Here is a 72,089-nt window from a genome sequence, read left to right as displayed (position 1 = left end):
AAGGATATGGGAGGGGGTTGCCATGCCCTCTTCCAGGGCATCTTCCCAACTCAGGGATTGAACCTGTGTCTCTTATATCTCCTGCATTAACAGGCAGGTTCTTTACCATTATTGCCACCTGGGAAGCCCCCATCTCTCCCATAAGTATCCCTAATTTTAGCATTTCAGGGTCCACCCTCACTTCTCTGGATGTCTATTGTGCTTATCATCTGAGTCCTCGGTAGCACTAACTACACATCTCATTTTATTGCTACTCATCCATTAACATATACCTTCTTTTCTCAAACAGATTATAATCTGCCTGAGGACCAGAATCATTTCTAGTGTCTTCATTTTCTCGGGAGTCCAGAAGTGTTGTTGTTGTTTTTCAGTCTCTCAGTTGTGTCCAACTCTTTGCAACCCCATGAACTGCAGCACACCAGGTTTCCCCCTCCTTCACCACCTTCCAGAGCTTGCTCAAACTCATGACCATTGAGTCACTGATGCCATCCAACCATCTCATCCTCTGTTGTCCCCTTCTCCTCCTGCCTTCAATCTTTCCCAGCATCAGGGTCTTTTCTAATGAGTGGACTCTTTGCATCAGGTGGCCAAAGTATTGGAACTTCAGCATCAGTCCTTCCAATGAATACTCAAGATTGATTTCCTTAAAGACTGACTGATTTGCTCTCCTCGCAGTCCAGAGGACTCTCAAGAATCTTATCCAACACCACAGTTCAAAAGCACCAATTCTTTGGTGCTCAGCCTTCCTTATGGTCCAACTGAGAGCATTAATTCTTAGGTAGGTTGATAAGGCGGAGAAGGCAATGGCACCCCACTCCAGTACTCTTGCCTGGAAAATCCCATGGACGGAGGAGCCTGGTGGGCTGCAGTCCATGGGGTTGCTAAGAGTCGGACACGACTGAGCGACTTCACTTTCACTTTTCACTTTCCTGCATTGGAGAAGGAAATGGCAACCCACTCCAGTGTTCTTGCCTGGAGAATCCCAGGGATGGGGAGCCTGGTGGGCTGCCGTCTATGGGGTCACACAGAGTCGGACACAACTGAAGTGACTTAGCAGGTTGATAAGGAGTCTGGGGCCCTCAAAGAGGAGAAAGGGATTTGGGGCTCTCAAGGAGGAGAAAGGGACAAACGTTTTTTTCTACATTGCTTTGTCTTAGTCATGTAAGATGTTTTTTCTTAAACTTTGAGTTGTTATGCAAACAGTCTTTAAGACTAACTTTCTTTAAGCCCAGAGCTAATGACACAACAAAACAACTTATCTTGATCAAGGGTATGTTTTTCCTTAAGCTCTGTACTAATGATTATTAAAAACAATGTACCCTGGAGAAGAAAATGGCAACCCACTCCAGTATTCTTGCCTGGAGAATCCCATGGACGGAGGAGCCTCGTGGGGTACAGTCCAAGGGGTTGCAAAGAGTCAGACATGACTGAGAGACTTCACTTCACTTCTTCTGAATTTGAGGCTGAGGGTCAGCTTATTAAGGTTGTGATGATGCTCTTGAGATTTAATCACCTCTGCAAAACACTAAACACACACACACACACACACACACACACATACACACACACACACACAAGCCTGAAATATACTAACCCAAAATTAAGACACTCACTTATTTTTCACTGAGATAATTGAATTATTTTCTCCCCAGGGAATCATTTATACCTTGGTGAAGAAGTTAGGCATTTGAAATACAAAATGTCTTTTATGGTCTTAAGTCTCCATTGTCAATAACACTGAATTAAATTAAATTATATAGAATTTATTATGTCTTCCCTCAAAATTTCAGAATTCCACTGAAAATATCATCCCTACTCATTTCTCTTTTAATAGACAAGAATACTGGAGTGGAGCCATATCCTACTCCAATTGATCCATCATTCCCCAAACACCATCATGATTGCAGTTCTTTATATTTTTTCACTCCGTTCTGCATATACTGTTTCTCTTACTATTCTTTTAACAAACCCAGGAGGATCTTGCCTCAGGGCCTTTGCATTCACCACAGATATTCATGTGATGCTTTCCCTTTTCAGGACTTGCTCAAATGTTATTTCCACAGGAAGCTCTACTCCCACACGACCCTGTTCTCCTGCTTTAATTTTTTAAAGCACCACTTGTATCCATGTCATGCACATGAATCCCACACAAACAGGGAAAAATTCCTATGCACACATGCATACCCATTTTGGTATAGACAATAAAGTCTTCCTCACTCAAAAAAAAAAAAAAACAAAAACAATGTATCTTGCTGGAAGACATGTTTCTCCTTAACAAGAACCTTCTGACTAATCTTGTCATCTTAAGACATTTGTTGTGGGAGTGGGTCTGGTTAGACCTTTCTATTGTCAGTTCTAATCTTGTTAATTTAAAATGTATGTTGTGGGAATGGGTCTGGTAAAAGTATATAAGGCCTTAATAAGACTAGTGAGTGGGGCCCCCTCCGTTCCCCTTCTGATGTCTATGTCAGAAGCTTCCTCTGTCCTTTTTCACTGTAATAACACTTCTGCCACGCAAAAGCTCCGAGTGATCAAGCCAGTCCCTTGTCCTGAAGCTAAAACTTCTTCTTCAGAGATCACGAATCCTACATCATTCACCGTAATCTATCACAATTCTCATATCCATACATAACTACTGGAAAATCCATAGCTTTGGCTATATGACAAAGACATTATTTTGTCAGCAGAGTAATGTCTCTGCTTTTTAATATGCTGTCTAGGTTTGTCATAGCTTTTCTTCCAAGGAGCGAGCGTCTTTTAATTTCATGGCTGCAGTCACCATCTGCAGTGATTTTGGAGCCCCCCAAAAATAAAGTCTCTCACTGTTTCCATTTTTTCCCCACCTTATTTGCCATGAAGTGATGGGACCAGATGCCAGGATCTTCAATTTTTGAATGTTGAGTTTTAAGCCATCCTTTTCACTCTCTTTCACTTTCATCAAGAGGCTCTTTAGTTCCTCTTCACACTCTGCCATAAGGGTGGCGTCATCTGCATATCTGAGGTTATTGATATTTCTCCCAGCAATCTTGATTCCAGTTTGTGCTTCATCCAGCCTGGCATTTTGCATGATGTACTCTGCATATAAGTTAAATAAGCAAGGTGACAATATACAGCCTTGATGTACTCCTTTCCCAATTTTAAACCTTTCCCAATTTTAAACCAGTCCTTTGTTTCATATCCAGTTCTAACTGTTGCTTCTTGACCTGCATACTGGTTTCTCAGGGGCAGGTAAGGTGGTCTGGTATTCCCATCTCACACAGAGTAGGAATTCAGGGACCACTTGCTGCTGCTGTAAAAGATGCTGTCAGTCCTAAATTGCTGACCTTCAGCAAATAGATAACCTTGAAAGTTTAACTCCATCACTGCCCTCAGCAAACCCTTCATCCTTCAGACTCAACCTCCATGTGGTCTTCAAGAAATGCCTCTTGGAAGATTTTTCTGAGCCACTCAAGCTAATTTGCCTTAATTAGACTTTGTAAAAATCTCTACAATTACTCTTTATTTTATGTAATAATTATTTGCCTGTTTGTTTATCTTTGCTCCTTGATTGCAAAGCCCTGAAAGATGAGCATTATGCCTTGCACCCGGTTAACAACTGGCATATAAAAGATACTCAATGAGTGTTTATTGAATAAATAAATGAATCATAAATAAAGACAATGGCCGAAGAAATCTCAGGGCTTCCCACTGAACTTGCTACTCTGCTTTTCAACTCAGTCTCTGGAGCCCTTTGACCCCAGGTCACAGCCTTTCAGTGGCTCCGTGGACATAAGCCCTTTGGACGCCCACCCAGATCACACAGAGGCCCTCTCCTCTGGCTCCACTGAAACGACAATGAAGTCCATGTGAAACCAGCCTGCATTCAAGTGAAACCAAGGAGAAAAGGTTGTCAAACTCAAAAGACAGATGTTAGTACTTCTCAGTTTCAAACTGAATCCTAGCTCTTGTGAAGTTCAAGTTTCACTTCTGCTGGGCCAGATGGAATTTCCTGATTCTACGTAAGAAAGTTGAATGGTCTATGTTAGAAGACTTTGAGGGCTTTGGGACTCTATCTAAGAGTTACCCCATTTTACTTTGGTGATTAATATGTATATCTCTTTTCCCTTAAAGTGCACACGTTTTAGATTTCAAGAAAAAAATATATTTTGGTTATGTTTTCCGCAAGATGTTCATTGTGTTGCTCCACACCGATAGTAAAAAAGCAGGTAGAGACAATTCCCAAGATCCTTGGTGATGACTCCCAGGAGGAGGCAGACTGGGAACGGAACACAGAAAGGCTCTGTTCTCTACCCAGCCCTGACTCATGCAACCCCAGGAACTGCTGAAATCTTCTGTGCCTCTATGGCCCTGTCTGGAAAATGGGTTAATCACCTTGTCTCCAATCCGCCTCCCTGGAGAGTTGCAAGGATTAATGAGTTAATAATGCTTGGAGAGCACTGGGACCTCTAGATGAAAGATACAGAAGAACAAAGTATGAGGGTTATTATGCATAATTAAAAGCTCCAGCAGGAACGTTGGTCTGAGTTAACCACCAATACCACAACCAGAGCTCCGACATAACATAGGACTAATCTTCAAATAGATACCATTTCTAAATTTTAAACTTAAAAGGGGGTTTCAGTCTGATTGCATGATTACTCCAAACTAACTCATCTTGTGAGCAGAGGCTTCATAATCACCAAGGGTAAATGCATGATTCCATTCATGCCCCAAGGTGGTTAGTAGTTATTGCCCAGATCCTGACCCAGGACTACCATGAGTCTCTCACCCACGAATATATGTATATATTGGCTGCACTGGGTCTTCCAAGCTGTGTGCAGACTTTCTCTAGTTGCAGTGAATGTTGTGATGCACGAGTTTCTCACTACGGTGGCTTCTCTTGTTGCAGAGCATGGGCTCTAGGCGCACAGGCTTCAGTAGCTATGGTGCTTGGGTTTAGTTGTCCCTCAGCAAGTGGGATCTTCCCAGACCAGGGATCGAACCCATGTCCCCTGAATTGGCAGGCAGATTCTTAACCATTGGACCATCAGGAAAGCCCTGTGAGCTCTTTTAAGATGAGCTTTTTTGGAGAACTCTTGGGGCATCAAATCCACTGCTTCCAAATCATTTCCCCACATGATCACGGATTCTTGATATTCTTTTAATAATACAACAAAACCCTTTTCAAATTAGGGAGAAGACTTAAAATATAATTAATGCCCAGTGTAGTAGAGCAGAGCACCCAGCCTGGGAATGAAGTCCACCAAGACACAAGAGACCCGGGTTGATCCCTGGGTCAGGAAGATCCCCTGGAGGAGGGCATGGCAACCCACTCCAGTATTCTTGCCTGGAGAATTTTATGGACAGAGGAGCCTGACAGGCAACAGTCAATGGGGTCACAGAAAGTCAGACACGACTGAGCACACAGCACACTGATGTAACTCATTGCAGACCCCACCCTCTGCTCAGCACAGCTTTCAGTAGAGAGGAGAGAACACATGACCTCAAGCTCAGGCATGAAGGTGAGTTCCTCCACCATACAGAGGCTGCGTGAGAAAGGAGAGACCCAGAGACCTCACAGCTGGCTTCCCAGCTTCACACAGAGCACAGTCTGCACCACGGAGAACACTCTCGTCTTCCTCCAGAGCCTCCGCTCACACCCCCAGGAAAACGCACAAGCCACATGCTCTAGAAATCTGGGGAGGGAAGACAGTGACCAGCGCCGCTGTCCTAGTTTCTGTGGGTGAAAAGGCAGCGTATTGTGAGAGCTCATCACACATAACCACGCTCGCAACCCTTTTCTCAAATGACTGCCTACACTCTTTTTCAGCGGCCTCGAATCACTCCAGCTGTACAAAGTGGCCTTTTTGCTGGTCAAGTTGATGTCTCAGTTGGACAGGCTAGAAAGAGCAGGGTTTTCAGAATGGAGGTGACGTTGTCCATCAACCTCATGGGAGTCTGCCATGGACACTTGAGTACAGCAGTCCAGGCAGGACTTGCCATGAGTGAGCACAGCCAGAGGTGCATGCAGGTGGCCACGGGGTGGAGGATGTAGGGATCAAATCTCGGAAGCCAGGCTCTGTAGCCTGAAGGATGAAGCCCTGGGAGCTGGAATGACTTCTTCATAAACGTGAAGAGAGGAAATCTGCTTTCTCTGTGTTGATCCATAACACAGAAACAGGCCCAACGCCCAGCAGGCTGACACAGCTTAATCCAATAGAAGGACATGCTTCCTAAACACACTGACCCAAGCTGGAGTTACCTAGGCACTGGCCACTTCCTGAACTCAAGCAGAGGCTACTATGAATGATTTAAATTGTTCTAAATGACATCTTACAGTGAAAAGCATTCTTGAGTCTCATGCTGACAGAAGAGGGGGGGAGGGGAATAAAGAAAAATTTGAAGTGGTTGCCTTACCAGTTCAGACACTGTCGAATAAGTCCTTCTCTTAAGGCTCCTGTTTCAGTATTTATATCCTATTTTTTATAAGTAGCTTCCCAGGTTACTCAGTGGTAAAGAATCCACCTACGAAGCAGGAGATGCAGGCTTTATCCCTGGGTCAGGAAAATCCCCTCGAGAAGGAAATGGCACTCCTGTATTCTTGCCTGGAGAACCCCAGGGACGGAGGAGCCTGGCGGGCTGCGGTCCATGGGGTCGCAAGAGCTGGAAAAGAAATTAGAGAGAATTTGAGAATTTTAGATTCAAATTCAAATGTTAGAGAATTTGAAGCTTTACTATAAAGAAGAATTCTTTTTCCTACAGAATACAAGGTTTCACTTTGCATTCTGAAGCAAAATTTAAAAATTCAAATAAGTACAGTTCTGTTCTTTCAAATCGCACTGGGAAGTGGATAGAAGAAAAAGTCCAGTGAGCCTGATGGCGGAGGATGGATGACTTTGGCTTGCACGTCCCAACTCTTTCCTGTAGGTGGCAGCATTTGTTTACAGCTGTCAAATTTCCCTTCAATGGCGGCTGGAGGGCGACTGGGTTGAGTGAGTTTAAGCCTGGCTGCTGCTTTCATTTCCAGAGCATCTAGCATAATCAATTAAAATTTTAATATCATTAGGTAACTGCGTTTGCTGAAGGGAAAAAAAAAAAGAACCCCAGAAATCGGTTCTGCCTGACGGAAGGAGAAGTAGACTATTGATTACATGCAAGGTCACAGCTCAAGCCCCCACTCACATTTTTTTTACCTGGACCACACATTGAATCCTTTATTTTCCTTCTGCTGAAATCTACATAAATGCAGCACAAACTGTTGTTTACTATTCTCTTGTCCTTCTCAGGTAGATTTTAGAAAGAAAGCAATGAAGAAAGAACCCATGCTAACTAACAGTGAAAATTCAGAAAAGCCATGAATGGTCTACAGCTGAAACCAGGAAACTGGGCTTTTTATTAACAATAAAAAATAATAATAATAAAGTATGCAATTATATCTTAAAGTTATATTTTAAATATACATATGATGTATGTGTGTATATATATATATATATTATATGGAATGGAATAAATTTCTTAAAGTATTAAAAATAAAAAGCCAGATGTGCCTTGAAACACCGAACATTCCACTGTCTATGCTTGGGGTCTCTGTGATGATTAATTACTGTGAAGACCCATAGTAAGCCAGAGAATGCGGTGAGAGCAAGTCTCCAACTGCCATTATGGTCAGTCTTTTGGAAAGCTCTGTTACTTAAGATCCTCTACGGCAAACACTTCCAACCAGTAGATCAGGATCAACCAGTAGTGTCACCTGGCTCCCCTGGGGCATGGCCTTGGCAGCGCTGTCCACGCCGCCCACTCATCCCATTTCTATCCAAGGCTTCCTGTTGGGAAAAGACACCAGCTGGTGTCCAGTCCTCTGAGGCCTCCTTTGGGTGGACTTTCCACCCCAGCCTGCACCCATCCTTGCCCGGGCTCTCAATCCTTTGGGAAAATAAGAAGTGCTCCACTTCTTGAGAGTTGCCCGCCCCTGTTTTGGGGTCAGAAAGCCCCACTCTTTGGGGAATTTCCAAACCTTATTGTTTGTTTAATTTCCTGAAACCTGCCTTCTGCCCCTAAAAACCAAAAGCTGTTTTGCATAGTTGTTTCTGTCCCTTTAATTAAAGAAAAATTGAGTACGTGTTGTTTTGAAATGTTCACAGCTCACTTAGACAAAATTGGACACCAGGGTAGCACTGTCAGATTTGGGAGTGATTACTTTGAAATTGTGGTAACTATATTATTAATAGGAAAGGAGAGACCATATCTAGTATTTTAAAACATGTCCTTTCAGAATATAAAATAAAGCTTAAATGTATTACTTGGAACTTATTATAGAAAAATTCAGAAACTTACATTGAAAATATGGGTTCTGTAGTCAGGTTTGCCTGGTATTTGCTGTTGTTGACTCGCTAAGTCGTGTCTAACTCCTTGTGACTCCATGGGCTGTAGCATCCCAGGCTTCCCTGTTCTTCACCATCTCCTGGAGTTTGCTCAAACTCATGTCCATTGAGTCAGTGATGCCATCCAACCATTTCATCCTCTGTCGTCCCTCTTCTCCTCCTGCCTTCAATCTTTCCCACATCAGGGTCCTTTCCAATGAGTTGGTTGTTCCTATCAGATGGCCAAAGTATCGGAGCTTCAGTGTATACACCTTCAAGGTGTACGGGTATAGGAAAGTTACTGGATTTTTTGCTAAAGCTCCCACGATGACATACCACAGGCGACTGCTACTGCTACTGCTAAGTTGCTTCAGTTGTGTCTGACTCTGTGCTACCCCATAGACGGCAGCCCACCATGCACCCCCGTCCCTGGGATTCTCCAGGCAAGAACATTGGAGTGAGTTGCCATTTCCTTCTCCAATACATGAAAGTGAAAAGTGAAAGTGAAGTCGCTCAGTCGTGTCCGACCCTCAGCTACCCCATGGACTGCAGCCTACCAGGCTCTTCCGTCCATGGGATTTTCCAGGCAAGAGTACTGGAGTGGATTGCCATTGCCTCCTCCAACCACAGGCGAGAGGACCCCTAAATGACAGAAAACTACTTTCTCCCAGTTCTGGAGGCTGGAAGTCTGAGATCAAGGGGTCAGGAGGGTTATTGTCTGAGGCCTCTCTCCTCTGCTTGCAGATGGCAGCCCTCTCCATGCCTTCAAGTGATCTTCCTTTGGTGTCTATGTCTAATCCCCTCTTATAAAGACACCAGTCATGTTGGATTAGGGTCCACCCTCATGGCCTCATTCCAATGTAATTACTTCTTTGAAGACCCTATCTGCAAGCCCAGCCATATTCTGAGGCACTGGGGATTCAGCCTATGAACTGGGGTGTGCATGCCTGTATGCTAAGTCGCCTCAGTCGTGTCCAACTCTTTCCGACCCCATGGACTGTAACCTGTCAGGCCCCTCGGCCCATGGACTTCTCCAAGCAAGAATACTGGAGTGAGTTGCCATTTCCTCCTCCAGGAGACCTTCCCAAACCAGGGATCTAACCCACATCCCTTCCTGCATTGGCAGATGGGTTCTTTACCACTGGTGCCACCTGGGGTAGGGGAGACATAATTCAGGTAACAGTTACCCAGCCTTTTGAGTCTCAGTTTACTCACATTTAAAACAACGATAATAGTAACAGCCTGTGAGTCATTCTGATGATAAACTGCCATCAGGCAGTAAAGCACTTAGCAGGGTGTGTAGAGCTTGGGGAATGCTAACTGTGGGCTCTGCCACCATCAACAAAGGCATAGGAAGGAGATAACACCTATGGACACACTCAGCATCCGTGCCCTGCATTGCTGAGTGGGAAAGACGGCACTGGGAGGGATGGACAAAGGAAAAAGAGAGACGAAAACACAATCTCCAGACTCCTGTCCCATTTCTGACACAAATCATCTCAGAACAGAAAATCGCTGTATCCACAGGAAATTCCAGCAGAGGAGGGTCCATTTAAAGATCTGACGTCCATGGACTTCCCTGGTGGTTCAGTGGTTAAGACTCCACGCTTCCAATGTAGGGGGCACAGGTTCGATCCCCGGTCAGGGAACTAAGATCCCACATGCTACACGGCCAAAAAATAAAATTCTGACTTCTAGAATTCAAACCAAATGTGGATCCAGGATGACAACAAGAAAAGAGAGATGAATTTTCCTTCCCTCAAAGAAGACCTAGTCGTGCACAGAGCTGGTCACGCGGAGAAGAAGCAGTGGCCAGGTGACTGGCACCCCACTCTCCCAGGCACACTGTCTGGGATGGAGTTTCACGTACAGAGTTCTCCTGGCAATGACAAAGGCAGACCTTCCGTCCCTGCTTCTCCAGCGAAAATGCATGGCCATTCACCCAGTCACCCAGTGGTGCTATCCCTGACACTGGCGTAGCAGCCAGCTGCTAAGACAACATTGCTAAGGCAGCCCACAACACCATGGTGGGAAAAGGTGGCGATTTCCTCCTGGAGGGGAAAAGGGCCCCAAGAAAAAACAACCAAGCAAATGTGTTCCAGAAAGAAAGACAAACAGATCGACTTGGCGCCTCACTGTTTCCTTCTTCACCCTCTCTCTGGTGTGTATGTGTGTGCTAAGTCATTTCAGTCGTGTCTGATTTGCCACCCTATGGACTGTAGCCCACCAGGCTCCTCTGTGCATGGAATCTTCCATGCAAGAATACTGGAAATAGACATTTCTCCAAAGAAGACATAAAGAGGGCTAACAAACACATGAAAAGATGCTCAACATCACTCATTATCAGAGAAATGCAAATCAAAACCACTATGAGGTACCATTTCACACCAGTCAGAATGGCTGCAATCCAGAAGTCTACAAATAATAAATGCTGGAGAGGGTGTGGAGAAAGGGGAACCCTCTTACACTGTTGGTGGGAATGCAAACTAGTACAGCCACTATGGAGAACAGTGTGGAGATTCCTTAAAAAACTGGAAATAGAACTGCCTTATGATCCGGCAATCCCACTGCTAGGCATACATACTGAGGAAACCAGAAGGGAAAGAGACACATGTACCCCAATGTTCATCGCAGCACTGTTTATAATAGCCAGGACATGGAAGCAACCTAGATGTCCATCAGCAGATGAATGGATAAGAAAGCTATGGTACATATGCACAATGGAGTATTACTCAGCCATTAAAAAGAAAACATTTGAATCAGTTCTAATGAGGTGGATGAAACTGGAGCCTATTATACAGAGTGAAGTAAGCCAGAAGGAAAAACACCAATACAGTACAATAACGCATATATATGGAATTTAGAAAGATGGTAACAATAACCCTGTGAACGAGACAGCAAAAGAGACACTGATGTATAGAACAGTCTTATGGACTCTATGGGAGAGGGAGAGGGTGGGAAGATTTGGGAGAATGGCATTGAAACATGTAAAATATCATGTATGAAACGAGATGCCAGTCCAGGTTCGATGCACGATACTGGATGCTTGGGGCTAGTGCACTGGGACGACCCAGAGGGATGGTATGGGGAGGGAGGAGGGAGGAGGATTCAGGATGGGGAACACATGTATACCTGTGGCGGATTCATTTTGATATTTGGCAAAACTAATACAATTATGTAAAGTTTAAAAATAAAAAAATAAAAAATAAAAAAGAATACTGGAATGGGTTGCCATTTCCTCTTCCAGGCTCCCTGGGGCTTGCTTTTAATTTATGATACTTGACCAAAGAGACTATCTATAGATTTAACATTGACATTCCTTTCATGCAGTGATCCTTGGAATTCCACTTGCTATAATTTCTACAGAATGATATAAAATACTTTTTTTTTAGTAGGCACATTATATTGAGCTATCTTTTCCCAGTATTGGTGGGAGGAGGTGGAGTTGAACAAGCTAACACACCCAAACTCGCCTCTTTCAGCCCACATCCAGGAAGAACGCTAGAGACAGACGTTGGATTACAAATTGTCATGCTGTCTGTTGTCACAAAAAATTCCAATGGACGATGGCTCTAATCACATGATTTTCCCACACAAGCAACTCAGACTCTCACCTGACTTAAGGAAAGGATTTGTGTGTGGTCAATATGGCAATTTCAATAAGGCTTGTCTTTTCTCCTGTGGAGAAGGAAATGGCAACCTACTCCAGTATTCTTGCCTGGAAAATCCTATGGATGGAGGAGCCTGGCAGGCTACCGTCCATCGGATCACAAAAAGTCAGACACAACTTCACTTTCTTTCTCCATAACGTTGGTACAGTTCATAAAATTGTGTATAGTTGTCCCATATACAGCAAAGTAAAAACAAAGAACAGTACACTCTGTTGCTGCTAATAAAAATTTTGAAATTCCACATTAAAAAAATAAATAAAAGGAGGGACTTATCTGATAGTCCAGTGGTGAAGACTCCACGTTCCCAATGCAGGGGGCCTGGGTTCGATCCCTGGTCAGGGAACTAGATTCCATGTGAATGCAGGGGGCCTGGGTTTGCCACAACCGAGGTGTGGCACAGTCAAATAAATAAATAAATGTTTTATATATATATATATATTTTTTTTTTTTTTAAGGAAAAGCAAGATGTCAGATCTTTAGCACTAGATGCTTACTTAGTGAAAACTTTCCATTTTGCAAGGTGGGGCCAAGGAATTTCTTTCTCTCTGTGTCTACACCTCACCATCCATGATCATAATTCCTGCCTCGGCCCAGCTTCCACTGTATCGCCCTGGCTGCCAGCCCCAAGAACACCCTGGAAATAAAAATAATGGCTTTCAAATATGCTCATGTCCTAATTTCCCCCAAAGCATGACTGGTTACAATAGAAAATCAAGGTGAACGGAGGTCATTAGTCAGCTGAGCTCAAAACAGGGAGATTAGCCTGTATTTTCCAGATGAGACCTGATGTAATCCCAAGGGCTTCCTAGGTGGCACAAGTGGTAAAGAATCCACCAGCCAATGCAGGAGACACAAGAGACAAGGGTTATAACCCTGAGTCAGGAAGATCTCTTGGAGGAGGAAATGGCAAGCTGCTTTGGTATTCTTGCCTGGGAAATCCCATGGACAGAGGAACTTGGTGGGCTACAGTCCATCATGTGGTCAAAAAGAGCTGGACATGACTGAACACACACAGACACGCACACGCACGCACACATACACACACACAATGTAAACACAGGGCCCTTAAATGCAGAAAAGGTGGCAGAAACATGGTGTCAGAGTGATGTGATGTGAAAAAGACTAACCCAGCCATTGCTGGTCCTGAAGATGGAGAGAGGGAGTCAGTAGCCAAGATATGCAAGTGGCCTCCCAGATCATGGACACACCGTTCTCCCTGGCCTCCAGGAAGATACATGGCCTTGATGACACCGTGATTTTTTTAGCCCATGGAGACCCGCTGCAGAATTCTGAATTACAGAACTACAAGAATCAATATATCTGTGTTGGGACTTCCCTAACCATCCAGTGGTTAAGACTCTGTGCTTCCAATACAGGGAGCACAGGTTTGATTCCCAGTCTGGGAACTAAGATCCCACATGCCTCTCACCCAAAAAAAAATTAAAAGCAAAAAATAATAAATCTGTGTTATCATAAGCCATTTAGTTTATGGCAGTTTATTACAGCAGCCGTGGAAACTATGCACAATGCCACCCCCGTGGCCTCTAGTGCTAAGGGAGCAGGCAACCTCCTGCTGACCAGTGGGTCTCCCTGCTGCCCTTGACCGGTTCTCAGATCACTCATCCCCTGTGTAACCTGCATGTCTGGTTTCCTGACTGGTCTGTGACTGACGTAAGAACCATCAGAGCAAACTGGTATTTATTTAGTCAAAAAGGTCAGACACTAACAGACGAAACACTAGCTAATAAGCCAGTTGTCTAAATAGAATCTTCAGATTTCTCCCTCTGAAGAATTTCCAGCATGAAGGAATCTGCATTCGTATACCAAATGTAAATGAATTAAATGTTGTATGCTTGCATCTCTCATCAATTAAAATAAGAAAGTAAACATGGGAATAAAGACCTCAGCTTACAGAATGTTTTTCCTAAAATCAAAAGCACATACATTCTACTTCAGTGTTTTGCCAGATCTGCCCAAACCTGTCCTAAATAACCAGTGCCATCAAAAACATCTCTCAAGCTTTAACCATGGCATTTTTCCCTGTTAGGATTTCACAAGAATATCAATAATGTGATCTTGCTGTCATTTTGGCAAAAATAATGTCATACATCATCCTTAGTTTCTTTCCCAAGACGCCTTAGGTTTTCTAGAGAGAGGATTTTTTAAATGGAGTCAGTTTAGACCTTTAGTAAAAGCTGAACTATTTTATCCCAGGTAGGATCTGCTAGATTATAGAACATTTGTTTTATAAAAGGTTTTGTAATTTAGTTACTTCTTTCTAGTACCTTTAAAGATGTTTTGTTTCAGAAAAAGAAGATTGACCAATTATAATGAAATGGTTTGCTTAGGGAAAAGGTCTCCTCTCTCACATCTTTTCATACAACTGTTCTAGCTCATGTTCTTGAATTTACAAGACCAATTAAGCACCCTAGCGCAAGAGCAAGTGCATCAGTTTCCTATTGCTGCTCTGTAACAGATTCCCACAAACGTAATACCTTAAAACAACACAGAAGTATCATTTACAGGTCTGGAGATTGGAAGAGCAAAATGAGTCTCATGGGGTCTAAATCAAGGTGTCAACAGAATCCGGTCATTTCTAGAGGCTCAAGAGAAGAATTTGTTCTTCTCTTTTTCACCTTCTAGAGGTTGCTGACATCCCTTGGCATGGCCACACCATCCAATCCCTGCTTCTCGTGGCCTTTTCCTCTGTCTCTGACTCCTCCTTTGTTGTTGTTGTTGTTCAGTTGCTAAGTCGTGTCCAACTCTTTGCAACCCCATGGACTGCAGCACGCCAGGTTTCCCTGCCCTTCACTCCCAGAGTTTGCTCAAACTCATGTCCATTGAGTTGATGATCCTATCTAATCATCTCATTGTCCATCGCCCCCCTCTCCTCCTGCCCTCAATTTTTCCCAGCATCAGGGTCTTTTCCAAAGAGTCAGCTCTTTGCATCAGGTGGCCAAAGTATGGAAACTTCAGCATCAGTCCTTCCAATGAGTATTCATTGTTGACTTCCTGTAGGATTGACTGGTTTGATCTCCTTGCTGTCCAAGGGACTCTCAAGAGTCTTCTCCAACACCACAGTAACAACGATGGGACATACGTAGGATAGCAGTTACAGGCGTGCCGTTCCAAAAGGGTAAAAACCAAAGAAGAAAAGGAGTATGTGGGTCTCAGTCAGTGAATATCCACATGCAACCAGGCAAACTCCGTGACATTTCAGGTCCTGGGAATGACTCTCTGTGGCTCTCAGTCCACAACTCCACCCTTTTTCTTGAAGGATACTGCATGTTTACGGCTGAGAACTTTCACCAGTCTGTCTCCAACCTGTGGAGTTTGGGGAGCCCACCAGCCTTGCTTTATTTCACCCTCTTTCTGTCCCTTTCCATCCAAGTGGCAGTGCGCCTGCTGGAATAACATTCTTAAAGCCTATGGGACATTATTCAGCCTGCCACAGATTGCACAGACAGGATAATTAATAAAGGGAGGGGAACGTGACTTCTGGAGGGTGGACTTGGCTATCTACGTTATTATAAAGCACTATACACACAGAATGCAATCATTCCACGTTCTTAACTGTGGATTTAAGGCATGTCAGACCTTAAATCTCAAGTTATACACAAGAACACGATATTATCTGAAAGACCTTTCAACTGTGATATATATCCTTACAGGAAAAGTCAGAATGAATGCTAAAAAGTAGAAGCTGGACTGCCTGGGGGATGCTTTTATGATTAATAAACAGAGAATAATTCTTAAAAGGAGGGAGGCTCAAATGACACAGGAGGCATTAGGAAGAGCTTCCTCCTAGGATCCCAAACAAACAGCAGGATGGTTCATGAAGCCATGGAACCTGCTTCCCAGAAAATTCTTAATCACTGCTTCGGAAATTAATGGCATCAAGAACTGTCTTTCCTGAGTCAGGGCCCCACTGCTGGTAAGGTGGACACTGAAAAAGTGGCAATCAACTACTTGGGAAAGCAATTTGGTAAAAATTAAAGAGTGATACCATACAACCCAGCAATCCCAGTCCTAGGTATATGCCCCAACTGAACTCTTGCATATAGGTCCCTTTAAACATGTTTAAGACAATGTGGCATATAATGGCAAAAAATGTCAATAACCCAGCTGTCTATTGACAGGAAAATTGATAAAGACATTGTTATGGGCTTCCCAGGTGGTGCTAGTGGTAAAGAACTTGCCTGGCAGTGCAGGAGACATAAGAGACCTGGTTTCGATCGCTGGGTTGGGAAGATCCCCTGGAGGAGGGCATGGCAACCCACTCCAGTATTCTTGCCTGGAGAATCTCATGGACTGGCAGGCTACACTCCATGGGGCTGCAAAGAGTTGGACATTACTGAGCACACACGCAACACAGCAACCATCACAGGCTTATGATGAGGTCCAATAACTTTGGACCTCATTTATGAAATGGGCATGATATTACCTGCTTCACTATAGTGAGTGTTAGATGGATATAGAAGTAAGATCAGATCAGATCAGATCAGTCGCTCAGTTGTGTCCGACTCTTTGCGACCCCATGAATCGCAGCACACCAGGCCTCCCTGTCCATCACCATCTCCCAGAGTTCACTCAGACTCACGTCCATAGAGTCAGTGATGCCATCCAGCCATCTCATCCTCTGTCGTCCCCTTCTCCTCCTGCCCCCAATCCCTCCCAGCATCAGAGTCTTTTCCAATGAGTCAACTCTTCTCAGGAGGTGGCCAAAGTACTGGAGTTTCAGCTTTAGCATCATTCCTTCCAAAGAAAGAAGTAAAGCACCATGCAAATCCAATTTGTTTTTATTGCTTTGACTATTTAGCACTTCCTTGACAATCTTGGAGATTATGGTCTAGAAAATAGCATGGAAGTCAAGATCAAGATCTCTTAGAAAATATTAAATTGGGGGAAAATAAAATATAATTAAAAGGGCTCAGGAATTAAAAGTTCTAGAAGATGTTTGCTGCTTAAAAACATTAGTGTTATATTTGAATAATATTTTTAATTACTAACTTGAAAAATATAGCCGTCTTCCTGAATGATCATATCTAGCTGTTCAAAAAATATTGCTTTGGATTATGGTCTAGGATAGTTTTGCAATATTTGGGATGTTGTTATTGTTTAGTTGCTAAGTCATGTCCTACTTTTTGTGACCCCCAAGAACTGTAGCCCGCCAGGGTCCTTCTGTCCATGGGATTTCCCCACACAAGAATACTGGAGTGGGTTGCCATTTCTTTCTCTGACATTTGGGGTGCTGTGCTGTGCTAAGTCGCTTTAGTTGTATCCAACACTTTGTGACCCTATCGACTATAGCCCTCCAGGCTCCTCTGTCCATGGGTTTTCTCAGGCAAGAATACTGGAGTGGGTTGCCATGCCCTCCTCCAGAAAATACTTGGAGTATACTTTGCAAAAAATTATCTGAATTTCAGATACAGTGAATGAGTTTTGAGATGAGGGGGAAGCAATAATTATTGTTGTGCTATTTCATTAAGGACCTTGAACTAAATCTCATGTATTTATTAAAAGGTCATGGATTTCTGAATTATATTCTACAGAAATAAAACAGTGACATCTTAGAACCTCAGTTGGCAAAACTAAGGCAAGCAGGATTTTGCTATCCCTTGATGAAAGTGAAAGAGGAGAGTGAAAAAGTTGGCTTAAAGCTCAACATTCAGAAAACGAAGATCATGGCATCTGGTCCCATCACTTCATGGCAAATAGATGGGGAAACAGTGGAAACAGTGTCAGACTTTATTTTGGGGGGCTCCAAAATCACTGCAGATGGTGACTGCAGCCATGAAATTAAAAGATGCTTACTACTTGGAAGAAAAGTTATGACCAACCTAGATAGCATATTGAAAATCAGAGACATTACTTTACCAACAAAGGTTCGTCTAGTCAAGGCTATGGTTTTTCCAGTGATCATGTATGGATGTGAGAGTTGGACTGTGAAGAAAGCTGAGCACCAAAGAATTGATGCTTTTGAACTGTGGTGTTGGAGAAGACTCTTGAGAGTCCCTTGGACTGCAAGGAGATCCAACCAGTCCATTCTAAAGGAGATCAGCCCTGGGTATTCTTTGGAAGGAATGATGCTAAAGCTGAAACTCCAGTACTTGGCCAACTCATGCGAAGAGTTGACTCACTGGAAAAGACTCTGATGAGACTCTGATGCTGGGAGGGATTGGGGGCAGGAGAAGAAGGGGACGACAAAGGATGAGATGGCTGGATGGCATCACCGATTCGATGGACATGAGTTTGAGTGAACTCCGGGAGATGGTGATGGACACTGAGGCCTGGTGTGTTGCAATTCATGGGATCGCAAACAGTCAGACAGGACTGAATGACTGAACTGAACTGAACTGTCCTTCTACACCACATCTCTTCTTTTCAAAGATCTGATCAAATTGCTGCTCTATTCTTTTAGACCCATTGTTAATATGGAAATTCCAATGTACTTTTCCATCCCACAGAGTCCCTTTCCTGGGACCTACTGACATACCTGTTTGTTCACTATTGTATGAAAACAAGATACCTAAGATTTTCTTCTCCAAGACACTTTAGACCCTGATGGGTTCCATTCCCATCCCAGTGGTCATTGGTCATCCCTTTTAAACACTATAATGCCTTACCTACCAGCTTCCTGTCCTGACCTCAGTGACTAGGTTTTGCAGAGGTAGCTTTGTACCATGAGGATTTCTCTGCAGCTCACCTCTTTTTTAAAAAAAGTAATTTATTTTTTTGGCTATGCTGGGTCTTCACTGTTGCTCGTGGGTTTTCTCTAATTGTGGCAAATAGGGGCTGCTCTCTAGTTTTGGTGCCAGGCCTTCTTACTGCAGTGGCTTCTCTTGTTGGGAGCACAGGCTCCAGAGCACTCGGGCTTCAGTAGTGGAGGTTCCACAGGCTCTAGAGCACAGACCCAGTAGCTGTGGCTCATGGGATTAGTTGTTCCGCAGCATGTGGGATCTCCCCTGACCAGGGATCAAACCCATGTCCCCTGCATTGGCAGGCAGATTCTTCACCACTGGACCATCAGGGAAGCCCACTTCACCTTTTTCATTTCAGGTACCTTTTCTTAGCTCTTACAGTGCACGTCCCAAGACAATCTTTGATTCTCCACTTACATTTAAGTTTTCTATATGTAAATACAGTGAGGTTTGGACTCACAACTCTCTCCATTTCTAATTACCTTCCCTGAATCCAGGGTTTCCCAATCTTGGCACTACTGACATCTTGAACAAGACAGTTCTTCATTTTGGGGGTAGGGGTGCTGTGCTGTGCGTTGTAGGATAGGATATTCAGCAATATCTCTGGTCTCTACCCCTAAATGCCAGTACCTGAATTCTCACCTCCCCCAACCAAAAATAGTTCCAGATATTATCAAATTCTAAGAAAGGGAAAGAGGGGTTCCAGTAAAAGAGGGGGCACAAAATCTTTCCTGACTGATAAAACTACCCATCTCAAAGTCGTTTTGTGTTTTTTTTTTCACTTGATACTGGTTTTCTTCTTGTGTAATATTTTACAGTAACCAGTTGTCTCATTTGCCTGAGACTAGGGGTTTTCCAGGAGACAGACTTTTCAGTGCTAAGATGGACAAAGTTCTGGACATACCAAGACAAATTAGTCATCCCACTGGGTGATAAGAGTTTTAAATCCTTGCAAATCCACCAATATCTTCTTTTCATTCTGTCGGTTAATCGTAATCTTGGCGAAGCATTGAATTCCTGGTCTTAGATCTGTATTCAGAGTAGCCGAAGCACATTATTGCCTATTTTCCAGCACGAGAGTGACATGTAAACAATCCAAGTTTAGTCTGGTTTCTGAATAAAAGTTTGATGTATCAGTACTTCTTATCCCCGCATCCGTGCTAAGTTGCTTCAGTCGTGTCCAACTCTTTGTGACTCCATGGACTGCAGCCCTCCAGTCCCTGGAATTCTCCAGGCAGGAATACTGGAGTTGGTTGCCATTTCCTTCTCCAAGGGATCTTTCCAACCCAGGGATGATATCTGTGTTTCTTATGTCTCCTGCACAGGAGTTGGGTTCTTTACCGCTAGCGCCACCTGGGAAGCCCTTCTTATCCCTGCTCTTCTATAAATAAAATAATGTACTCCCCCATCCCACCCTGGGGCTTCTTTAAAGATTTGTTTTATCTTTGATTTTCTAAAGTTTAAATGTGCTATGTCTAAGTGGGTTTTTTTCTTTTTGTATCTATCCTGCCTGGTGTTTTCTGAAGTTCCCGGCTCTGTGGTTCCGTGTCTATCATTAATTTTAGGAAATTTCCAATCATCATTGTTTCAATGGTTTCTTCCATTCCTCTCTCTTTCTTCTTGCCTATTATGCATATGTAACACCTTTTGTAATTGTCCCCATGGTTCCTGCATATCCTGTTTGAACTTTTTCGTTCTATCTCTTTGCATTGTTTCATAAGTGCCTACTGACATTTCAATATCATTGATTCTTTCCTCAGCTGTGTCCAGGCTATTGGAGAGTCCATCAAAAGCATTTTTCATTTCTGGTTTTTCCCTTCATTTTTTTTTTTCAAGCCTTCCTTTTGGTTCTTAGAGTTTTCATCTCCCTGTTTATATTATGCATTTCTTTTTGCGTGTTGTCCACTTTTTGAATTAGGATTTTTAGCCTATTAATCATAGCTGTTTTAAATTCCCAGTCTGATAATTCCAACATCTGCCATATCTGAGTCTGGTTCTGATACTTGCTTTGTCTCTTCAAATTGTGCATTGTGTCTTTCAGTATGTCTTGTAATTTTTTGCTGAAAGCTGGGTATGATGCCCTAGGTAAAAGGAACCTGGTACTGATTCCCACGGAGGTTTCCGCTTCAGCACCTCTGCTCCAATAAACTGTGATCCTCTGAATCTGCCTATAGAGCTCTAATTTGGAGGGGGCGGGCGGTTTGCCCTTTGACTTTGGTCTCTGATGGATCTAATAAGTGGTGTTGATTTTCAGCTTGTTAATTTTTTTCTTGCTACGAGGACTGGAATAATGACTTCTAAGCTTTTTATAAGCCGGGCTGAAAGGCAAGCACCCTCCCTTCTGTTTCTACCAGCAGTAAGAACACTACTGTCTAGCACCAGGGAACTCTGCTCTGTTAGGTGGCAGCCTGGATGAGGGGGAAGTCTGGGAGAGGATGGACACATATATATGTACAGCTGAGTTGCTTTGCTGTCCACCTGAAACTATCACAACATTGTTAATTGGCTAGACTCCAATATAAAATAAAAAGTTTTAAAAAATAAAAAGAATACTCTTATCTCTGCAGACCAAGACACAATTTACTTGCCTCACCCAGGCTCTACCCATTAACTCTAGGCTCTTGTCAAACAAACGGAGCAGAAATCCTGCCTCAACCTTGGAATCCGCCAGAGACGAGGCCATCCAACCTCATACCCTCCAGCCTGGTATGCCTGCTGGCTTCAGCAAGCGTTGGCTCAGGAGAAGAAGCCTGGACACATTCAAGTTGCCATCTTTCCAGAACTCTCTTTAATCCACCTGGACCCGATTAGTTGCCAAACCAAATGTAGATTCTGCCTTTTCTCTTTTTCTCCCCCCCGCTGCCTCCAGCCTGGCCCAGGTCCCGACTCCTTCTGCTCTCTCTTCCTCACAGGGCAGTCTACCAGCTTCCGCTCGGCAGGTCTCTTCCCAAACCATCCCAGTTCAGTCCTCACCATCAGTGAAGCATGACTTGGATCATGTCACTGCCTCCTCAGAAACTGTCAGTATCTTCCAGCGCTTTCTGGATTAAACACAACATGCCTCGTCCTGACGTGTAGAGCCAACCTACATTCCTAATCTTAACTCTTACTGATTCCCTACAAACAACCTTCTGCCAGCCAAACTAAAATTACAGCATTTTCCCAACACCTGGGCATTTTCTATTCCTTGCCTTTGCCTTATCTTTTCAATTCTGCCATTTTAAAATTCTTTCTCAGTTTGCCAAATTCTTAGCCACTGTTCCAACACCATCTCCTTTCTAAAAGGACCCACCACATGCACCACAACCTCACAACTAAAAAGCTAGTTCCTGTGGTTCTTTCTCTCTCCTCTGTGAACCTCCAGGCCAATTTCACTTTCAGCATTTAACACCCTCTTTTATTAGAGTGTGATTGTCCTTTCAGACACCTGTCTTTTCTATAATACTTCTAGTTCCTTGATATAATCTGTGCCATACCAATCTCCATTTTAACATCTAATACTATGCTTTGCAAACTACATGCTCAGCAAACATATCTTTAATTGAAATTTGTGTTATTTTAAGAAGGCAACTCATGGGTTTCAGCACAGGCATTATGGTCCTGATGTATTGGATAAAATAGATGATACAATACCCCTGACATTCACAAGGGAAAGAAGGAATAGGGATCAGATGAATCCCAAACAGTAGAACTCCGAAATGCTCATCTACCCATTGCATGCATGCATGCATGCTCAACTGCTTCAGTTGTGTCTGACTCTTTGCAACCCCATGGACTGCAGCCCACCAGTCGCCTCAGTCCATGACATTTTCCAGGCAAGAATACTGGAGTGGGTTGCCATGCCCCCCTCCAAGGGATCTTCCCAACCCAGGGATCAAACCCATGTCTCCTGCTCGAAGATGGATTCTTTACTACTGAGCCACCAAGGAAGCCCCACTTACCTCTTACTTCCTCCTTTGTTACATCTCTGTCAAAAGCTATGTGTTGACCAACTCTCCACAAGTTAACTCCATTTTCTATCTTCACTTAACTTTCTCTTACTTAATGGCCATTTTATTCAAAGGAACAAAGTTTTTAATCACTTCATGAATATTACCATACATGTGCTTGGTGTAGGTGACAGAGGAGCCTGGCAGGTTACAGTCCATGAGGTCACAGAAAAGTCGGACATGACTTAGCGACTAAACAACAACAAACCAGGAAAGATAGTGGCAGTCAGTGAGCCTTGCAATATGTGTTGTTAGGTTTTTTAATTTCCCCAAAATAACTAATTACTATAAATTATGGACTACACAGTTTTTTTCAATTGTTAAATCCTTATTGTGAAGAAATTACTTTACTAAGATATACCATATATATATATATATATATATATATATACACACACACTAATTATCTACCACCTGCCATTGATAAGCTTTAGTGCCAGCAATATATAAGTCCAGGTGTGAAATATTCCCCCTTGGCCCCACTAGCTTAAGCTCCACCTCACTAGAAACCACACAGCTACAATGATAGTCAACATCAACATTCTCAGCCACTAGAGAAAGATAAATTTTCTCTACTGACTTTTTTATTGTGATAAAATACATGTAAGATTCATGATGACTGACATTTAATGCATTCATAGTGCCATGCAGCCATCAGTATTAACTAGCACCAGATATTTGTTGTTCAGTTGCTAAGTCATGTCCAACTCCTAATGATCCCATGGACTGTAGCATGCCAGGATCCTCTGTACGTGGGGTTCTCCAGGCAAGAGTAATGGAGTGGGTAGACATTTGCTTCTCCAGGGGAACTTCTCAGACCAAGGATCAAACCCACATCTCCTATAATGGCAGGCAGAATCTTTACCATTGAGCCACCAGGGAAGCCTACCAGATATTTTTACTTTTATTTTCCTAATGCTTTTTCTAAATAAAGACGATTTTCTACAATGTAAATAGCTATTCATTTTTGCCGAATTGAAATTTTCAGTATCTGAGATGCACCAGCTTTTGTCAATAGGACAAATAGCCCAAAAGAAAGAATTACTGCTAGATCCCTTTTTGGTCTGTGTAGAGGTATTTTGAGAATATAGGCAATTGACAGCCACCTGCCTTGGGAGGACCAGCGGGTGACATGGTTTTTCTAGCCTCTGGCAAGTACGTTCCTGGAACTATAACAAACCTGGATGAAACACAGGAGACCCAAGACCTTGGCACATTTTCACCTAAGCCAAGTCACACCATTAAACCTCAGTTAGGAAATATCAATAACTTGGGGAAAGTGGATTGCAGTTTAGCGTATTACCAGCTGTCAGCACCTTAGGAACTCAATCGAACAGCCAGGGAATTGAGATATGAAAAGTAAAGAAGGAAATCGCACAGGTCTCCTTTAATATCATCGGTGACATGACTCCCCCAGCCTCACACCACTGCCCCTCCCCAACTGAAACTAATGTAAACAGTAAAACAGAGGTTTCGTTTTGTTTTTAAAGAAACAGGGAACAGAGAGATTGTAAAATTCCAGAAATATAAAAGCTGATGTCTCAAAGACTGCTACTTTTTCTACGCTTATATTTTATAATATAAACCAGATGTTTTGAGTTTTCCAAATAACCTCTTTCAGAGAAATAATGCCTTAGTCTTTGGCATGCTTTTGATCTTAGGTCAATTATTCCTACCTATTTTTTTTTTCTTCAACCTTCACAAATGTTTTCAGAAAATTCAAATGTAAATAGCCCCTAACTGGGCTAATTTGAATTTGCAGCTGTTCATCTTAACATTGAATATTTATCATATAACAGGATATTGGTTTTGAAAAATTTGAACTTAATGAGAAAAATGCATAGGCATATCCAGAGACACGGCAGATTTGATTCCAGACCACCACAGTAAAGCTAATACTGCAAGAAAGTGAATCTCACAAATCTGCTGGTTTCTAGTGCAAGTGCATGTAACAGTTATGTTTACACTAAACTATGGTCTATTAAGTGTGCAATAGTGTTATTTCTTTAAAAACTAGTGTACCTATGTTAGTTAAAAAGCACTTTATTGCTAAAAATGCTAACCATCATCTGAGCCTTCAGAAATTTGTAATAGTAACATCCAAGCTCATGATCATCATCACAAACATGGTAATGAAAATATTTGAAGTACTTTGCCAACAAAAGTCCATCTAGTCAAGGCTATGGTTTTTCCTGTGGTCATGTATGGATGTGAGAGTTGGACTGTGAAGAAGGCTGAGTGCCGAAGAATTGATGCTTTTGAACTGTGGTGTTGGAGAAGACTCTTGAGAGTCCCTTGGACTGCAAGGAGATCCAACCAGTCCATTCTAAAGGAGATCAGCCCTGGGATTTCTTTGGAAGGAATGATGCTAAAGCTGAAACTCCAGTACTTTGGCCATCTCATGCGAAGAGTTGACTCATTGGAAAAGACTGTGATGCTGGGAGGGATTGGGGGCAGGAGGAGAAGGGGACGACAGAGGATGAGATGGCTGGATGGCATCACTGACTCGATGGACGTGAGTCTGAGTAAACTCCGGGAGTTGGTGATGGACAGGGAGGCCTGGCGTGCTGCGATTCATGGGGTCGCAAAGAGTTGGACATAACTGAGCGACTGAACTGAACTGAAGAATTATCAAAATTGATGCTTTTGCCCTGTGGTGCTAGAGAAGACTCTTGAGAGTCCCTTGGACAGCAAGGAAGTCAAACCAGTCAGTCCTAAAGGAAATCAACCCTGAATATTCATTGGAAGGACTGATGGTGAAGCTGAAACTCCAATACTTTGGCCAGCTGATATGAAGAGCTGACATTGGAAAAAACCCTGATGCCAGGAAAGATTGAAGGCAGGAGGAGAAGGGGGCGAGAGAGGATGAGATGTTTGGATGGCATCACTGACTCAATGGACATGAGTTTGAGCAAACTCTGGGAGATGATAAAGGACAGGGAAGCCTGGCATGCTGCAGTCCATGGGATGGCAAAGAGTCGGACAGACCGGAGAGACTAAGAAACATCAACAATCAAAATGGATACGATGACACATACTGAGCAGACACCACTGGAAACTGGCACCAGTAGGCTTGTTTACTCAAGGTTGCCACAGACCTTCAACTTGTAAAAAAGCAGTGGTCTGCGAAGTGCAGTAAGGTGAGGTGTGCCTGCAGAGAACTCTTTTGACCTAACAGTATCTAATTCTTAGAAAATTTCAGAGGAAACATCATTCAGGGTAGTTACTAAACCAAGATAAAAAGAATGGCCTGATACACACAAAAATGCCTGAGGTCTCTACACTGGTGGATTTCACAGACCAGCATCAAAAACGCGGGAAGAAAAATTACTGAGTTCAACAACTGTCCTTGAACTTACTAGATTTATTGTTAAAGTGAAAAATACAACCAGTTTCAGAATGAATTAGATTAAATCTTCTGAGGTTTCACTCTGAATCTTGACAGTTTGCATGCCTTTCAGACTCTATAGAAAACCCAGCAGGTAACACAAATCAAAATGGCCATAAAAAATAGGTATAAACTACAACTAGGAATTTCCATACTTTCTGACCAAAATACTACCTCTTGCCACACCCTGGTCCCTGCCATGGCCCTATGGCCAGAGATGGCAGATAAACAAACACACAAACACAGCACCCAAATGTCCTACTCCAAATTAGGGAATAAAGTCAACACTCCTGCCTCATGACACAGCACAGGGGAGCAATTCCTCTGTGTGTGTGTGTGTGTGTGTGTGTTTGTGTGTGTGTGTATGTGTGTATCTTGGTGCCCCAGATAGTTAAAATAACCACACTGCAGAATTTCAAACAAATAAACCCCTCTCCTTCCCACAGCCTGTGACACACAGCTTCTTTTATCAGCTGCCTGGTGCGCCCTTTAGACAAGCACCCCTATTGGGTGGACCGTGTGGGCACGGATGCTGTCTAGGATCTAGTCCTGAGTCTGGATGGGGTTCTATTTAAAACTTCAGATCAGCACGCCCCTCGGCTTCCCCCGCCACCAGCACTACTTGTTAAAACAATAGGACTGCAGGGCCTGTCTGATCTCGTCAAGCCAGCTCAGTCTAGCTCAAGGACACAAAGGCTGTGGGAAGAGAACGGAGTCTGGGAGCTGGCCACCGCCAGGCCACACCCGCGGCACAGACTCGTAGGCCCCTGGGCGTCATTACGTGGCTCCGGCATGGTCCAGGGTCCACTGAGGCTGCCGATGCTCTGCCAGCTGCAGGAGGGGAGCCTGGACAAGCACTTTGCTTGATCCAAGGAACTTGCTCTCATACTCCTCCCCTTCCAGCTCTGACTTCAGGGCTCCGTCTGCTGGCAAAAGTTTGGCGAGTGTTTCATTTTGGAGGACTTGCTGGCTTTTAGGAGCTCAGGAATAGATGAAAGCTATTGATTCTGGGAAAAGGAGATCATCTGGTTTCTAGGCCAAGGTCTGGCCCAAACCCAATAATACGTTTTGGTAAATATTTCAAGGACCAAATATAACCATATGAAACAGGAGCCCTAGCCTGAGAGTAAGGCTTAGTAGCACTCTTGGGGAGACACAGTAACGGCCTAGCTGGAGGTTTGCAAGGGGAGAGGATAAGAGAGGAAAAATGTGATTGCCAGAAGATGAAAAATAGGCCTAAATCTTAGTGTCAGGGGTCTGGCTTTCTTCCAATGGGACATATTAGAACGGGTATCAGGGGTGATACAGCAGGAGCCACTGAGCTGACGCACTCCCCTGATGAAGCCACCCAAACAGCTGGCAAGCTGCCCTCCTCCACCCGTCTCCATGAGCTCACCACGACATGGGAGCATCTGGTACATTCATCATCCTCTCCCAGCGTGAATGGATGCTTAGGAGGTAGATAATTTTGCGGGCATGTGTGTGTGTATTACCACGCAGATGCAGATATGACGATTATTTCATAATAAAAGTGGAACACAGCTCAATTTTGCCTGACTTTTGATCCTGCCAGTGCTGCAGAAAAATTCAGGCTGACCTGTTCCATAGACAGGAAATGGAAGGACAGAAGGAGAGAGAGATTACAGGTCACTCTGTGCGTTCCCTAACACGTGCTGTGATCTTGGCCCTTTCTTGCAGAGATCCGATTTCACAGAGAGGAGGAAAAGGCAAATGGGAGACAAAGAGGCTGCCACCAGGCATGCACACACTTTCCATCCCTGTGTGAAACTAAAAAATAGAACAGGGTCATGTAAATAAGGCAAAAGCGTATCAACAGACCACATGCTGTAAAATGGTGCCAAAAAAAAGAGAGAGAGAGAGAAAGCAAGAGAGAACAAATAAATGAAAGAAGAAAGAAATGTGTAGAACTGATTTTTCTTTAACAGAACTTTCTTTTGAATCAGATCAGAGTACCCTCCTTGTTTTATTTCACATTGAGTACACAGATACGTAGACATCCATAGAGATAAATAATTTTTTTAAATTAATTTATTTTTCGCTGCCCTGAGTCTTTGCTGCTGCACGGGGCTTTCTCTAGTTGGAGCGAATGGGAGTTACTCTCTAGTTGTGGTGTGGCATATGGAATCCCTCCTGGACAAGGGATCAAACCCAGGTCTCCTGCACTGGCAGATGAATTCTTAACCACTGAACTCCCAGGGAAATCCAAGATAAATAATTCTCTACTTTAGATTTTAAACTCGGTGAGAACCACGCAGACTACTAGTCCTTGTTTAATTCCATAGCCTCAAACTCTTGGTAGAAAATCTAATATTACATTTTTTTTCTCATCTAATTTGGAAAGATTTGAAAGATGTAGGGGAAGAAGGAAGTTAAATAGGATATGTGAAAACAGAATTCTCTGAACTTGAGTTGATTGAACTATAAAAAGAAGCAGGGAAGGAGGCATTGTGGTCCAAGCCATGGAGCCCACCGTATTCCATTGGTAACCAAAGCAGCAATGCTGAGTCAATGGCCCAGGACATCCTGGGTGTTTTCTGAGAAGAGCATATGCGAAAGGGGAGCAAGGATAAGTGGGGGAAACCAGTACTCCACCAATCATTCACATTCATGAGCAATCACAAATTAGGTGTTTTCACTGTACTATGTCTGGAAGAAGGCATGGCAACCCTCTCCAGTGTTCTTGCCTGGAGAATCCCCATAGACAGAGGAGCCTGGTGGGCTACAGTCCATGTGGTCATGAAGAGTCAAACACAACTGAGCGACTAAGCACATTGTACCATGTGCATTATTTTCAAATGCCTTTTGATAGTGGTTTCTAACATAATTCTACAGTGTTATGAGAACAGACTCAGTATAATTTCAATACTTTTAGACCATGAAATTTTTGCACCTTGTTTTATGCCCCTGGATATGTTCCAGTGTCTCCTAGCTTATAATCTATGGGAACTTGAATAGAATTTGTATCTTAGTATTTTATGAAAATTGTGTAAATCTTAGTTATATTGAATTGATTCATAGTGTTTTTCAGGTCTACTATATCCTTCACTACAGATGGTGACTGCAGCCATGAAATTAAAAGAATTTTTAATTTTTAATTTTTAATTTTAATTTTCAGACTACTTGGAAGGAAAGTTATGACCAACCTAGATAGCATATTCAAAAGCAGAGACATTACTTTACCAACAAAGGTTCGTCTAGTCAAGGCTATGGTTTTTCCAGTAGTCATGTATGGATGTGAGAGTTGGACTGTGAAGAAGGCTGAGCGCCGAAGAATTGATGCTTTTGAACTGTGGTGTTGGAGAAGACTCTTGAGAGTCCCTTGGACTGCAAGGAGATCCAACCAGTCCATTCTGAAGGAGATCAGCCCTGGGTGTTCTTTGGAAGGAATGATGCTAAAGCTGAAACTCCAGTACTTTGGCCACCTCATGCGAAGAGTTGACTCATTGGAAAAGACTCTGATGCTGGGAGGGATTGGGGGCAGGAGGAGAAGGGGACGACAGAGGATGAGATGGCTGGATGGCATCACTGACTCAATGGACGTGAGTCTGAGTGAACTCTGGGAGTTGGTGATGGACCGGGAGGCCTGGCATGCTGTGATTCATGGGGTCACAAAGAGTCGGACACGACTGAGCTACTGATCTGATCTGATATCCTTCTACTTCTCTGTATATTTGTTCTATTCATTTTTGAGACTTTGATATTGAAACTCCAACTAAAAATCTTAGTTTATCTACTTAGAAAAATAATTTTAATATAATAGTGGAACTATATGTACCCTTGTTCTGTGTTTTCCAAGTCTCCTGTAAATGTGTTATCATACTTTCATAATTTAAAACATAAAAAAGAAAGAGAAAAAATAAAGTGATTTTCTTATAGAAAAGATAAATAATTAGATAATAAATAAATTAGTTTACAATTTGGGAACTACTTTTGTTCGCATCATACTTAGAGTAGCTTCAATCATAGTGAAAAGTTAGGAAGATGTGATGAACGTAAAAGTCACTTCATTTTAATTTGGATCTATCTCATGCATCTGAGGAATGGTCCTATTGGCTCAACTCTGATACCCCTCTGGCAGCCTCTGCAGAGGTTGCACCTTGTCAGCACTGGAGGGTGCTTATACATTTTTATCCAGATAAACACAATGTGACGGGTCTTCCCACGAGCCTTATGATCTACATCAGGCTGATTCAGCAAAGATTATCCTCTTTTATGGTTGTGCCTTGAAAGTCATGTGGGAAGACCCGTCACGTTGTGTTTCTTCATTTTGTCAGAAAATTGTCCCTAAAGAAAAACTTATTCTCTGTCCTAGGAGCTACTGTGTAGTTATAATTTAAGTTTTGCTAAGTATAATGTTACCTTGTTTTTCAAGGTAAGCTCTGGTCAACCTTATAGTATAATGATGCTAACTCCTGAACTGTATCAACCTTTTGTACACTGTTTACTGTGGCTTGGTATATATAAGTCCATAGAGTGGACAGGATTGCTTAAGGAGGAGTGAGTATATTCACAATATACTAAGGAATGAATCCTGGAGTTCTCATTTTAGAAGATGGAAAAAGGCAGAAAAATCTAGCAAAGGAGATTGAGAAGCAGCCAGGGAAACAGGAAGAACATATTTCAAGGAGAGTGGTTGTTTCCCATCCTCTATCCCTTGCTGACCTTAAAATTTGCTCCTCAAGTTCAGAGGCCCGAGTCCCAAACAAAAATGCTCTCATGCCTGAGCCCTCTACTTTGACCTGCGCTGATGGCATCACCAGTTCCCACTTCTCTCTTATCATCATCAAGCCTCCTTCAAGCCTTCCTTCCCATCCCCCTGAAACAATTATGACAGATCAGTCTGGCACTGTCCATGGATTCCACGGTGTTATGGTGTTATGGTGAAGATCACTCAGTCATGTCTGACTCTTTGCAACCCCATGAACTGTAGCCTACCAGGCTCCTCTATCCATGGGATTTTCCAGGCAAGAGTACTGGAGTGGGGTGCCATTGCCTTCTCTGCAGTTTAGCTACCGAGGCCTATAAATTCCTCTTTTGCTGAATCAGTTTAGGCTGTCTTTTGTAAACAACAGTGTCTTAAAGAGCACTGTTGAAATAAAAGGTATAGAAGACTTGGGACAGTCATCAGAGGAGACAGTGGGCAGAGCCAATCCCAAGGAAGAAGCCCAGCTCTAGCAACAACTGTCCAGCCCTGAGAAGACTGAAGGTGGTCTCATGTGAGTGGCAAACAGTAACGTTTAAATTTCAAAAATTATTTATCCTACTTCCTAATATTATTTAAACCACACAGTTTCATGAGTCAGGGTAAACTTGAAATCAATGAAATAATAATGATCTTTCAAAACTGAGTAGCTGATCTACACATCAACAAGACAGGTTAGATTAAATCAAACTTAACAAAAAGCATTTTATGACATCAGTGTCCATACTCATCTTTAATATGAGTCAGTTTTTCAAAAGGGGGAATACGTAGGGGAATGTCAAAAACAAAGTGAGAGCAGATTTGCTTTCATCTCTGTTCGGTTTCTATAATGGAAGGATGGACCCACATCATTTCTTCACCAGTTTTCTTTGTTGCCAGCATCTCACACGTTCTGTCCTCCATGCCGAGGAAGGAATAGTTCGCTGGGTGGCACCACTCTAATTGCTACCAGAGTCGCTAGGTTTGAGTTACATTTTGACAAAATCTGGCAAATATCTTTTGGAATCTTCTGTAGTAACTTCTGGAGGTGTAGGTGTTTTGAGAAGATTCTTGTAAGAAGAAATCGTAGGAGAAGAGGGACCTGCAAAATTCTCAAAACACTTGTCTGAATTTGAAGCTAACAATGCACTTTCTTTCATTTCCAAATCATTTGATGAACTGTTTGCTTTTGATAATGGATAATTTGTGGATTTTTTTCACAGCTATTTGTAAGGCCTCCCCAGATAGCCATTTTGCTTTTTTGCATTTCTTTTCCATGGGGATGGTCTTGATCCCTGTCTCCTGTACAATGTCATGAACCTCAGTCCATAGTTCATCAGGCACTCTATCAGATCTAGTCCCTTAAATCTATTTCTCACTTCCACTGTATAAATCATAAGGAATTTGATTTAGATCATACCTGAATGGTCTAGTGGTTTTCCCTACTTTCTTCAATTTAAGTCTGAATTTGGCAATACGGAGCTCATGATCTGAGCCACAGTCAGCTCCTGGTCTTGTTTTTGCTGACTGTATAGAGCTTCTCCATCTTTAGCTGCAAAGAATATAATCAATCTGATTTCGGTGTTGACCATCTGGTGATGTCCATGTGTACAGTCTTCTCTTGTGTTGTTGCAAGTTGTTTGCTATGACCAGTGTGTTCTCTTGGCAAAACTCTATTAGCCTTTGCCCTGCTTCATTCTGTATTCCAAGGCCAAATTTGCCTGTTACTCCAGGTGTTTCTTGACTTCCTACTTTTGCATTACAGTCCCCTAGAATGAAAAGGACATCGTTTTGGGGTGTTAGTTCTAAAAGGTCTGGTAGGTCTTCATAGAACCGTTCAACTTCAGCTTCTTCAGCGTTACTGGTTGGGGCATAGACTTGGATTACTGTGATATTGAATGGTTTGCCTTGGAAACGAACAGAGATTATTCTGTCGTTTTTGAGATTGCATCCAAGTGCTGCATTTCAGACTCTTTTGTTAACCATGATGACTACTCCATTTCTTCTAAGGGATTCCTGCCCTCAGTAGTAGATATAATGGTCATCTGAGTTAAATTCACCCATTCCAGTCCATTTTAGTTCACTAATTCCTAGAACGTCGATGTTCACTCTTGCCATCTCCTGTTTGACCACTTCCAATTTGCCTTGATTCATGGACCTGACATTCCAGGTTCCTGTGCAATATTGCTCTTTACAGCATCGGACCTTGCTTCTATCACCAGTCACATCCACAACTGGGTATTGTTTTTGCTTTGGCTCCATCCTTTACTTTGCCAACAAAGGTCCATCTAGTCAAGGCTATGGTTTTTCCAGTGGTCATGTATGGATGTGAGATTTGGACTGTGAAGAAAGCTGAGTGCCGAAGCATTGATGCTTTTGAACTGTGGTGTTGGAGAAGACTCTTGAGAGTCCCTTGGACTGCAAGGAGATCCAACCAGTCCATTCTGAAGGAGATCAGCTCTGGGTGTTCTTTGGAAGGAATGATGCTAAAGCTGAAACTCCAGTACTTTGGCCACCTCATGCGAAGAGTTGACTCACTGGAAAAGACTCTGATGCTGGGAGGGATTGGGGGCAGGAGAAGAAGGGGATGACAGAGAATGAGATGGCTGGATGGCATCACTGACTCAATGGACGTGAGTTTGAGTGAACTCCAGGAGTTGGTGGTGGACAGGGAGGCCTGGCATGCTGTGATTCACGGGGTCGCAAAGAGTCGGACATGACTGAGTGACTGAACTGAACTGAACTGAATTTGTGGATACCAAAGCCGTGCTGCTCTTTGCAGAAGGGACTGTCAAACCAGGAGTGCAGAAGGGAGAATGGGTGTGCTCAGCATCATTTTTTTCCAACAGCTGGGTCTTGAGGCCAGGAGTGGCAAAGACATTATCATTGGGCACTCGTTCTATTTCTGTGGTCTCCTCACTGTTAGTCTTCACATTTTTAAGTCCAATTGTATAATCGTCATTTAAGCACATAGTATATTCAGAGATACCAAAGTGTTCTAATTTAGGAGTTACACACTCAAAATCATCCATCTTTAGTGCACATTTTGGAGTTTTTACTAGTGACTATTTGTAAAATAGAGTTAAATTTTTTGGCTCTTCTTTCTGGTTGTTTATTGCTTGGGGTGAGTTTGGCAGAACTTGAGATACAATGTACTATTCAAGTAATATTTAGTGCTCTAAGCACTTCTGTTTCTGAGAAGTCACCGCGTAGTTCACAGGTTTCTGATTTTGGACTTGAGTAGTACATTGTATCCCAAGTTCTGCCAAACTCACCCCAAGCAGTAAACAACCAGAAGGAAGAGCCAAAAGAGATCTTCACGACCCAGATAATCATGATGGTGTGATCACTCACCTAGAGCCAGACATCCTGGAATGTGAAGTCAAGTGAGCCTTAGAAAGCATCACTACGAACAAAGCTAGTGGAGGTGATGGAATTCCAGTTGAGCTATTCCAAATCCTGAAAGATGGAATTCCTTTGTCTTGCAGGCTAGCTATGGCACGGACTAAGCAAACGGCTCGAAAGTCCACCGGCGGCAAGGCGCCGTGCTAGAAAAATTAAAAAACAAACAAACAAACAAACAAACAAATCCTGAAAGATGATGCTGTGAAAGTGCTGCACTCAATATGCCAGCAAATTTGGAAAACTCAGCAGTGGCCACAGGACTGGAAAAGGTCAGTTTTCATTCCAATCCCAAAGAAAGGCAATGCCAAAGAATGTTCAAACTACTGCACAATTGCTCTCATCTCACACGCTAGTAAAGTAATGCTCAAAATTCTCCAAGCCAGGCTTCAGTAATACATGAACCGTGAACTTCCAGATGTTCAAGCTGGTTTTAGAACAGGCAGAGGAACCAGAGATCAAATTTCCAACATCCGTTGGATCATCGAAAAAGCAAGAGAGTTCCAGAAAAACATCTATCTCTGCTTTATCGACTGTGGCAAAGCCTTTGACTGTGTGGATCACAATAAACTGTGGAAAACTCTGAAAGAGATGGGAATACCAGACCGCCTGACCTGCCTCTTGAGAAACCTATATGCAGGTCAGGAAGCAACAGTTAGAACTGGACATGGAACAACAGACTGGTTCCAAATAGGAAAAGGAGTACATCAAGGCTGTATATTGTCACCCTGCTTATTTAACTTATATTTGGAGTACATCATGAGAAATGCTGGGCTGGAAGAAGCACAAGCTGGAATCAAGATTGCCTGGAGAAATATCAATATCAATATGTCACCTCACATATGCAGATGACACCACCCTTATGGCAGAAAGTGAAGAGGAACTAAAAAGCCTCTTGATGAAAGTGAAAGTGGAGAGTGAAAAAGTTGGCTTAAAGCTCAACATTCAGAAAACGAAGATCATGGCATCTGGTCCCATCACTTCATGAGGAATAGATGGGGAAACAGTGGAAACAGAGTCAGACTTTATTTTTTGGGGCTCCAAAATCACTGCAGATGGTGACTGCAGCCATGAAATTGAAAGACACTTACTCCTTGGAAGGAAAGTTATGACCAACCTAGATAGCATATTGAAAAGCAGAGATATTACTTTGCCAACAAAGGCCTGTCTAGTCAAGGCTATGGTTTTTCCAGTGGTCACATATGGATGTGAGAGTTGGACTGTGAAGAAGGCTGAGCACCGAAGAATTGATGCTTTTGAACCGTGGTGTTGGAGAAGACTCTTGAGAATCCCTTGGACTGCAAGGAGATCCAACCAGTCCATCCTAAAGGAGATCAGTCCTGGGTGTTCATTGGAAGGACTGATATTGAGTCTGAAACTCCAATACTTAGGCCACCTCATGCAAAAAGTTGACTCATTGGAAAAGACCCTGATACTGGGAGGGATTGAGAGCAGGAGGAGAAGGGGATGAGAGAGGATGAGATGGCTGAATGGCATCACTAACTTGTTGGACATGAGTTTGAGTGGACTCTGTGGGTTGGTGATGGACAGGGAGACCTGGCATGCTGCGATTCATGGGGTCACAAAGAGTCGGACACAACTGAGCGACTGAACTGAACTGAACTGGACTCTGGTTTAGAGTCAGTGACTTCTTGTTCATCCACTGAATTTTTCTTGGCATGTGGATTATATTCATACTTATGGAAAAACTCTTTCATTTTCATGATATTCACTGAATTCTTTTTCATCAATATTTTTGTTGCCTTTATGAAACCAACGCTTTGTTGACTTTCCAAGCTTGCTTTATCAAGAATAACATTGACTTCATCCTTTAGAGTTCATACTTCCAATTCTCATTGGACAATCTTCAAAGTCACTGTCCTCTCTGTGCAGCGCTAGCTGCAACCTGGCCGTCTCCCCATCCAGGATGATGGCCAGAGACCGCAGCTTCCCACCAAAGGCTGGGATCAGATCCATAGAAGAGCCTGGTTCTCTGCCTCAGCACCCACGCCCATTTGAATCCCAGCACTGGAAATGCCATAGGCTCCGGGAGCCTCGAAAGGCCTTTTTTGCAACCAAAAATTCTTGAAGACTTGAGAAAATGTGCTGCTTTATCTCAACATGTCATTAAACGTTCATTGTCCTCAGGAATATATTAATAGTATTGACAATAAAACAAGAAGAAGGATTTTAGAAAAACCAAGCTGTAAGCAAACCTCATTGCTGACAAACTTAAGCTCTCGAAGACTTGGCGGATGAAACTAAAATGATGAGGATAATGAGCATGATATAGATTATACACAAAACATGCCAGGGGATAAAGTCACCCACAGAAAGCCGGGAGAGCTCAGAGAGAAGGGTTCTGCTCAGAACCCCACAAACACAGGCATTCAAGAGGAAGGCAGAACCAGAGACATCCAGGGAGGGGAAAAGAAATCTTTCTAGTGCTGTGAGGGGAAGAGGGTCGTGTGCTGGGACATCTGAAAACAGGCAGGGACTAGGGACGTTAAGACTGAAAAAAGATAGGTAGCAACCAAGGAGGTGCTAGTGTCCCTAATTTTTAAGAGGTGCTGAGAGCTGAGCCAGGGAAGGATGGGGAGGATGGGGAGGTCCCTGACAAGGCACATGGAAGAAAGCCTGGTAACTGACTCAAGACATCTGCTCTAAGGTGGACCCTGAGAACTGTGTTACTTATTAACAGCTACTCACAAATGCAAATGGCTTTACTTTCAAGGAGGAGGAAAGGAAGGGAGAGAAGGGAGGGAAGGGGAAAGTAGAGAGGATTTAATACCACCCTTGGGCTCCCCAGGTGGCACTAGTGGTAAAGAATCCACCTGCCCATGCAGGTGATGTAAAAGACTCGGGTTGGATCCCTGGGATGGGAAGATCCCCTTGAGAAGGGAATGGCAACTCACTCCAGTATTCTCACCTGTAAAATCCCATGGACAGAGGAGCCTGGCTGGCTGCAGTTCATGAGGTCACAAAGAGTAGGAGAGGACTGAGCAGCTGAGCACACATGCACACAATATCACCTGTAGTTACCTATACTCTGATACAATTTCTGGAAATAATGCAATGTAGGAGAGTTGGCACTGGGGTGCTGGGAATTGTCCATGATCCTGCATTTTAAAAGATGCCATGTGGCTGCTGCTGTGAAAGAGGGCATATGGAAATGCGAGGCAGGTCAGAAGGCCACTGCAGAATCCAGGAAAGTGATGAGAGCACAGCCTCTCCACAGGCAGAGGGGCATCCACGGTGGAAATGGACCTGGAAATTGGAGAGCCTCCTGGAAGGGGAAGCAGTGGGAAATGAACCCAGAAGCCCGGAGGACGCAGATCCCCCGGAGAGGCTTGTGTGCCCGGGAAGGGGCCACTTTACCTTTGGAGGTCAGGCTGGGAGGACGGACGTGGGTGTAGGTAAATTGTAGGTAAAGGGTGGGAAGTTACCAGAAAGCACACGCATGACCTCAATTTTCTCAGTGACTCACAAGGTGAGTTTGTCTGCTGAGAGCAGGGGCGGGCAGGAATTGAGAATGAGTCTTGAGGAAAGCGCTGAGGTCTATTAATAGTCTTCTAACTAATCAGTTGCTGAGGGGGACTGCGGGTCTGTCTTCCGGCATCGGAGGCATGAAGGCGACCTCTTACCGGGGACCACGGTCCCAGCTCTGCACCCGCTGCTGTGTGTGGGATGGACAGTTAATACTCCCATCTTCCCTGTGTTCTGCACTCCCGGGGTCACCGCTATATTTAAATAGCATGAGGGTCACTCACATTTCTGCTGCCTCTGTGAGCATTCACGTCCTGAATAGCTAAGACACACTGGGATTTCAAATAAAACTTAAAACTAAATTGTACTATATAGACTGTCATTGCTGAGCAAAGCAGCCTAAAAATTTACAAAATATTTTTGTTGTTGTTGTTGTACAGTTGCTAAGTTATGTCGGGCTTTGCAACGCCATGAACTGCAGCACACTAGGCTTCCCTGCCCTTCACAAAATATCATTAATGAGAATTGAAACCAAAAGTGATTTCTGCTTACAATATTCTGGTTAAGTGTTTCTGAGTTGTGCTCCAAATCTACAATAAACAGAATGTTATTTCCCTATCCTCCATACAGATTAAACTTTTTTCAGTTATACATATACATGTATCTATTATTTTCCAATTTTTTTTCCCAATTAGGTTGTTACATAATATGGAGCATAGTTGCCTGTGAAAGTTTTGCTTTTAAAAAAAGAAAAAGATTATAGAGGATTTGCCAACACCAGACAATGAATTATTTGCAAAGATTCCTTGTGGTATATTACACAACTCAGTCTGCTTTCATATATATAGTGTCCCACATGGAGAAGGAAATGGCAAATCACTCCAGTATTCTTGCCTGCGAAACCCCATGGACAGAGGAGCCTGGCGGGCTACAGTCCATGCGGTCACAAAGAGACACCACTGAACAACTGAGCACGAACACATGCTTGGTAGCAACTCAGTTATTTTTGTGCTGCGTGAGTCACTCTTGTCTTGTTTCAAACTGAATGGGAAAAATAGGAAATAAATAAAAGTGAAAACTTTGTTTACCAGGAAAAAAAAAATAGCATGAGGCCTGGAGGAAGCTACTGATTCCAAAGTGGGAGCTTTTAAAAAATGGTTTGGATTATTGTTGGGAAATTTTTTTGTGCTCAAAATATATAGCTTGTACATACATATACATACAATGAGTGAATATATACTTTGTGTATTTAATGACAGTATACATGTACATGTGTCATAGCACTAATATGTGTGTGTATATGTTTGTAGGTATGCAGACATATGGGTATTATAAATGTATTATGTATGTATACACATATGCATATAATCCATATGGGTTTCCCTAGTGGCTAAGATGGTAAAAAAATCTGCCTGCAACACAGGAGACTCAGGTTCAGTTCCTGAATGGGGAAGATCCCCTGGAGAAGGGAATGGCAACCCACTCCAGTCTTCTTGCCTGGAGAATCCCATGGACAGAGGACCCTGGTGGGCTACAGTCCATGGGTTGCAAAGAGTCGGACACGACTAAAGTGACTGAATACAGTACAGTACCTTTTCCTTAAAGTCCTTCAACAGTTCCCCATTTTCTCCTGACCGAGTCCCAGCCAGGCCCTTCATGGACTGGGTCCTGCTTGTCTCCTCCAATGTCTGTCCTTCTTGAACCCCAGGCTCCACCCAGGCCAGGTAGCTTGCATTTCTCCCATAATGCATCTGTGCTTTGCTTGCTTGGGTTCTGATTTCTGCGACGCTGTTCTCAGCCCCCACCACCTTCCAGATGGAAAACACCTTCTTATCCACCTCAGCTCCTCTAGAGAATGTTTCCCAAGATTCCGTTGTTTCAAATCCTCCAGCCCTTACCAGGGAAATGACTGCTTTCTCTCTCTCTCTCTTCTTCACTGTCCCTTGTACACATCATTCTCACAGCAAATATAGTATTAAATGCACTTGTTTATTTACAGGTCTGTCTTCCTGTGTGCTTCCCAGGTGGCACTAGTGGCAGAGAGCCTGCCCGCCAATGCAGGAGCCACAAGAGAATGAGTTCCATCCTGGATCGGGAAGGTCCCCTGGAGGAGGGCATGGCAACCTACTCCAGTATTCTTGCCTGGAGAATTCCATGGACAGAGGAGCCTGGCAGGCTACAGTCCAGTGCGTCACAAAGAGTCAGACATGACTAAAGTGACTTAGCACGCACAATATCTTCCTATGCCATACCCTGGGGGGCAGGGGCAAAATCTGTTTATATAGTATGGTTTTAAAATCTTTGGCTCAAACTATGTGACCTTGGGCCGGAGAAGGCAATGGCACCCGACTCCAGTACTCTTGCCTGGAAAATCCCATGGATGGAGGAGCCTGGTAGGCTGTAGTCCATGGGGTCGCTAGGAGTCGGACATGACTGAGCGACATCCCTTTCACTTTTCACTTTCATGCATTGGAGAAGGAAATGGCAACCCACTCCAGTGTTCTTGCCTGGAGAATCCCAGGGACAGGGGAGCCTGGTGGGCTGCCATCTGTGGGGTCACACAGAGTCGGACACGACTGAAGCAACTTAGCACTTAGCACTAGCACATGTGACCCTGGGCTATGTAACCTCACTCAGCACAAGAGATATGTAACCTCTTCTATATCTGTTCCATCTTCCATACAATTCGAATGTAATCATAGTCTCTATGCCATAGAATAGTTATGAAGCATTAATGAAATAATGCATGTGAAGTGCTTAGAGAAGATCTGATATAGTCAACCAAGTGTTTGATCTAAGGAAGTATATAACTGATAACAACTGTTCAGTGGTTAAAAGGATGAATATTTATCATTGAGAATTGATAAGAAGAATGAATAACCTAATCCCAGATGTTTATTTAGAAAGACAAATGAGGAAGTTGAATGACTGGAAGAAAGAATATTATAAGGGAACATCTTTTGGTGTCTGTATGGTCAAAATACCTCCAAAGACCTCTCAAGTTTCTGCCATAAACTCTTGCAGTCCTCCAAAACCAGCCTAACCAGGCTACAGAGATCTTTAAAACATCACAGTCTTCTTAGAAAACAAAAACTCAGTGAAACCAATAAGAAAGGCTCACTGCCATAGTTCTCACTACGAAGCCGGCAGAGGCTCATTGTGCTTTAAGAATGCAAGCCAGTCCGGCTGTAGACTTTGAGGAACTTTTGTGTGTTTTCTATACTGACCCACTTGCATCAAAATGTTGGCAAACTAGGCTCACTCCTGAAAGTTAAACAGTAAATAACATTTTCTCCAACTAGCCTGGCTTATGGGCATAAATTCTTATTTTACATGAGCAGGTTCTATCTACTTTCAAGGTACGCAGCTGACTTCAACAGTGGACATTAAACACTATATAATATACATGCATCATTTGCTATAAGGCAACACACGATGCAGTGAACATTACTGGAGTCTTCCTGGTGATGGTACCTGATTTCCATGCCACCCTGTTAAAGTGGACTTCACACCCAGTCTCAGGGGTGGATCTTGTGATCCAGGTCTAAGCCATCAGCATGTCTCATTTCCCTATCCTTTGATCTTCGTGGACCATATGTGACCTAGTCAAAGCCAATGACGTGCAATGACATTTTCACTGCATCTTCTGGGGAAGAGACTGTCACATAAAACCTTTGGCATAAAATATAAGAGAATAAGTGGGTTAGCGGGGACCTTTCTGCCATAAAATCCAAGGCTGAAGTCAACACAAAGGAAGGCAGAGCAAAGAATAAAGTTTTTAAAATTAGGCAGGTGCCACGGAGAAGTCTGAGCCCTGAATTGAGTCTTGTCTGTAGCTAGCATTCTCTTTTCAGTGTCTGAGTCAATAAATTCCCTTTTTGACTAAGACAGTTTGGGTTGGGTTTTTCTTTAACCGCAACTAAATAATCCCAACTGGCCCTCATCAAAGTCACTCTTTCCAAACGGGAGCTCCACACTCTGATTCTATCAAAAAGATACCTGGTGTCTCTGGAGAACTCAGATGTGAATGAATCACAGCGTATTCAGGAGGATAAGTGTCTTGGGTAAGAAAATATCTCCTTTGGGGAGGCCTGTGGTTCATGTTTCTGTGTGGGCCAGGAAACTCCTATAAATTTCACCTGTTGACACATTTTCTTTGCAGGCATTTTGCTGCTTCATGGGGAGGAGCAGGAAACAGAGGTGGAGGAGGGAAGGCGTGAGGCAAATATGAATGATTGTGCAGGAAGCAATACAGCTGATGGCCTTTAGCAGAGGGCTGGCATGTGGGTACATGCGGTGTGAATTCACAGTGGAGGAACTAATCAGGCAACGTTATCTGATCTGGAACAACAAGAAAAAGAAAGGGTCTCTTTCATTTTCCCCTGCTTTGGTCTCTCTGAAAGCCTTTATCAAGGGGACAGGCCTTGGAAGCACCCAACCAGAAAACCGTGACTTTGGATTGTGCTAAAGTGGGGACCCGGGATCTGGCTTGTTTTCCAGGGACTGACTGTCGTTTCGTTTTCAGAATGGAGCTGGAATTTTGTTCTGTGAAAATAGAACAGGTTCTGGACTGAAAACAAAAATCAGACATGCTGATGCTTGAATATGAAGAAGTACAGAGTTTCATAAGTTCTTCTGAGTAATAGAGGCTAGTCTCCAGCCTGGGGGTGAGGAGGTGGTGAGAGCAGAACCAGAGTCTGGGAGGTTATTTCTCATGTAAAATTCAAAAGCCCAAAGCAATACATTGAACAATCAAAATGCAAAGCAGCAGAGCCTTCAGGAGGGGACTTGGCCTTTGGGTACCATGATGGGTTTCAAACTTGCTTCTGTCCCACACTGTCTCCATGGTGATGAGAAGTTAGTTATCTTCTCTGAATCTGTTTCCTTATCTTTAAGCATCAGTTAGGTTCTTGAGAGAAGTACATAGGTTGGATTGTATCAAGAGTTTTGTTGTGGTTCAGTTGCAAAGTCATGTCCAACTCTTTGTGACCCCGTGGACTGCAGCAAGCTAGGCTTCCCTATCCTTCACTCTCTCCGAGAGTTTGCTCAAATGCAAGTCTGTTAAGTCAGTGATGCCATCCAATCATCTCATCCTCCATCACCCCCTTCTCCTCCTTCCCTCAATCTTTCCCAGCATCAGTCTTTTCCAATGAGTCGGCTCTTCACATCAGGTGTTTATGCATCGAGAGTTTATGGCCCATTGTAAGAACCTAAATAGAACCTAAATAAATGGTAATGACACATTTTCACTTTCTCTAGGAAGATTTAGATCAAATACAGGTTTGTATATACCAATACATGGGTACCTTCTTCTCATATGGCAGATAGAGGAGGCAAAGTTCAGTTTCACCTTAATGTGATTTTTTAAAAAATATCAAGAGAAAATCACCGACTTGCCGCCGTATCTCTGCACTTGTCCAGCTTCTTTGAAAGAAAGATCTTGTCTTTCAAAAGACAAGATATGTTGAAAGCAAAATCTTGTCCCTACACTACCGACAACTCTTTAATTCCAGACTGGCTAGAGACAAACCAAAATCAAAAGACCTCCATTGGACCGTTGATTTCTTGAGTATGAAAAGGAAAGTGTTAGTCACTTGGTCGTGCCCAGCTCTTTTGCAACCCTATAGACTGTAGCCTGCCAGGCTCCTCTGTCCATGGGACTTCCCAGGCAAGAATACTGGAGTGGGTTGCCATTCCTTTCTCCAGGAGATCTTCCCAAGTCAGAGAGTGAACCCACGTCTCCTGCATCGCAGGCAGATTCTTTACCAGTGCACTACCAGGGAAGCCCATGGGATTTGCTCCTTACTTCCCTGGTGGCTCAGACAGTTGAGCATCTATCTATAATGTGGGAGACCCGGGTTCGATCCCTGGGTCAGGAAGGTCCCTGGAGAAGGAAATGGCAATCCACTCCAGTACTATTGCCTGGAAAATCCCATGGATAGAGGAGCCTGGTAGGCTACAGTTCATGGGGTTGCAAAGAGTCAGACATGACTGAGCGATCTTCACCATAACACCGTATATCAATTCTACTTCAGTTTTAAAAGGATGGGCCCTTTTTTCAATGGATAATGAGAATAACAGAACTTGGTGCTCAGTCAGAAGTATCTGCTCCAGCTAGTTTCTTTTGCTGTGTTACTATGAAGTCTGGGATATTCTGGACCAGAGGAAGGGAGACCATGGTAGGAAGATTTCTGCTTAGAAATAAGACGTGGAGAAGGATCTAGCCCTTGGCCTTGCCTCTAACTCATGTGCTTCTCAAGCACCAAAAGAGCTTCCATCTCTGTGGAGGTGAATTGTATTGCAGTGGAATACATCCCACCCTACATGATGCCATGAAAATCTCCCACCCGTAGCGTGCAGCCCACAGCGCCCACTGCCAGGGACTTGGCCCGCTCGCCCCAGCTCTGCCTGCCAGACCACCCCTTTCACTGCAGCCTGCTGGCCCCAGGCCTCACTCCAATTCAGCCCACCAGACAAGCTTCTAGTAGGGCTGATGCTGACCTGGCCAACCGGGTGATTTTGCTTCCCTTGACATTTTCAACAGGGTGAAAAAAGTGACTATCTCTGCATCCCATTGAAACCTGTCTAAAACTTTCCCTCAGCATTCCAGCTAGCATCAACGGGACTTGTTTCTCCAAGTACTCTTCAAACAGACATCTTCAAATCCAAGTTCTTTGGAAGCTGCCACGCTCCTTCTCAACAGCCTGGCACATTCTTTTTGGTGACACTTTGGATTCTTCCTAGGTGAAAGCTGAGAGATATAAAGGCATTGTAAAAGAATTCTGAAGGGTTTGGGCAGGATTATTCTAAGGAATTTATCCACCCACTTCAAGCAATTTTCTTTTGTTGATCTTTAGGATTACTAGGGAAGCAGCCAGGGCTTTTGCTGATGGATCCCAGAATCTCATCCTTGTGGGTGCATAGAGTGTGGTATTGCCAGTGCAAAGGTTTTTTTTTTTTTTCCTCTGACTGGCTCAAAGTGGGATACCAGAGCTAAGTAAGAAATAAGCCCATGTAAGAATGAGAAGATTTAAGGATTATAATTGATTCTCCTAAACTTAGTTTAGAAGAGCAGGGTGGGGGTAATGGGGAGCAATTTTCATCTTTCTCCATCACATACTCAGGCCTCACCTGAGAAACAGTGTACCACCCACCGTCCATTTAAAGGTGAGGTTTTTCTTGGAGGGGTGTGTTGTGTGTGTGTGTGTAAAAGACGCTAGCGTTAGCAAGACTTGATCAATGAAACTGGTGCTAACTGGAGTTAACAGCTGCTGATAAATCAGGGAAATACAGGAGAAAAGAGATAAAGCATAGAAAACACCAGAGTTGGCCTCATTGAATTACACCAGGACAATGAGACCAGGGCCGTCTGCGCACCAAAGGCCTTCCCTCTTGGGTTCTTTGGGCAGAATTAGCAAAAAAACAAGTTGCAGAAGAGCCCTTTCTCCAGCCAGAATTCTTAGTAGGCAGTCATGTGGGGGTAATCACCTCTTTGTCTGGCTCTGATTCCCTCTCACCCTCAGACCCTCTGATTTCTGCCTGAATGGAAAGAACTCACAGCAGTTGAGTCTGGGAGAAGCGTGGGCAGTGGGGGTCGGGGGGAGAGGAGAGGAGCTCCACCATCTGGACAAAGGCCTTGGAGGTCTCCTCTCCCCACGCGGAGACAGGCAGGAAGGAGGCTGGTAGTCACACTGGTGGAGGTGATTGCTCCTTCACTATCTGCCCTCACCTTTACGACATGCCATGAGATGGGAATTATTGACCCCATCTTCACAGAACAAATAAGGTTAAATAAGTTGCCCAAACTCCCCAGCTACCATGTGGTGGGCTGGAGAATTTTTCCTACATCAGTCCAAGGGCAGGAGATGACTCAGCCATGGGGGGAAGGGACTGGGGATCTGGACAAGGCTTGACATCCTGAAACATGAGAGTCAGGGTGTGTGGGGGTGTGTGTGTGTGTGTGTGTGTGTGCTTGGTTGCTCAGTCGTGCCCGACTCTTTACAGCCCCATGGACTGCACACCCCCAGGCTCCTCTGTCCATGGGATTCTCCAGGCAAGAATACTGGAGCAGGTTACCATTTCCTTCTTCAGGGGATCTTTCTGACCCAGGGACCAAACTTGAGTGTCCTCCTTGGCAGACGGGTTCTTTACCACTAGGGCCAGGCGCTCAGTGATAAATGATACCCCGGTCTCACAGAGGTAGAGACAGAAAGAGAGACTGATCTGGCCTGCCCCACACCACTAAACTATTTTATTTTACTACTTTCATTTTCAGATGGTTTATGTATATGTATATATATATATATAAACAGGGAAAGGCAGACTTCTTTTGCTACAGACTCTTTCCTTTTTGGTTGCTGTCTTTTTCTATGTCATTAAAGACTGAGATTTTAAGATGTCGAATTCCAATCTAGAAGTTAATGAGGTAAGCAAAACTCAGTGGCAAACCAAGGAAATTAATTTAATACCCTCTCTTGAGGCCCTGGCAAGTATTCCCACATCATTTGGAGTAAGAGTCTGGCCACTGGCAGAGCCAAAACTTCTTGACAGTGGTCACAGAAAGCAGACACTATTGTTATAAGTTCAGGCTGGCATGCAGTTAAGCTGCATCCCTCGCAGGGAGATGTGGTTGTCTGCGGTCCAGCATCCATCCTGCTCTGGACAGAGGACTGTTGTTGTTCAGTCAGTCAGTCGTGTCCAACTAAGTCTTTGTGACCCCATGGACTGCAACACACCAGCCTTTCCTGTCCTTCACTATCTCCCAGAGTTTGCTCAAACTCAGGTGCATTGAGTCGGTGATGCCATCCAACCAACTCATCCTCTATCATCCCCTTCTCCTCCTGCCTTCAATCTTTCCCAGCATCAGAGTCTTTTCCAATGAGTCGGCTCTTCACATCAAGTGGACAAAGTATTGGAGCTTCAGCTCCAGCATCAGTCCTTCCAGTGAATATTCAGGGTTGATTTCCTTTAGGATTAACTGGTTTGATCTCCTTGCAGTCCAAGGAACTCTCAAGAGTCTTCTTCAGCACCACTGTTCGAATGGTCAGTGGATAATGAGCAGAATTGGTTCATACCAATCCCAGCTCTGGATCACAAATCACTTGTGACCTTCCACGCCCTCTTCTCTTCCAGCCACGGGAATGAGTGGACCCCAGAAACTGTATCAAGAGCCACATGCTGAACCTGGTGAAGCCACAGATAAGGTGGCGAGCTGTTTGGCTGGGAGAGTCAGCCTTGGACTGTCCGGAAATCAGGACATAAACTTGTGGCATGTAGAGCAGCTACCATGGGGTGATTTTTCTGCTATAGCAGCTGACACTTCCTTAACAAACACAGTCAAAGCCAGCTTCTGCTCGCCTTCCTGGCATCAGGATGGGAACCAAAAAGCTCGAGACCTGGGAGAATAAAACCCACTCTTCCAGAAAACAAAAAGACCTATGGACTTCTAAGCCTCAGGACTTTCTTCTCTTGTGTTTATGTCCCAACTACAGGGAGTGTGGAAAGAATTTCAAAAACATTTTCTTTATCTGATTTAGAAAGCAGCATCCAATTGTGGCACCCAGAATATTTATATCTCATTGGAGGGTAAAGTCATAAATTAAAACGATCTTTTTTAGATGATGGTGGGAGAAGGCCAAAGGAAATTAGCTTAAAGAGCGAATGATAGGGTTTTTAGGTAGTTTTATTGCCGTAAATAAAAAGTAGCAAATGAAGCAACTGACAAACAACTAATCTCAAAAATATACAAGCAACTCCTGCAGCTCAATTCCAGAAAAATAAACGACCCAATCAAAAAATGGGCCAAAGAACTAAATAGACATTTCTCCAAAGAAGACATACAGATGGCTAACAAACATGAAAAGATGCTCAAATCACTCATTATCAGAGAAATGCAAATCAAAACCACAATGAGGTACCATTTCACGCCAGTCAGAATGGCTGCGATCCAAAAGTCTACAAGCAATAAATGCTGGAGAGGGTGTGGAGAAAAGGGAACCCTCTTACACTGTTGGTGGGAATGCAAACTAGTACAGCCACTATGCAGAACAGTGTGGAGATTCCTTAAAAAACTGGAAATAGAACTGCCTTATGATCCAGCAATCCCATTGCTGGGCATACACACTGAGGAAACCAGAATTGAAAGAGACACTTGTACCCCAATGTTCATTGCAGCACTGTTTATAATAGCCAGGACATGGAAGCAACCTAGATGTCCATCAGCAGATGAATGGATAAGAAAGCTGCGGTACATATACACAATGGAGTATTACTCAGCCATTAAAAAGAATACATTTGAATCAGTTCTAATGAGGTGGATGAAACTGGAACCTATTATACAGAGTGAAGTAAGCCAGAAAGAAAAACACCAATACAGTATACTAACTCATATATATGGAAATCAGAAAGATGGTAATGACAACCCTGTATACGAGACAGCAAAAGAGACACAGATGTATAGAACAGTCTTTTGGACTCTGTGGGAGAGTGAGGAGGGGGATGATTTGGGAGAATGGCATTAAAACATGTATAATATCATATAAGAAATGAATCCCCAGTCCAGGTTCGATGCATGATACAGAAAACTTGAGGCTGGCACACTGGGATGACCCAGAGGGATGGTATGGGGAGGGAGGTGGGAGGGGGGTTCAGGATGGGGAACACATGTACACCATGGCGGATGCATGTTGATGTATGGCAAAACCAATACAATATTGTAAAGTAAAAAAAAAAAAAAGAAGAGTGAATACCAGCTGCCTCCAGAAATCCTCAAAACCCTGCTTTTGTGAATCCAGACGATTTTTGTGGACCTGGCACCCATCGTTTGGGTGCAATGTGTCAGTCTAAAGTGCTTGAGGGTGTTTAAAACATTTTTTCCCTTAAATACTTTAAATCCATCCTTCCTGCAAGTGTGTTTAGTCTGGTAACATGCACTATCTCCAGTTATCTGAGCATGCTGTGTGCTAAGTCACTTCAGTTGTATCTGACTCTTTGCGACCCCATGGACTGAGCCTCCTGAGCTCCTCTGTCCATGGGATTCTCCAGGCAAGAATACTGGAGTGGGTTGCCATTTCCTTCTCCAGGGGATCTTCCTGACCCAGGGATTGAACCCGTGTCTCCTGCACTCCTGCATTGCTTTAAGCCTTACTGCTGAGCCACCAGGGAAGCCTAATTATCTGAGCAATAAGTAGATTTTGTTTCCGCATCTGTCAAGTGCTGCTGCTGCTGCTAAGTCGCTTCAGTCGTGTCCGACTCTGTGTGACCTCATAGATGGCAGCCCACCAGGCTCCGCCGTCTCTAGGATTCTCCAGGCAAGAACACTGGGATGGGTTGCCATTTCCTTCTCCAGTGCATGAAAGTGAAAAGTGAAAGTGAAGTCGCTCAGTTGTGTCTGACTCTTCGAGACCCCATGGACTGCAGCCCACCAGGCTCCTCCATCCATGGGATTTTCCAGGTAAGAGTACTGGAGGCAGGTGCCATTGCCTTCTCCGCTGTCAAATGCTACAGATTCCAGATGGGGTTAGTGAGGTTGGTTGAGCTGGTCTCCTTCATTTCCACAGGAAAGTATATGATTGGATGGAAGGCTCAGTGTCATTAGATGATGAAAGGGTTGGTGTGAAAGAGAAGTTTTCTCAAAGGAAACAAGGAATCCTGAAATAGGAGCAAGCAAGGGGGCAATAGGGCTTCCCTGGTAGCTCAGATGGTAAAGAATCTGCCTGCAATGCAGGAGACCAGGGTTCAATCCCTGGGTCAGGAAGATCCCCTGGAGAAGAGAATGGCTACCCACTCCAGTATTCTTGCCCGGAGAATCCCGTGGACAGAGGAGCCTGCCGAGCTACAGTCCACAGGGTCACAAAGACTTGGACACGACTGAGTGACTAACACATACATACACACAATGAGGCAATGATTTTAGATGAACGGGATTTATATCAAGACCTTGGGGTCTTGATACCCAGAGCTCTCTGAAGTTCTAGTTTCAGCCTAGGTAACCAGGAATTATCACTGGAGCATCATTTATCTGGTCAGGGTGCAGAGAAGATTAAGGCTCTCTCAGAGCTGACTTACACATCTGGCCACACAGGAGAGAGCCATGAAATGAGCCAAACAACCCCTCTGCACTTAAACCTGTTAAGGGTAAAAACACATGGAGAAGATGCCCCAGGTGGCACACTGGATCTTCAGAGCTGAAAGCCGGCACCAGCGGATTACGCTCTGTTCCTGGTGTCTTTAAGACACTGCAATGAGTGTGTGGCTGGCCCTTTAAAAAAAGCACCAAGCCAGAGAAACCTCAGCCAGCAGAATTAGTCAGTTTGTTTTAGCAACAGCTTCCCGTGCCCTGGTCTCCCATTACTTCATCTGCATTCCCCAGATGCTGGGCCCACGGCCTGTGGCAGTCCCCGTCATGGTTTTCATAATCTCCCAGGGAACTCCCAGTACCTGGACAAACCCCGTGACCCCAGGACATCACCTCCTGGGTCACAGGTGGAACCTGATGCCCTCGCCTAGTATCTCTTGTTGTAACCCTACCTGCTCCTAATTGCAGACCTGCGTCAGAAGCTGCCACAGGCAGAGGGGAGGTGACCCTGTCTGGTCTTGCCCAGGTCAGCCTCAGCCACGCAATTCCAAGCAGCAGAGAAAAGTCCTGAATCCGGGGGTTGCTTAGTGAGGCTTCACTGAGAGGGTCACCCCCCTCAAGGATGGCCAGGGTCTTTGCCCAATGGCTCAGAGACCCAGCTGGTCAGTCAGCGAGTTGGCAACGCACTCTTCCTTACGCTCTATCCCCAGGAGCGGGCATCAGAGAAATCCCCATGGAGGCAAGGGACAGAGGATGATTCCAAGGAGCTTAAAATAGAGCTTACCGGCTGGGAAGTGACATGGAATCCAAGGCGGGAGCGGGCTTCAGGCAGGGCTGGATACAGACCCCATCCAGATGCTCCTGTCAGGGATCTGGCTGTTCATCTCAGAAGGAGTGGGTCCACCTGACAGGCAGGCCTCTGCCAGAGGCAGGGATGTTCACCCCAACAGCTTAGTAACTCCAGGGGATAGGCCTGCCTGCCCTAACAACTCCAGGAGGAAAAGGCCAGAGGGTGGTCTGACCAGCCAGGCTGGACCTGAATAAGCACCAAGGCCAAGGGAAGAGATCCCTGTGGTCAGCCAGGCCTGGGCCCGTCCCTTCTCCAAGAGGCTAAGGTTGGGGCTGGAGCTACAGCTAAAGAGTATTGAAGGGTTTTCTTTACACAAAATCAAGCTCAACAATGGCCTCCATGTTGCTGGCACCAGCTATCATCCTTAGGCCTTATCTTTGCTGTGATGGACAACCACCCAAGATACCGACCTGTTCAGCCCCTAGTCCTGTCTCCCTCTTAACTGGGCCTTTCTTTTCCAGTCTCTCTCTGGTCTTCCTTGGCTCCCTGACCTGCTGTCACTGGAGGCCACAAGCTCAGGCCTTGATCACTCTCTTCTCTCTGCACTGCTGCACCCCCGCTCTGCTAAACTCATCCTGCCCTGTGACCTTGAATGCCAACCCTGTGCCTTGGGCGCCAAGTCTATCCCTGGAGGACTCGCCTCTCGTGGGCTGCAGACTCCACTCCTTGTCTGTGGTGATGGACCGTCCTCTGGGGTCTATGCAGCCCCCAGCCCCCCACTTACACTGCCCCTCCAGCCGTCTCCTTGTCATGAGGATGGAGAGCTCCAGGTTCACTGTGGTTCAGGCCAAAAACCCACCCCCTACATCTGTGCTTCCACGCTTTCTGTCACACTCTACGTGCAGGCAGTCAGTGAATCGGGCTGTTCTAAGGCTGTCTGGACTCCGGTTCTCGCCTTCTCCAGCTTGGCCAGTCTGGGTCAAGTCATGTCATGCCTCACCAGCATGATCACAACACCCCTAACCTGGAGGCTGTCTTCTCCTTGGTCCTCTTTGGACCAAGATGAGAGGGCTCTCCTCTCAGCTGTCAGAATGAACCCGCAACACAGTCAGACGATGACTTCCTCAGGTCAGCTCCCGAAGGGACTCTCCAATCACTCAGAGTAAACCTCGTCCAGCCGTCAGCAAAGCCCCTCAGGGCCCCCACCCTCACCTTTCCCCTCCCCATCTCCCCTCTGATAAGCTCTGCCACCACCCCACCCCCACCAACATCTCCATTCACACCAGTTCCTCGTCGTTCCTCTCACTCATAGAGCACAATCGTGCCTCAGGGCTTTTGCACCTGCTTTCCCCTCTGCCCAGAGTCCTCTTTCCTTCCTATGTCTATCGGATTTTGAATCAAATATTCCTCCTCAATGAGGCCTTCTCTGACCACGTCTTTAAAAGTGCAGAACCCTTCCTGATGCTGGTACTTTTTGTCTTCCTTCACTGATGTAGTTTTCCCCGCAGGAGTTTTTATGTTCTAACTCACTTGTAGTTGTTCAGTCGCTCAGTCACGTCCTTCACTATCTCCCAGAGTATGCTCAAACTCATGTCCACTGAGTTAGTGATGCCATCCAGTCATTTTATCCTCTGTCATCCCCTTCTCCTCCTGCCTTCAGTCTTTCCCAGCATCAGGGTCTTTTCCAGTGAGTCAGCTCTTCACATCAGGTGGGCAAAGTATTGGAGCTTCAGTTTCAGCATCAGTCTTTTTATTTTTAATATTTTTTTACTTATTGATTGGTTTAATTTTTTTGCATACTGGTTTTGTCCCTGTCTCTTTCGCCAGCACTGGACTATGCAGGGAGAGATGTTTTTTGTCTCTGTGTTCTAGTGTGTCTAGTGCTGGTCTGCCAGCCCTCAATGACGTGGGGAATGAATGAAATAGAGTGACTGGCTCAGCCCCCCAATCTGACTCACACTGGCTGGGAGGCCCTCTCACCCCACTCACCTGTCTCAGCCTCTAGGGCTCTCACTGCAGAGACCAGGGGACAACACATAGTCACAGCCTAGGCCGAAACACAGTGGTAATATCCGACCAGGAGAAGTGAGGCCAGACCCCAGACCAGCAGGGTAAACGTTGGTGCGCTGACCTTCGGGTCGTGGGATGGCCCCAGTGGACAGTGGCTGGAGAGGGCCAGGCAGTGGGCGGAGTCTGTGTGTGGTGTCAGTCTTTAGTGGAACTGGCACTAGGCAGATGCCAGGGCCAGGCAGGGGAAACTGGGGACAGAACTCATGAGACACACAGAGCTCCAAGTGGCTGGGAGCCCAAACACAGCCAGTGAGCTTAACCAAAGACAAGTGATCCAGAGTCCTCTCCCAGCCAGGACTGATGGATGCCCGCTCTCTGAAGATGCCTGGCTTCCCCAAGGCCAGTGCCTGCCCTTACCTGAAAGGCTCAGCACTTTCTCTTTCTCACTTGACTGTGCTTCTTCAGGAAGGATCCCAGTGGCCTGGTTCTGGTGAGCCCTAGAGGGCAGCTTTCCCAGCTGGGCCCACACCCTCAGGAAAACAGCCATACTGCCCCCCAGACCTGGCGGCAGGCAGGCTGGCTGCCAGCATGGAGGAGGCCCTGTCTTCCCAACCCCACTGCACCTGGAGCAACTTCCCTTAGCATTACAGAATCTAAAGGTGCCTTGTGGAGCTAGGGTCCAGTGTCCAGTCCTCATTTTCTCAGCCAGAAACCTGAGCCCGGAGGGTTGGGTTAGTGGCAGTGGCCGCACAGTGCTGGTGCTTAGCTGCGGGCTCTCCCAAGACCGTCCTATTGAAAGTTGCTTGCATTTCCAAGACCAGGCCTGGCTGCCTTTCCTGTAAATTGTTGCTATTGATTAGTCACTAAGTCGTGTCCGACTCTTTGCGACCCCACCAACTGCAGCCCACCAGGCTCCTCTGTCCATGGGATTCTCCAGGCAAGAATACTGGAGTGGGTTGCCCTGACCTCTCCCAGGGGATCTTCCCGACCTAGGGATCAAATCTGGGTCCTCGCACAGCAGGCAGATTCTTTACCATCTGAGCCACGAGGGAAGCCCCAAGAATATTGGAGTGGGTAGCCATTTCCTTTTCCAGGGGACCTTCCTGACCCAGGGATTGACCCACATCTCCTGTGTTTCCTGCATGGCAGGCGGGTTCTTTACCACTGAGCCACAAGGGAAGCCCCACCTATGAATTAGCAGCTCTCTAATATCCTAGGAATTCGCCACGTGATGGTTGAAACGATGAAGCTGCACTGCAGCGACGCCTGTTCATCCCGCTCCTTCCTCCCTTCTGTGCTCCCCACTTGGTGATGGAATGGGATAGGGGTCACTCCTCAGCCTGATGGAAGTTTCGGCTGCTTGCCCTCTAAGCTCATTATCTGACTGGCTCAGACCTTCCCAGGGGTTGCAGGGAGGCAGAAAGGTAATTAAGTGTTTTGCTTAAATGGCCTCTTCAGTTGACAGAAATGCTGCCCAGGGATGCGTTGGGCTATGCTTCCCGCTTCTCCCCGTACAATGCCAAAGCTGCAGGCCCTGGGCAAGGCAGGCAGCCAGTCGCGGTGCAAGGCCAAAGGGACCAAAAGCTGCTGCCCTCCACGACTGATCCCCAAAGTGGACATCCTCAAGCAGATCGTGGAGGAGAAGGCACTTGCTCTGAGGACCCCTGCGTCCACCCGCTGGCCCTGTGTCCCCTCCTGGCAGTGTCTCACTGTGTGTCCACAAGCCCTTGGGCACCATGTGTGATCAGGCCAACAAGAACCAGGGTGTTTCTCCAGCCTCCCAGGCCCCTCTGTGGGACCAGCAAACTGAGTGCCACTCCAATCAGTGGTGATGTTTACTGTCCCTTTGCTGCCCAGGGTATCACCGTGGCTTAGAGGACGCATTATTTTGGGAGAAATGATCCTGCCCTGTGGAGCCCCTTGGAGGCTGGGGCATGGGATGGGAGATGCAGACAAAGCACAAGAAGACATCTCTCACAGACTCCCTGGATGCAAACAGGATTCAACACTCTCCCCCAATAGGCAAATACCTATTTTCAAACAGAGAAGACTTTGGATGCGAAAGGCAGTTGTTATAGAAATACACATAAAGGGACTTCCCTGGTGGTTAAAATTAAGACTTTGCTTTCCAATGCAGGGGTTGCAGGTTCAAATCCTGGTGGGGGATCTAAGATACTACATGCCTCAGGGCCAAAAAACAAAAGCATAAAACAAAAGCAATATTGTTAACAAATTCAATAAAAGCTCTATTTTTTCATTGGAGGATAATTTGCTTTACAATATTGTGTTGGTTTCTGCCATACATCAACATGAATCAGCCATAGTTATAGATATGTCCCGTCCCTCGTGAACCTCCCTCCCATCTCCTACCCTAACCCTCCCCTTTAGGTTGACAATAGAATATTACTCAGCATAATGACTTTTAAAAAGAGAGAAAGAAAGAAAGGATTGAGACTAGGGAAAGAGGAGAGAGTGAATGCAGCAAAAAGTAAAATGAAAACAAGAATGGGAATTTCTGAGGGTGGAAATCACCAATAGGGCTGTGAGAAGCAGCTGAAATCAGACCACAAAGAGTTAAGTCCAGTCTTAACTAACAGCGCCTACTTATGCGTCCGGGCACATTCAGCGTTATTGTGCTAAAGATAATAGCAGACTTATTACAACAGAGCACTCCATATACATTAGGGCCCACACAATGTCACCTGTCTGTGAATTCAGCAGAATTTGCTCACAGAATAATACAGTATTGCCATTGTCACAGCTTAAAATTCATTAATAGAAACAGTGTTTCCAGCGCCTCTATGTAACACTCAGTCCCCCAAGAAGGCTCATTATGGAATGTGGCCCTGGATCCAGTAATGGCAGTCATTACGACCATGTGCATTAATATCAAAGCATCTGTAATTATTTTTACATTTTCCTGGTATCATCAGTGAGCCTCTAAATGAGCACGTCTTCTGGTATAATCATGGGTCCTTCAAGTCTCTAACCATATGCAAAATTTCACTGCAAGCCATTAAAAATTACAGAAGATATGCATCGTAGAATGCTTATTAGCTACCATTTTGTTTCACATTGAACCTCAAATTGTAGTCAAGGTGATTTTTCTATCATTTAGTGATATTTAACACAAATCAATCAAGTGCTTTGGATTTCATAATTGGAAAGAATATAATAAAGGCAAAATCTCTCAACGTCTCTGTGTTGGGTTGGAATAGTTTGAGCTAGACACCAAAACTGAAGGAGAGAAGAGAAACTGATACACCCAAGAAAACTCGGTGGGGAACAAAACGACTTTGCCAGATTTGTGCTCATTGTTATAGAAATTCCTATTCTTACCCATATCCAGCTCTCCCCTTCACTTACAGATGGGTCGTGTCCCAAGTTTTAGCCCAGACTTGACAGTGGGAGTGATGGCAGTTTCTAGGCTGAGTTACAAAAAAGTCTGTGACACATCATACCCTTCCTCTTCTTTCTGCAGTGTTCTTGGGAAAATTCAGCAAGGTGTATATTTCAGTGTGCTTTCCTGTACATGCATTATGCTTCCATTACAAAACATAAAATAATATACATACAATGGAATATTGTTGTTGTTGTTTAGTCACCAACTGTCTGACTCTTTGCGACCTCATGAACTATAGCTCTCTAGGCTCCTCCATCCATGGGATTTCTCAGGCAAGAATACTGGAGTGGGTTGCCATTTCCTTCTCCAGGGAATCTTTCTGACCCAGGGATCAAACCCACATCTCCCATGTCTCCAGCATTGGCAGCTGTATTCTTTACCATTGAGCCACTTGGGAAGCCCTTACAATGGAATATTACTCGGCCACGAAAGAAGTAATAATGCCATTTGCAGGAACATAGATGGACCTAGAGATTATCATAGTAAGTGAAGTAAATTAGACAAAAACAAATGTATTAAATCATTTATTTGTGGAATCTAAAACAATGATACAAACGAACTCATTTATAAAACAGAAAGAGACTCACAGACCTAGAAAACAAAGTTATAGCTACCAAAGGGGATAGCCGGGGTGGGGAGGAGGGCTAAATTAGAAATTTGGGTAGTCTATACAAAACAGGTAAATAACAAGGACCTGCTGTGAACCACAACGATTTATACTCAATATCTTGTTTATTACAAGATATTGAGTATAAATTATTTTCCTGTAGTGGAAAAGAATCTGAAAAAAATACATATATAGAATCACTTTGCTGTATACTTGAAGCTAATACAACACTGCAATTAATTATACTTCAATTTAAAAATTTAAAATTTAAAAAGTAAGAGGTGATCTTTAATACATTTTGCCCTCTATGGCACCTTTCAGTTCTAAAAAGTCTGCCATTAGAAGCTTCATTCCCCAGGGTTCTTATTTTTGTTCATGGGGTAATGAACAGAGTGCCTTCTCCCTGGGTAAAAGGACTTACAGAGGGAGAAGATCAAAGTTTTGGTCAAAGGTTCAGATGCTCAGGATTCGTTGAGGGGGCACCTTACAAGGAAAACTGGTGAGGAAGCAAGGGAGTGAAGCGTGGAAGGGAGAGAGAAGCGCTGAGCGAGGCTGTTGTCTTGGGAGAAGTCCAGTACCGCCTGATCCACGGTGTGATAGAGGGAGCCCCAGGGCATAGACAGAACTGCAGAGTCACCCCCCTAACCTGGATGCAAAAGATCCTGCCTTTCAAACCCTTTCATCAGTCAGTCATTGCCTATGGGCCCCCCAACCTGGAGGGCTGTCCCAGTTTCCTGAACAAGTCTATTTGAGAAACAATCACTTTCGGGAACCAAGGTGTTTAAAATTCTGCCCTTTTGGCACAGGCTGTGACATGAAGGAACTTTTAGCTGTGCCAGTTCTTCTGGTGTGGCGCTCAGGATCTTAGCTGTGTCATGTGGGATCTAGTTCCCTGAGCAGGGATTGAACCAGGGCTCCCTGCATCGGGAGTGAAGAGTCTTAACCATTGGACCACCAGGGAAGGAAGAAACCTTAAAGACATTATGTTAAGTGAAATAAGGCAATTGTGAAAGGAAAAAGACTGTAGAATTCTACTTATGAATTCTACCATGAAATACCTAGAGTAGCCAAATCCATAGGGCATGCTATTCTATGCGGGCTAAGTCATTTGAATCCTGTCTGACTCCTTGCAACCCAATGGGCTGTAGTCCACCCACCAGACTCCGTTGTCCATGGGATTCTCCAGGCAAGAATACTGGAGTGGCCTGACATGCCCTCCTCCAGGGGATCTTCCGGACCTAGGAATCAAGCCTTCATTTCTTCTATCTCCTGTGTTGGCAAGAGGGTTCTCTACCACTAGCACTACCTTCATAGACAGAAAGGAAAATGGTTGTTACCAGGGGCTAGGGGGAGGAAGAAATGGGATCTAATGTTTAATCGGTACAGAGCTTCTCCACCCGCAATACAGGAGACCCTGGTTTGATTCCTGAGTCGGGAAGATCTGCTGGAGAAGGGATAGGCTATCCACTCTAGTATTCTGGACTGGAGAATTCCATGGACTGTATAGTCCATGAGGTCACAAAGAGTTGGACACGACTGAGCAACTTTCACTTTCACTTTTTCAGCCTGGGAAAGATGAAAAGTTTCTGGAGATGGATGATCACAGTTGCAAAAAAATGTGAATATACTTAATGCCATGGAACTACATACTTAAAAATGGTGACAATAGTAAGGTTTATATTATGAGTATCACAAAATAAAAATAAAAATTAGAAAATATTTTAAAATATTAAGGGCTTTTGTTGTTTTTCAGTCGCTATCATTTGTGTCGGACTCTTTGTGATACCATGGATTACAGCACACCAGGCTTCCCTGTCCTTCACTTTGGTTTGCTCGGATTCATGTCTGTTGAGTCAGTGATGCTCTCTAATCATCTCATCTTCTGCTGCTCTCTTCTCCTTTTGCCTTCAGTCTTTCCCAGCATCAGGTTCTTTTCCAGTGAGTCAGCTCTTTGCATCAGGTGGCCAATGCATTGGAGCTTCAGTTCAGTTCAGTTCAGTCGCTCAGTCGTGTCCAACTCTTCGTGACCTTACTACTCAAATGCATGACTTTGGTGTCATGGCAGTATAGGGCATATTTTATATAAATGTTGGTGGTGGTTTCACTAAGTTGTGTCTGACTCATGACCCCATGGACTGTAGCCCACCAGGCTCCTCTGTCCATGGGATTTTCCAGGCAAGAATACTGTAGTGGGTTGTATTTCCTTCTCAGGGGATCTTCCCAACCCAGGAATCAAACCCAGGTCTCCTGCACTGCAGGCAGATTCTTTACCAACTGAGCTATGGGGGAAGAAATACTGAAAATGTCAGTCTCCGATTGAATGCAAGTTGTGTATTCTGTCTGTGATTTCAGTGGAGGCTTCCTTTCTCCCCTTCCTTGTCGGAGAGGCCCAGAGTCTAGTTCCATGTCAGACACGTGACAGGAGTTTGGAAATACTCATTGTATGGCCGGCTGGAGGTCTGATGGGATGCATGGGTGGACAGACAAGTGGACAGATTAAAAAAAAGAATGTCCACGATAAAAGGGCATTCAAAAGCATGTTACAGAAACTAGAATTCATATCCTACACTTTGGTAGTTATGACACCTTATATTCTCAAATCTCTTCATTCCCTTTTCTAAAGAAATGCATATAAATGATGGAATTCGGGGGAGGGGGCAAGAGGCAAGCCACGCAGCAAGTGGGATCTAAGTTCTGACTGGGAGTTGAACCTGTGCCCCTTTCAAAGCTCAGAGTCTTAACCACTGGACCACCAGGAAAGTCCCCAGTGATGGATATCTTCAATCAAATTTGAGGGTAATCTTGAATCAGAAAGGCAGAATTCAAAATTGTATGGTGCTATTTATTTCTGAAAGAAGTATTTTATTCCCAAAGAGTCAAAAGAAATCACAATCCTCATTTTAACATTTACAAGTTAGCCGTTTTTATCAGCCACATTTTACAGGAAAGATCACTGGAGCAAAGAGAGAGAAGTACCTTGCCCAAGAGCACGTGCTGAGAAAATGAGAGAGCAGGAGCTGGGGGACAAGTCAGAGCCCGTCTATGGACCAAAAGTTCTACTGGTTCTTCCTCTTAAAGAAAGAAAGATAGGAAGGAAGCGGGGGAGGGAGAGAGGGGGGAGGGATGGGAAAGGAAAGAACCTTCTAGTTCAGCTTTTTAAAATTTAAAAGCCAAGTCATAATCAACTCTGTGGTCCAATTTAACGCTACATTCTATATGAACAACGCAGAGTGGGGTTTCTGTGTGTCCTGCAGTTCGAGTCTCACCAAACGAGGTCTCTTGATTCCCAGGAAGCCGACCCCTTGCAGCCGCCCTGTGAGCCCGGGCCAGAGGTCCCACAACACCCAGCGCCTTGCTCACTCTTCCTGTAACAGAGGGTAACTTCCCTTAAAACACTCCAGGTTTCCAGGAGGCTGCATTGTTCTCAAACCCCCATCTTGGAGTTTCAAAAGACCTCATTTCCTCTGGTCATTCTTCCCCCTCCTCAGGCCTGCGGGGGAACAAAGTCCACCCTACCATCCCCCCCCCACTTTGTTCTGGGTCGACATCTCCTAAGGGGCCTTTCAAAGTGCACTTAAAGTGATAAGACATCAACCTTCTCTGTGAAGACCCACGACCTCAATGGCGTGGTGTGGAGGCTGGGGACGGTGGGGAAGGGGCAGGAGCAGGACGGGAATGAGCGGGAAATCACGGAGGGGATTCCTGACCAGGAAAGTCCAACAAAGTCCATGACACTGGGTCTAAAGAGACCAATCTACTCACAAAAAAATTCATCAGGTGCACCCAAAAGTGTCTTTAATAAAGAATTAAAATTTATTCTAACACATGTTTTTACTATCGTTGCCAAGTTAAACCAGTTTATATATAAGACGGGGTTTCCCAGGTGGTGCTAGAAGTAAAGAATCTGCCTGCCAATACATCAGATCTAAGAGACATGGGTTTGATCCCTGAGTCGGGAAGATCCCCTGGAGAAGGAAATGGCACCTCTCTCCAGTATTCTTGCCTGGAGAATCCCATGGGCAGAGGATCCTGGTGGGCTGTACAGTACGTAGGGTCGTAAAGAGTCAGACATGAATGAAGCGATTTGGCACACACATAAGATAGTGTTTATAAGCAGTAATTTTTTAAAAAAGAAAAGAATTTGAGGGGAAAGAATTTGTGGTCTGCGTTTGTACATGCGTATACACTAAGTCACTTCAGTTGTGTCCAACTCTGTGCGACCCCACAAACAGTAGCCCGCCAGGCTCCTCTGTCCGTGGTAGTCTCCAGGCCAGGATACTGGAGCAGGTTACCATGCCTGCCTCTAGGGGGTCTTCCCAACCCAGCGATGGAACCCAGGTCTCTTGCATTGCAGGCAGATTCTTTACTGTCTGAGCCACCACGGAAGCCCCGGTCTGTGTTTACTAGGACTCTGTTCTCCTTGAGAAGTCACTTGTCATCAATGCTGGGGTGTCTGCCTGGTCTTTATTCTTTAAACAAGTCTGTGGAAGGCCTCCCGTACTTTAGAGAACCGGTCCCTGTGTTACTCTGGGCAGACACCTGCATCTCCAAGCTCATATTAGAGATTACACTGAGCAGACCTTCCTTATTCCCCTGTCAGAATTCTGGCTACCCCTTGAAGGTGCAGTCCTACTCTCAGTAATGGTAAGACAGGTCAGATCCCCGGGGCCAGTTACAGGAGCCCCGGCCATATTCAAAGTGTTGGCAATTTCTCTCCTGGTGGTGAGCCTGAGAAAACACGAAACTACTCTTGGATGTCTTGCCCTTATTTTATCAGTCTACTTTGTAAAGAATAAAACAAAAAACAGAACTTCAGACTGGAAAATGCAAACAATAGTAGGAAATGACACTCTGATTTTTGAACTCTCAAAAACAGGCCAGTTTTGGTGAAGGAAGAATTTCAGACTCTCCCTTCCCCCATCCACTTCATCATCCTAGTGTGAGGTCAGGATGGGAAATCTGAAGCTCTCCTCAAAAGAAAAGGCTAAAGACGAAGAATTTCAGGGGTTTTTTTTTTCTTGATGCAATTTGCATGCTTAAGATTTTAACCTTAAAAATAAATTTCTGGGTATTCAAAAAAAAAATCAGAAACTAATTTTTTTTAAATATACATTTTCACAAAAATCTATGTGTATCCCCATGTTCATTGCTCCATTATTTACAATAACCAAGATATAGAAGCAACTTCAGTATTCATCCATAGATGAATGGATAAAGGGGATGTGGTATATTTACAGAATTGAATATGATTCAGCCATTAAAAAAAAATGAAATCTGGCCATTTTGGACAACATGGATGAACCTCGTGGGCATTATGCTAAGTAGAATAAGTCAGACAGAGAAAAACAAATGCTGCCCGGTCTCACTAATTGTCAAACAAACAGACAAACACACAAGCTCGTAGATACAGAGAACAGATAGTGGTTGTCAGAGGCAAGAGGTGGGGGCCGGTTGAAATGGGTAAAAAGCAGTCAAAAAGTACAGACTTCCAGTTGTGAAATAAGTAAGGCATGGGGACATAACATACAGCCTCTGATCATAGTTAATAATATTGTATTGTATGTTCAAAAGTTGTTAAGAGAGACCTTAAAAGTTTCATCACAAGAAAAAAATACCCCATAACTATGTATGGTAACAGATGTTAACTAAACATTATGTAGTACACCTAAAACATATATAATGCTGTGTGTCAATTATACTTTAATGAAAAAGGAAAATATGTATCATTTAAATGAAAAAAATACATAGATACATTTTCAAATAATATGCTCAATACTTATCTTCAGCTTCCAGACTCCTTTTCTGATGAAGTAGCCTTAAATTTAAAGCATTAGTTCCAATTATTAGCCTGAAAAAGTAGACTCTATTATCTAAAACATCTGGAAATTCAAGACAAATTGTGTATTATACATTTATTGGATAGATCTTGAGTTTGGGGACCTCCTATGTTTATCTCTTTTTCTAAGACCTCTGCTGCTTTTTTGCAACCACTGGATTGAGTTCCTTCAGGAACCACTGAACACAACTTCCTCAGAGAACAATTGCAAGTAAAAAAATTAAGTTGCACTGAAAAAGTTTTACTCAAAGTTATACCTGAATGTATAATTCAGTTATACATCTGAGTGGCCCAGATGGTAAAAAATCTGCCTGCAATCGGGAGACCTGGGTCTGACCCCTGGGTCTGGAAGATTCCCTGGAGTAGGAAATGGCAACCCACTCCAGTATTCTTGCCTGGAGAATTCCATGGACAGAGGAGCCTGGCAGGCTACAGTCCATGGGGTTGCAAAAAGTTGGACACGACTGAGTAACTAACACTTTCACTTTCATATCTGACTGGCAATAGCCTTGACAAAGAAGCTCCCAAAATGGCAAAAGAGAGAGCACTGGTCATAAAATTGGTTAAACTTCTTAATCAATGACTCCTAGGTGTCCCACATGTGGGAGGGTCATTCCTGATTCCTCAGCTCTGAGTCAAGAACTGTTGGTTTCTGACCCTTGAGCTGCGGGCCTGGGGTAAAGCCTGATGCAACCCTGGCTCTGACCTCTGCCCTTGAATGACCAAGAGGTTTGGGGAAGCTGACCCAGCAGAGGACCTGGTGAAGACCCCACGGTCAGAGCCCTCTCCAGCTGCAGCCCCAGCCCTCAGATTTGGAAGAGCTAAAGAAAGGCTGTGACTTTCAGCACTGAGTTGGGGGAAATTTGATTCCATAGTATTGGGTAGGCCAAAAAGTTCATTTGGATTTTTCTGTAAGAGAGGGAAAACCTGAGCAAACTTTTTGGCCAACTCAATATTTTGAAGCCACAGCTACATGGCTGTGAATACACCCTGTTAGTTTTCCCCACCGGGGTCAGCACTGACTTCTGCACTGCAACTCTTCTACTTAAGGACAGAAGAGCCCTTGGAGCCAGAAGGCACGGGGAAGAAGGAAATGTAGCTTTTCCCTTACTCTCAGCCTTTCCTGTGGGCCCCTTCCCAAGTCTCACACGCCCAGGCCTGCCAGTGGAGGAAGTGCTTCTGCCAAGGGGAGCAATTCCCTGACTCCTTCTTTCAGTGTCCTGGTTGTTTGTTTTGTTTTGTTTTGTTTTTTTACAACTGAAAGGCCTGCAATCTTGAGGGAGGGGCCTGGACCTCTCAAGAGCTAACTGGTCACTGACATCTCCTATTGATGGTTGTCAGAGCCTTGGCCAGCCACCGTTCTATTGCCAGGCTTGCATCATAGGCATTACTCACAGAGGGTGACAGAAAGCCGGTTCAAAAAGAGACCCTGACACACGGAGGTGGTGGAAGGCAAGATAACCAAACCCTGGAGAAGCAGCAGCCCGTTACTGAATCCTGGCTTCCACCTGGTCTAAGAAAACAGCATCAGTAGGGGCTCAAATGATGAAGAACACACACAACTCAGCCCTGTGATGTCCTTCCCACCCCCCAGGACATAGTCTCATCTCTCAGCATGGAAGCAGGTCTTACCCACAGCACAATTTTGTCATCCTCAACGCTGCACACACTCCCTAGGTCCAGACTCCTTCTGGGCCACCTCTTTCTGGCTGGTTGCACACCTGCTGCCCTCACCCTAATCTGAACACACAATGCCTCTGAACATCTGTGAAGATCAGGTATCCTTGTCTGAAATTAACCCACTGCACTGCCCCCTGATTTTATCTTGTTTTGTTTCCTTGAATCCTTCCACGCAAGTCCAGAAGAACTTCAGTCTTCTTCTCGGTCATAAAATCTTAATTTCGTATCTTTCCTCTCATTTTCTTGTTTCATTTAGAACAGACACCAATTCATGTTTTCCTGCTTTAGCTCCTCCTGAAACCCCGCCTGTCCTACATCAAGAAAAGCCATTCAGCACCTTGTCCCCGTTCTGCACTGAATTATTGATGCCACTCACACTGCTAGATTTCAAGTTCCTCAAGAGCCGTGAGGAACGCTTCCCAGATGGTGCTAATTGTAAAGAAACTGCCTGTCAGTGCAGGAGACGCAAGAGACACAAGTTCTATCCCTGGGTTGGGCAGATTCCCCGGAGAAGGAAATGGTAACACACTCCAGTATTCTTGCCTGGAGAATTCCATGAACAGAGGAGCCTGGTGGGCTATAGTCCACAGGGTCACAAAGAGTTGGGTACGAGTGAAGCGACTTAGCAGGAAGCAGGCAATAGCCATGAACTTTGAGATTTGTTTGGTTTATTTCGTCTGCTGTGCATTTCTGTGTTCATTTACTACTCCAAACGCAGACTAACGAGGGAGTAACAATGTGAAACCCAAAGGCAAAAAATGATGACTTTTCTTAAAAGGCATAGAGAGAAATGGGAACATTTCTAGAATAACCGGGACACAAGTATTCTAGTGTCTTTTGCTCTGAAAGAAGCACAGATGTTGCCCTTTTAGCACTTGGGTCCAGTTGAACCTGGCGTGGAGATGGATGGAGGAGGAGGGGGGATGCAGGAAGTGGGTTGCACCTGGTGAGGAAGAGTTCATCCCTGGGAAGATAGTTGCAGAAGCCGTTGCTAAGAGCCAAGCAAACACCAATGTTTGTCCCAGTGACGGCCAGGCAGCAGGTCGAGAGCCAAAGGAAACGTGCACCTTCTTTCCCTTCCTGTGACCCTCCTGCCCACAACCCACACATCCCAGTCCTCTGTCCCCCCACCCACCCCCAGAGAGCTTCCATTCCATCCAGCTCTGTTCTTCTGTAAGAACTTTTCTGTCCTTTCTATCCACCCAAACAGCTACAGTTTACTGGGTTGCTCAGAACTTGGCAGACTTGGAGCAAATATATACTGGAGCTTACAGAAGTGATCTCACTTAATCCACAGAGAAGCCCTGCAATGAAGTAGGCATTTTTAGCATCTTCCTTTTACAGGGAAAGAGAGAGAAACCCTAAGGGTTCTTTGCTTGCCCAAAGTTACAAACCCAGCTGAGGTCTGGACCCAGAAGCCTGGCACCCAACTTGACATCTTTCTACTGCTCATCACCCCGCCTTCATGGCAGCCAACCTCAGCCAAGTCTCCAGGCCAGTGCAGCTCAGGGATGTGGGGACTTTAGGGAGAGAAGGAGCCACCCTACCAGGCAGAGGTTTCCTCAGCACATTGGAGAAACTGCAGCCCAGCACAGAGTTTGTGTTCAGTGATTATTGAACCAACAAGGGAGTGTCTTATTGGCAGCCACCTTCTCTATCTCTGGGCAGAATCCTCCCCCAGGGTTGCTTTGTCAGGATATTCTGAGAGCATGGGAGGAGAGCAGACCTTTGCTCAGCATTTCCAGTGGCTACATCTGTGAGAAGATGAGTATGAAGTGTGTGAAGATCCCCTGTCAGGACTTCCCTGGAGGTCCAGTGGCTAAGACCCCTTGCTCCCAGTGCACTGAGTGTGGGTTCGATCCCTGGTCAGAGAACTAGATCCCAAGTGCAGCTACTAAAAATCCTACATGTCACAACAAAGACCTGGCATGGCCAAATAAATAAAAATATCTTCTTAAAAAAATAAAGAGCCCTTATCTGTGCAAAGACATAGTGCCTTCATTTCTCCGAAACCAAACCTGCTATCTCTGGAGCTCCCCGTTCCACTGATGCTGGAAAACTTACACTTGCTAACTGATGATAATTTAGTCACTACGAGATTTTTTTCAGCCCATTTAAGGTAAATACTTAGTCAATTCATACTTTGCTCCTCGTGCCTTCTCATTTCCTTCTTCCTCAAGACAATCTAAGTTTCGGGGAGAAGAGCGTTTCTTCTCTAAGACCAAAATTTTATTTCTGAATGAAGTGTTTAGAGACTATGGTACTGTTAATAGCAAGTCCCCATTGAAGGCAGATGTGTGAATCTCATGTGGTTGGCCCGGGGCTGCCCAGGGCAGGGTTTCACCTGTCATCAAATGGGCAGTCCATGGGGCTCCCAGAGACCAGGCTGAGTCAGAGATTCACCGAGCTTTCCAATGGTTTCTGTGATTACTAAGGAGATCTTAGACGCAAACACATTTTCCAACGCAGGGGAGAGGTGTCAGAGGGCCCTCTGTCCCAGATCCTAGCATGACTTGTAGGAGTTGGACAGTCAGACTGAGCCACGTGGGAACTGAAATCGCCCTGACCTTGTGCCCTGCTTTACATCCTATGTTAGTTAGGGAAAAACACAAGTACCAGCATTTTTGTGGCTTAACATGATCAAAATGTATTTCTCACCCAGTAAGAGTCCAACACAAAGGTTCCCTGTAGGTTGGACTGGTTCATCTCATGATGCCACTGTCTTCTGACTGACAGGGGAACGACAGCGGTAAAGTCATCATTGATTCTTAAAAACCTCAGCCCAGAAGTGACAAGTTTCACTTCCACTCACGTTCCAGTGGCTGCTCTCCTGGCCCCACCTTCCTCCCCTCCATCCTCTCCCCACCACTGACCTAGTTTCCTGGGGCAGCTGCAGGAGCCTTGCAGAGAGGCAGATGCTCACAGGGAGACCACACCCTCACTGGAGCCAGGTGGAGCCTCAAAGTCAGAAAGTCTGGGCTAAGGAGTCAACCGTTGGTGACAGATAAACCCAGGTTAAATCCCAACTCCCCTCTCACATACGAGTTAACCTGGAGCCAGTTACTTAGCTTGGGTCTCTGGATACACATCAAGCATTCAGCACTCCCTCTGGGTCGTGTCAAGTGCTTAAGTGTGAGCCACTATGTTGGCTATGGTCTCCTAGTCAAACTGCAGAGGCCAAAGTGAAGTCCCCAGAGCTGGTGACACTTGCTCGCGGCTACTGGAGCCCTTTGCATGGCACGCATTAGAATCAGGAGCGGGAGCTTCCTTCCCTGGTGGCCCAGTGGTTAAGAATCCGCCTGCCGATGCAGGGGACACGGGTTCGATCCCTGGTCCAGGAAGATCCCACATGCGTGGGGCAGCTAAGCCCATGTGCCACATCTACTGAAGCCCACACACTTAAAGCCTGTGCTTCTCAACAAGAGAAGCCGTAGCAATGAGAAGTCCACATACTGCAACTGGAGAGAAGCCCCCGCTTGCCACAACTAGAGAAAGCCCACACACAGCAATAAAGACCCATCGCAGACAAAAATAAATAAATAAGTAGATAAATTTGAAGAAAAAAAAAAAAGAGTTGGAGAGAGAGGTGGGCACCTTGTCCCTTCTTCAGCCTCCTCGGGGTCCATGCAGCTACAGAAAGAGTTGAAGCAGAAACAGACACAGGAAAGGAAGGACACAGCAGGGAAGGATGTAGGGGATAACTGGTCAGGGAGGGAGCAAGTGGAGGGAGTGAGAGCCACAGGCAGCAGGTGGAGGCTGGCGGGGGGCCTGATCAAGCAGCCAAGGAAGCAGAGAGGACCTGAGAGTGTTAACACAGGCTCTAGACATCCCCCGGCCCGACCCACGTCCACTTCTCAGAGGACAGACAACGGGTCTTGGAAACTGTCCTTGTCCACACCGGGTTCTGGGTCAGGATTCTCCCAAGCGCTCATCTCAGAAACCTGCTGCTATTCCCCAGATGTTGCGGGTTAAACCGTGACCCACTCCCCAAAATGGATATGTTGACATCCTAACCCCTGGCACAGTTGAAGGTGACCTTCACAGAAAACCACATCCTTCCACATGTAAGTTGAGGTCACACTGGAGTCAGGTGGGCCCTTAATCCAATGTGATTGATGCTCTTATAGGAAGAGACATAGGGACAGGCGCCCGTACAGCGGGAAATGCCGAGGAAAGATGAAGGAGGACGGTCATGTGACCACAGCCGCAGAGATTACAGTGCTACCCTGCAACCTCAGGCTGCAAAGCATTGATGGACACGGCCAGCCACTGGGGGTGGAGTGATGAGGAGAATCTCCCCCCAGCCCCACAGCAGGAACAAGCCTGCAGACGCAGCCTCCAGAGCTGTTGTTTTAAACCACCTAGTTTGTGGGGGTTTGTTACAGCAGCCCTTGTTACTAGGACAATCCTCCTGCATTTGACAAATATTATTGAGCAGGGATTGGGCTTCCCTGGTGGCTCTGCAGTAAAGAATCCACCTGCAATGCAGGAGATGTGGGTTTGATCCCTGGGCTGGGAAGATCCCCTGGAGAAGGAAATGGCAACCCACTCCAATATACTTGCCTGGAGAATCCCATGGACAGAGCAGCCTGGCAGGCCGCATACAATCCTTGGGGTTACAAAAGAGTCAGACACGACTCAGCAACTAAACAACAACAGCTATTGAGCTGTTACCCTCTGAGTATTAAACAAAACAGATTTGGGCCCTGCCTCCATAAAACTACAGTCTCTGGGAGAAACTGACGTTAATTTAAAAGTTAATTATGGAAGTCCAGGGGTCTTAGTCACTTTTGCATCCCTGCAGTCGGTGCTAGCACAGTGCGTGCATGCTCAGTCACTTCAGTCATGTCCAACTCTTTGCAACCCCATGGACTGTAGCCTGCCAGGCTCCTCTGTCCATAGAATTCTCCAGGCAAGGATACTGGAGTGGGTTTCCATTCCCTTCTCAGGGGATCTTCTCAACGCAGAGACTGAACTCGGGTCTCTTATGTCTCCTGCATTGGAAGGAGGGTTCTTTACCACTAATGCCACCATTGAAGCTGCTCCGAATTCTTTTCCTTCTCCCCTGCCTGTCGGGGGAGGTTTTCTCCCTTCCTCGTCCTTTCTCATGCAAAGAAATTTAAACTCTCTTGGCTTCTCAGAAAGGGTCTTGCTTAGATGCCACGGGAAAGGTGAACCTATTAATATCTGATGTTTAGATTTCATTTTTGTTCTTCTCATGAACTCGTGCATTATCAAGTGAATTTATAAAGAACCAGCTGCAAGCAGCCTCAGGTCTTTGCTTTTTGCAAAGCAGGAATGATTCTGAATTATTTGCAGACTTCAAAAATCCAGAGCTCTAATCAAGAGCCCTTCTTCTAGGTCAGAAAATTAACGCCTTCCGTGAAATCTCTGATTTCTTGGCTACTATCTGATCTCATGGTTTCTCAAATGGGGCCTCTGGTATAATAGACACTTTCTCGTTTTCCCCATTTGACACCAGTTCACTGTTGGTCAAGGTGCCCTGCCAGAGACCAGAAAGAAGAACCTGGGCTGGGGATTTACAGATGTGTGCCCTTGGGGAAGTCCCTCCAGGTCGAGCAGGGGGAGAGGTTGCTACTAGACACCGCTGAAGGCCAGGGCAAGCTCCAGGATGCAATCAGCTTGGGTAGCAGACAGCAAGGATTAGAAAGACTAACCAAAGAACAGAACTCTCAGTTCCCGAAACTTCACCAATTCTTTGTTAACTAGGACCCAGTGATTGGCTTCAGTTCATCAGCATTTCTTTGAAGCTGATCTCCTAAGTGATACTTAAGAGATTCCTTAGCAACCAGCACCCTTAGAAGAGCTAAGGAACCAAAACATCACTCTCAGCGTTTTTGGCCCCACTGAGGCAAAGTGGCCAGCAGAGAAGTCTGGCACCTGGGTAGCTCACATTGGAAGGTCGGGAGGCAGAAACCAACACAATATTGTAAGGCAATTATCCTCCAATTAAAAAGAAAGAAAAATTTTTTAAAAGGCCAGGGAACTTCCAGAATTGATCTTGACACCAGCTGACACCTCAGAGTGGCCAGGAATTTGCTCCCTTCACTACTTCAATGCCTGGGATCCTAAATGTCTTGTTGTTATTAACTTACTGACTGTTGTTCACGGTTATCCCACTGGAAATATATTCATTTGGTATAAATCTTAATGTCATATGTATAGGACTTTCATAAGAATTACTATATGATCCAGCATTAATTAATCTCTCTTTAATGTGAAGTGCTGGGCTTCCCTGGTGGTTCAGTGGTAAAGAAGCAGCCTGCCAATGCAGAGGACATGAGCTCGATCCCTGGTCCAGGAAGATCCCACCTGCCATGGAGCAATGAAGCCCATGCGCCACAACTATTGAGCCTGTGCTCTAGATCCCAGGGGCTGCAACTCCTGCAACAAAGCCTGAGTGCCCTAGAGCCAGTCAGTGCTCCACAACAAGACAAGTCACCACACTGAGAAGCCCTCGAACTACAACTAGAGAGAAGCCCGCGCAGCCACAAAGACCCAGCACAGCCAAAAATAAATAAAATTACCAAATAAAATGAAGTGAAATGTTAACAATCAAGTCATACTTCTTGGGTCCTTAAGCCACTGGCAGAGCCTTTGTTGTAACTATTATTATTTGTGAATTGCACGTGGTATTTTCAAATGTATGCATTCAGAGATTTCTCCCAGCACCCCGCTGCCCTATCTATACATCACTGCTGCCTTGCCAGACAGATTTGCCCAATCGATACCTCCATGTCATTGTCTTTAAAGATGTCACCTTGTGTCTGCAGCTGTTAGTCCATCAATACATGTAAAGATTTCTGAGCAGCTTCTATAGCTGTGAAACGAATCATATTTTTACACCACATTCATCTCAAGGACCATCCAGCTAGGAAACACATCAGGATCTTTTCTATTATGCCATGAAAATATTCTCTTGATTGCCTACCATACCTTATCACAGAGGGGTCGATTCACCACGAAACAAGATCATATTTTAGAATGTGAACATTTGAATCAGATTACTTCAAGGGGAGTGTTACTGTAACTCAGATGACTTCATATAAACATATTTAGTATATCACCTCAAACATGCTGATGCCAACTCAAAAATGAAAAACCATGCGGATGTTTGTCATATTCTAACCAGACACTGAATGTTCTAAATACACAGCCCATCCATTTGCTCTGGTGCAAATGGGAACAAACAGAAAGAGACACCAACGGTAGAGAAAATATTCAGCAAAGAAACGCAACACGGTAAATCATCATGGTGCTGACACTTCGTGAACTTGACCTTAAAGATCTCAATAGCAAAAGAGAGTTGTTTTTAAGGGGTCAAACTATAAATTTAATTTATGTGGGGTCTTGCGATACAGACCCAAAGCAGAGATAACGTACGTATATAATTTTGTTAGACAACTCATTTGACTCATTTTTTTATTAATTCCACTCCAACTTTTGACATTTGATTAGCCCTCTTAGTATGTAATCCCAAACCCCTAGAGCAAATGCCTAGTGTCTACTGAATTCTTTTTTATTCCATAGGTGTGTGTGTGTGTGTGTGTGTGTGAAAAGCACAGCGTGATGCAGGCGAGTCAGGAGTTTACTGTAAAGTACAAGGTCCATGTAACTCACATCCTTGTTGGTTTCTATCAGAAGCTGCTGTGAGTCCCCTTGAGACAGTGTTTGTCTCACTCTTGGTCATGACAGCGTTGATGGATATAATCCATCATGTTCATTTCCTTCCTGTGTTCCTTGCCCTATTGGAACAGGCATGAGATGATGGTAATCTGATGAAAACTCAACATGATTTGTTTATTACTGGAGGTTTATTTAAGGCCGTCACTATGACCTATATCCATTAGTAACCTCACAGGTTCTTAGAGGGACACTAATAATAATACCTGACTTTTTCAAAACTCAGTATACTGAGTACAAGCCCACGTAAAAGGTGTTTCTTTGCTCCACTTCTCCCCTGCCTTCCCATCCCTTTATACAACTCA

The 72,089-nt window shown here is 44.7% G+C and overlaps 1 pseudogene; it reads right to left on the bottom strand.

The window, feature by feature from the left end:
- Window positions 1-31,603: 31,603 nt before the first annotated feature.
- Window positions 31,604-53,101, bottom strand: LOC787631 (spindle and kinetochore-associated protein 3-like; annotated as a pseudogene).
- Between the last annotated feature and the right edge of the window lie 18,988 nt (window positions 53,102-72,089).

Source organism: Bos taurus, chromosome 14 (assembly GCF_002263795.3).
Source record: "Bos taurus isolate L1 Dominette 01449 registration number 42190680 breed Hereford chromosome 14, ARS-UCD2.0, whole genome shotgun sequence".
NCBI lineage: Eukaryota > Metazoa > Chordata > Mammalia > Artiodactyla > Bovidae > Bos > Bos taurus.
This window is presented reverse-complemented; position numbering and strand designations above follow the sequence as displayed.